A 72,089-nucleotide genomic window follows, 5' to 3' on the forward strand; every position below is an offset into this window, starting at 1 on the left:
GAATTCTTTTATGGTGTCCATACATTTAACGCGTGCTTCTGTAAAGACTTTTTTTCTAGTCCTTTGTCATTTGAAAACACAGGAGCTCGTGATAAAATACTGGGTGTTCGTTAAGCAAAAAGTTCTCTATTATATAATGTGAAATGTTTCAGATGAAAGAATATGCATTTCCTGTCAATATAAGACGTCATCGTGATGTTTGGCATATAATAATATTAAAGTTTAAATACGTAGTTATGTTTTTCAATTATTTTTGTATTTGTCTAGTTTTCTTTCCGTTGTATTTTCCTCATTTGCTTTTGACGGTATGCACCATATCCTACCCAGAACATAGAAGATTGCCCCAAATTGGCTTTGGTAAACGTTTGTTCGCATTCAGATAGACTAGTATATCTCTTCTCCCCTTTACATGAGGGCATTCAGGAATTCCAAGGCAGAATAAACCTCTAAGCATAAGTGATTAGCTGTTAGACATTAAAAGTCTTGCCATCAATGTTTCTGAGATTTTTTAGTCTGAGAGCAGCTTTTGTGCTAACGGCCAATAAAGCTGGAAACACCCATCCCTGAAGACAAAGGTATTCTGTCTTTATTACTGTTATAAAATGTTAAAATCTTCAATATTTCTCTTGAAAAATATTACAGTAATGTAATCAGAATCAGTGTAAATTTTCTTGAACACTTCAAAGCATTGATCACCATCTGAGGCTATTTCAGAAATACAATTTTTTTCTGTATCTTAAAAGTCTAGTTTTTTTTGGCAGCTGAAATAGTACTGGTTGACCCTTGTGCTCTGACACATCTTTTAAAGATAACTGTTTCCTGGTTGCTATGGTAAACATCCACCGACAGCATCTTCTGTTGGCTGTGATGAGCATATTTCTCCATTTCTTTCTTCTGTCTTCTACAACCACATGGGATGGCATAGAACATGCGTACTCTCATGGTCTGCTGTATCTGCAAACCTGGAAATGTGAGGCAGTTAACCTCCCATGGGGTAAACCTTCTAAAATGACAGTTGGGAGCTAGTGTACATATACTGTATTTTTTGTTCCATACGATACACTTTTTTTCCCCCAAAAAAGTGGGAGGGGAAATGTCTGTGCATCTTATGGAGCAAATATTGTGTCACAGACCGTGATGTGTATGACCTGACCTGTTAGTGGTGGCAACAGCTATTAAAAGAGGAAGCAGTGGCCCACACGAAACCCCTGGGGATGCTTAAATGTTCCACTTCACTGCTGAATCTCAGGGCGATGGGTCAGTATGAAGACAGCGAAGAAAGTGATATCAGTGATTGTGAGCAACAGAGCTTCATAAATTCTGACACTAGCGATGATGAGTTCTTGGGGTTCCCAGAAAACTAGAAGAGTACTTGAATCTTAAAGTTTCTCCTCATTTGTGAATGACAGTGATGATGGTTCTTAATACCGCTGTTGACTGCTGTTCACTTTACATGGTTGAAATATTATTCTATTATATTTTATTAAATATTTTAGTGCACCATTTGGTTCAGAATATATTTTTTCTTGTTTTCCTCCTCTAAACCTAGATGCGTCTTATGGTCAGGTGCGTCTTATGGAGGGAAAAATATGGTATTTTCTGTTTCTCAAGCAGAAAAGTTGACACGTACTCAACACGGCTCCTCTGGGAGTCCCATGCTGGAGACCTACTCGCTCCTAGTGATGAGCAGCTTCACACCCCTTCCTTTCTTCTGTTTTGTAACCTTTCACTTGTCCACTCTGGTTCCCAGGGGTCGCCTGCCAAGATCACCTGCACGACTCACTTCTGACGCTAAGGTTTTCAGAGGCAACTCGCTACAACATTTAGCAGCCTCAAAAAAAAGATCATTTTCGTTTTCGTGTTTGGTGGGTCAGAAATCCATGAACAAGTTAGCAGACTGGCTCTGGCTCGGGGTATCTCGGGAGGCTGCAGATAAGTTTTCAGGCAGGGCTGGCTTTTTTCTGCACCTTCTTTGTGACCAAAGAATCCACTTCCAAACTCCTGTATGTGGCGTCAGCAGAACGCAGTTCCTCATAGGGGAGGTGCCCCCATAGGCCGGATAGCTAATCCTCCAATGGCTCGTTCCACGTCCTCCCGGGGCACCATTGCTTCATACTATTTTATGAATTCAGGTGGAAGTCTTAGAAATGTTGGGGCAGGAAAATATCAGGGTGACTCCTATAGCTTATCTTCATCATCGTGAAAGCTGGTTCACACATAACTTCATTGTACAGTTAACTCTTTCAGGAAAGGTCTTCTCTTACCATGACAGTTAAAAAACAAAGACAAAAACAAAAGCATTGCACAGATACTCAAGACCTATCGTGACATACTCAATAGACCTTGCTGAACAATTTCCTGCAGAATACTGATATTTAGTTCATCCTATTCAATTTTCCATTTCTAAAGTTCTAAAGAAATAGGATCCACATTTTTAAGGACTCACTAATGTTACAGAATGTTTTTTTCTTCCCCAATGTCCTCGGTACAGGTGAGCTGTACTGTTCTTGCTTGACCAACCAGACTCTCTCTCTCCCAGGACTTTACAGCCCGTACAAGTAGCCCAAGGACATCAGTGAGAAATGTAGGTCATTCATTGCTCTCCAAGTGATATGCCCACATTGTGTCATTACAAACTTACCTGTCCCCTGTTCCTCATATATCAGGAACTTCCTGTCTAATCCTAAAATTGAAACTCCAATCCCTCCTCTAGCTCTAGTTCCTTGATATAGTACTCCTGATAATATCTAGTTTTCAGAGACAATAACTATTGAACTTAACCAAGAAACATAATTGATCTACAATGTCATTATGATCCATACATTTTAATACAACAAATTTCCTGCTTTTCTGCACTATGAAGCAAATTTGAAAATTGTGTTTCATAGCTTGATAAGACAATAATATCTGCGAAAGGATACCTAAAGTTTTGTGAACCTTAGGGACACAATGTTCAAGTGTAAGATTAGAAGAAGATGTAATATGATTATTAATTCAGGGGAATGATTTTATACAATATGAATGGCTTAAATAATATAAAATGAAATAAAATTTTAAAACTGAACTAATTCAAATATATATTATATAGTTAGGTGTTATAACTGCAGATTAAAAAAATAAAGAGAAATGTGCTTGAAGAGAGTGTCATAAAAACAGGCAGATATGGGGTGCAAAATTCAAGCAAGTGCATTCATATTTAGGGGAAAAAAAGTCAGCTTAATGGACTCTATCACAGCTCTAATTTTTCTTTATAATTTTTGTCCCTGACATAAATATACATAATTAATATTTTCATATGAAATTAATTATTTAAAGTAAGGTTTAGATTCTATGAAAAACAAATAAGCTATTTATAATATATTTGCATTCACCCACATTCATGACAAATGCTTTTTAAAATCTTAACTTTGCAAAGTTCAGTTTTCTTTATATTTACTGTGCTTATTTATGACTTTTTTCTTATTTCGCTGTACAGAGAAAATATTTAAATATGCCCCATTAACAATTAAAATATATATTGTTAAACACATTATTAAGCAATTTTATTTGATATCAATATTTTTAATTTGCTTAAACCTCAAATGTTATTTTCTCACATGTTATTCTCATATGCTATATCTCTCTACATAATAAGGAAAATTAAAAGATTAATTACTTGGAAACATAATTATGTCAAGTCATTTACTGGGATTAACCATGAGAAATGCAAAGGATGTTAGGCTGACTTGTTTTGTATCAGCTTCTCTCATATCAGGGAGAAATTTATTAAAAAAACGAGCTTTTAGAGTGATTTGCAAACCATTTGTATCTCACATCGCCCCATATGATTCGTCATGGCTGCAGAAAATGTGGTTTTGCTTCAATTTATCAGTTAACGTACACAGTAATTACTTAGCTTGCCATCTAGAATATTTTAAATATCACAGCCACTCTTTGGCTTAAAAAGATAAATGTAAACCCTAGAATTTCCCAAGCAGTCAGAAATGTGTGTATTACAAATTAGATTGAGCTGCAGAACAGGGTTTAACCTGTATCGTTACATCCAAGTTAGCTTACTCAGCAGTGAACTTCTCCCACAAAAATCGATTGTGTGATAGAGGCTGGTTATGAATTAGAAAAAAATGGAAAGCAAGTGTTCCTTCATACCAATAACTAATGGTGCATTTAAAAAACATTTCTAGGCAGTTTGAAAAATCCTAGCGCTATAGCAAAACCATAGAATTTCTGTCTTTGAGATGCTACAGGGTCTGTAGCTCCCCACCAAAATGATGTTCTGTTCTTCATTTGAAAAATAAAGCAAATTTAAATAATGTATTTCCTATTGAAATAACTTCATATCAAATTAATTAAGTATACCAAGCACTATTTATATTAGTACTAAAAAAACACATTTTTTAGTCCTGAAGTGAAAGTTATCTACTTCATTAAGCTGTTTGCTTTTCCAAGGTTGTTGGGTCAGCGTCAACTTTCATATGGTATTTGCTTTGGAGGTTTTCTAATTAAGATACTTAATGGTTGTATCTTATTAATTCTTGTTGATTGAGGACGGCTGATGTCATTTCACTTGCTAAGTGTACATCCAGAGATAAATGTTGTTTAATTTAACCATTAATTAAGTGAGCCCCATGAGATATTTTACATTGAAGCTCAAGAACAATCAATCTCTGATCAAGGATACACCATAGCCATGTAGAGAATGGAGACTAAAGAGAGCCGCTAATGATTAATAGGAATGATTAGAATAATTACGCCTCTTGTGTTTTTCACAATATTTAGGAAGATCAGAATGTGAAACACTGAAATCAGTCATGAGTACCCATGGTTGCTGCATGAGCCGGTGACTGGTTCAGAGAGGTCACCATGGGCCTCATCGGAGGTAAGAACCCAGTAAGAAAAACAAACTTGAAAACATGAGATATCGAGGTTGTTTGGTCATTTAACTCATTTATATTTTGCTATTTCATTTGTTCCTTCCTCTTTACCATGTTATGGGGCAGAATCAGTCGTTTTCCTGAGTTAGGGGCAATGCCTTGTGGCACCTAACTTACCTAATAAAATGTATTTCTTCGTCACTGAATAAGTAAGTCAGAATGATTAGGGGTTCATATTTCACACACACACACACATATATCTGTTTATATATATATATATATCGTCATCGGCAGCCGTCCGTCTCGAGAGATGATGGTGTAGCTTCTTAAGAGTCTATCTGCACCGCCGAGAATGGCTGTGCAGTCCGACTCGGGAGTGACACGGTATCTGTCTCCTCCCGTGTTGAATCGACATCTTGCGATGACGCTGGAGTGTCCTCTCCAGTGAAGCTGAAGCTACAGAGCCTGGGCAGGGTGATATGGAGGGTCTGCTGTTGCCCATGCAGCAGACCCCCCCTCTCTTCGCAGCTGAAGGGTCCAAGGGAAAGACGGAGTCAATACAGCTTGGCTTCAGGTGCGCCGCAGGAGTTGCCGGTGTTGACTACAACGTCAAACCGCCTTAGGGACTCCGGCTCCGGATTTTCTGTCGGGGTTTACTCCCTTAGCCTTTCCCCTGAAGAGGTATGCCGCAAGGCAGCGGAGGTTTTTTGGAGTCAGAGTTTTCCTTCTCTGATGTGCCCTGACTGGAAGATCGAACCAGCGACACTTAGCTCGCAGGCCGATGACGCTCAGTCCACTGAGCCAAACCAGCCAGGGTGTATATATATATACACACTAAGTATATATATATATACACACTATATATATATATATATATATATATATATATATATATATATATATATATACACACACACAGAGATTTATATATGTGTATATATAAAAACAGTGTAAGTGCTATGATTTTTAAATAGGCAGTTGTTTCAACTTATACAGAAAATATATATTCACGCATGCATTTTCCTAGCCCATAGCAGGAGACAGAAATATGAAGTCCACTTAGGGATGGCCGAACCTCCCCTTAGGATGTAGTTTCCGTCCATGTGGCACTTTTGCAGTCTTTCCAGCACCTTATAGGTTACAGGTGGGTCAGGACTTGCTGTTTCAGAAATATGCAGAGTTCGCGCTGTCCACGGGGGGCTGTCTCGTCCCTAACTGTCACTGAGCCCTGCCAGATTATTTTCTCTGTGATCTGACAACCTGAATTTTTTTCCAAGTGTTTTTTTGTTGTTGTTTCCTTTTTTTTCAGACTTAGGAGCCAGAGCTGGTTCATCTACGGTGAAATCTGTGAAAGTCCCCATGGGTTTGTGTTCACAGTGGAGAAAGGATTTGAGGTGGGAAGTTATATTCTGAACCATAGGCCCCTGGGTGACCTTGGCTGCTCTTTGTTCCTGGATTATAAAATCAAAGACACCCGAGTCATCACACTTGTATGTCTCACTCCTGAGTCTATGTGTTTTTCTAATAGAGTAATTTTGTGCGTGTGTGCATAGGGGCAGGATTAATTACTCAGGCATGCACTTAAACTTAAGACTCAGTGTTCATGTTCTTGAAATTCTTTCTAACCATCTCAACGCAGAGTCCCCTGGGCTTCAGAGAAGCCTCCGATGTTCAGATTTATACCCTCTCTGGCTTTGCTCTTGTTTCCCTTTCTCTGCCACTCTAGATTTAACTCTGATTTCTTTTATCGGTTTGAATTCAAAGCGACAAAACCTGAAAACCTACTGATCCTCCCTATCTGCCTTGTATAGCAATTTAACCACTGTGCGTGTGTGTGTGTGTGTGTGTGTTGTGTGTGTGTACATTTTTTCACAATGGTATTCTCCTATGAAGAGGGCTTTTATGCTGGCCGCAAAAGACATGGTTCACCTCTTCTCACACATTTACCACAATATCTAATGATTAAGGGCTATATTTAGATGAAAATCTCTTCATTAATTCATTTCCTATCATTAGATAATTAACAAACTCTCTGATTTGGGACAACTTTCTCAACCTAGTTGAAATTTCAATACCCTAAATTTGACTCATAAAGAAGAATGCTCTAGAGTTAAGAAAACCTAAAGCCTGTAAGCTCTAAAATTCTGTGTAATGTAACAAAGCAATGAAGCATTCCTATATGTGGGGCAACATTAAAGTTTTCTAATTTTATGCTAGCCACAAGATAATCAACAAAATTATCTGATTCTTCCTTTTCTTTTCACCTACATGAAAATAGCTTTTGATTATAATGAATAAAGCCAAAAAATTATCAAAATCATCAACTCATAAAAACGTAAGTCATCTTGATCTACTTTGAAAAATAACTGTCTTGCTACAAGAATAATGCAACAAGGACCATGGCTTACTGTGTAATGTTTTTAAGAAAAATTGTTAAAGTTACTTGAAACCAGTATAACACCCAACTCTTTCTTTAGGTTCATATTCAAATGACCTTATTTAAAACGGGCTGTATGTTTTAGCAGCTTCATATGCAAAGGAACGCATGCTATCTCACGGATAATTGTTTTTATATGTTACCTTGGTGTAATGCTTAAAAAAACAGCAAACTCTTTAACCATCCTTCTATCCCCACCCTATGGTAGGAAGTTTATACTATCTATAACATTAAATCCTGAATTTAAAAGTACTAGTTTTGACAAGACTTACTCTTCAGGCTAGTTAAAAATACTAAGACACATTGAAATAAGGTTTTAAATTAAAAAGTCAAAGGCATGCTCAATATGGCTATGTGTGTATCAGTGTGTAAAAGAAAAGGTATTGTAACAGCTTCAGTGCATGTGTTAGAAAAACTAAAAAGAAGATGCTCTCACTCACACACATTTTTTTTTCTTGACTTTAAGCACAGAAACACTAAATATAAATGAGATAAGCTTGTTTCTCTGGCATTAATGTCAATTTCACCTGGCTTAATATTTAAGAAAATTTGAGGCTGGACCTTCCGGGGCGGATGAAGTAGAATTGAGGTGTTCAAAAGAATAAGAAAGGAAGATCAAAGAGCATTTTACTACAGGCTCATATTTAATAAAATGAGAAAGAAAAAATGCATTAGAAAGGACCTGCAATAAAAGAGAAGATACTCTTGCAAGATTATCCTCAATGATACCTACTTTTAAAATTCAAGTTAATGTAATTCATTCTTTAAAAAAATACTTTTGCTATATCCCAGGTGCCATTTTAGAGTATTATGGAGAGGAAAGCTTAATACTTGTTTTCAGAAGGATTTTTAAAAGCATCTGCCCAACACTATCTCTTGGAGCTTCCCTATTCTCAGTGCTAACAGTTGGGGGTTTTATTAGGCACTGTAAGGTCCACCCAACCCCCAGGCTCTCAAAGACTGTCTTGGCTCCAGACCAGCTAAGTCAGAAGGAACTAAGAAGCCCTAGGTTAGCACTCAGCTCAAATACAGACGTCCTTGCAGAGGTTCCAACATTGTTTGGCACCCTGATTGTAGTAACTGGTCTTAGCCTTTTGCTTTGGTTTTAGTTCTTTATACAAGAGAAGCCTTCAGCTTTGTTCTTCTTTCTCAAGATTGCTCTGGCTTTCCAAATTGTTGCTTATTCATGTGTTTTCCCATCTATTTCTAGTGGCCCAGACCCACCCATGAGGGTGCTTTGACCTAGAGACATCCCTTACTGGCTACGCCCAGACCTCCAGGGACTTGTCTACCAGCGCTCCCAACCCTCCCAAATGGACAGCTCTTAGTATCGCTAACCTAAATGATTATAATCATCTCCTTATCATTCTATTTTTACTTTTGTCCTTGCCTACCCCTTTCCCACACGAGCCAATGTTGCAATGTCTGGAATTTACATTAAAATACCCCATATTTAGGTCAGCAAGGTTATCATGAGTATTGAGAATCAATGAGCATATCCTTCCTATTGACAACAACTCGACCTGGAAACTGTCATAGAATTCCCCAGATCCGCCACTTTTCCTAATCACATACGAATAAAAATGTTAATTTTCTATTCTAATAAAATGGACATAAGGCCACAAAAATGAGATGACATAAATATCAGCTAGATTTTAATATATATGCATGAAGCCAAGTTATGAAGACTGCCTACTAAACTCCAGACTACCCTGAAACACCAGTCTCTAAAATATTCTTTTGCTGACAGATGCATTTACTTTTCTTTTAGTTGAATGTCATGTGGGGAGGTTTGAAAATAGTGAATATAGTCAAGGGAAAGTAAACTTTTAAGAAGTGGAATTTGAAGTTTGCTATTTTCTTTGAAAATTTTGGTTTATTAAATCTGATGCACGAGGGCAAAAGAACAGAAGGAGAGACCACGGGGTAGAATTTATCTGCAGTGTGAATATTTTCTTTTGGAGATTCAAGCTTTTTCATAGTTAGACTGGAAAATCGCTTCTGAGGATATAAAAAAGCACAATACCAACTCCTTTAAAACGGACTTAGAAGACTGTCAGTGGTCATTTGCCTGTTCGGGATTATATGCTTTGTAAAATCTAGAGCCACACAGAAGCAGCACATTGCAAAAATAAGGTTTTAATGACATTATTGAGGTTTAAATTACATCACTTAAAGTTCACTCATTGTGAGTGATGTATAATTCATCACAATCTACTTTTAGAGTCTTTTCATCTCTCCTAAAATGCTACTTGAATCCCACTGCACTGGAACCAAGACCTGTGCCCCCCAACCCTCCCTCCGCCCCATCTCAGTGAGACAAACTCCCTGGCTCTCTGTCCAGGGCCCAGTCAGAGGACCGTATCCTGGGAGGCGCAGGGCATCTGCCATTTGTGGTTTGCACCCAGCTACGTGTTGTTGAGGTTCAGTTCTGGGTAACTTCAGCCAAGAGGTGGGGGTTTCCTTCCTTCGCCCAGTCTCCATTTATGGAAGAGGCTCAACTTGAGGATGGTCCCGCTGAGAGCACTGGCCCCGATCGCCACGGAATCAAATCAGGTTAAGAACAGACATTGCTTTCTTTCCACAGACCGACTGCATTTGCTCCCCGCCTTTCGGTGCGCAGTGCGGCTTTTGTTGAAAGCTGGACATGTTCCGTAGGGTAACGGGATCTTGGGTGCAAAGGCCCCTAATTGGAGGATTTATGTTAATCTGGCGGGGAAGTTGCGCTTTCTGCAGAGATTGCTGTGTAGGTGACAACGGCTTCCAATTCTGCCTGTGTCTTTTCTGTCAGTCCTTAAAAATCCTCAGACAAAAATCCCTGTCTCATAACACGTCCACGTTTCCACTATTGTAATAATGAAGTCCCTGTATTGTGTGATTAGGTATATGGGAGGTGAAGGTTTTTATAATCTTATGATCATGATTGCTGGCCCCCCTAAAATATGAATGTGTCACTGCTGTTTCTTGAAATACGTAAGCTTGCTACACACTGATTTTGGAGTCCTGAGATAGGAAGGAAAAAAAAACATTTTGTCCTTTTTTCTTGGACATAAGACTTCCACCAGAAGGCACAAATTCCTAAGATTTCCGGTGACTTCTGCAAAGCTTATTGTAACTCTGTGACGTAATCGTCTCGATGAAGGTCAGCCACGTGTACGGCTCCTGTGCAGCATGTACCGTGTCTATTTCACGTGATTTAGACATGCATCATCAAATCTACAATTGCGTGTACTTTAAAAGGTATCTCCCTGGCTCTTTAGAAAGACGGCTCTACCATTGAGACAGAAGGAAATTCCCCTCAGTCCTACGGATTTGCAGGACAGTTAACCAGTGTGAAAATTGGTCAATTTTTATAACTGATCCAATTCTGCATTTTGAAAAGCTTCCATCTCCTGCTCTTCTCCCGTTAGTTCTCAAAATCCAGATATGTATTTTTTTAAAAAACATTTCTTGCCAATAAGCTGCTACTGCTTCTGAATTCTGTGCCTTCAGTTCCCCACTGCAAAGAGATGCACCCCTGTTTAGCATTCTTATATCAGTGTTTTTTATCTTCAGCCTTTTAATTACCTTGGACACATTACCCCCTTATTATACCAAAGGCGGCACATGGTTCCCTCATAAACAAGGTGTGTTTTTTTCGGGGGGGGGGGCATTTCCTACAGCAGAACTGACTTCCTCAGGGTGAAATGGCACGCCGTCAGCCCTAGGTACCTGTGGGGAATGGGAACCGTTGACAGCCCCCCTGCCATGCGCAATGTATAGATACACACACACTCAGGCTCTACCCACTGAAAAATAAGAAATGGGAAACCTGTGGTTAAATGTTCGCACAGATTCTATTTCACAATAGAAAATAAAACACACAGTGTTTACACCTAGTAATCCACGCCCTCTCCTTGCTCAGGTGTACTGAAGTGGCCAACAGAGAGAGAGATACAGAGAGAGAGAGAGAGAGAGAGAGAGAGAGAGAGAGAGAGAGAGAGAGAGAAAGGGAGAGAGAGAGACAGGGAGAGAGAGAGACAGAGAGAGAGAGAGAGAGAGAGAGAGAGAGGGAGAGAGAGAGAGACAGAGAGAGAGAGAGACAGAGAGAGAGAGAGAGACAGAGAGAGAGACAGACAGAGAGAGAGAGAGAGAGAGTGTGTGTGTGTGTGTGTTTATGTTTTAGTTTATATCATCAGTCTGAAAGAGAGACGACCCCCTTTATCAGCCTGGAGTGATGTTGCCACAAGCCAGGGACAAGCCAGGTTGAATACCTTCCTATAAAAAGGAAACAAAGCTGGGTCCCGGCCCATGTGGCTTAATTGGTTGGGCATCCTCCTCAAAGGGAAAGGTCACTGGTTCAATTCCAGGGCAGGACACATACCTGGATTGCAGGTATGTTTCTCTCCCTCCGTTTCTCCCTCCCTTCTCCTCTCTTTAAAAAAATTAGTAAAATTTATAAAAATGACAATAACAGAAAAAGCTGATGTACACACTATATTTAAATATATATGTTTTTTTTTTTATTTCTATCCTTTGAAAATGATTTTAAGTGATGTCCCATTTTAGGACTCTCACAAATATCTTATAAAAAATATTGTCTATAATTTATAGAGCAGGAAATGGCCTTGAAAGAGATTCAAGTGTTTTCCAAGGTTACTCTACACCATATACAGGTATCATTTAAAACCATTTATGATGTCTTACATGGCCTTACCTTGTGCCATATTATACTTAATTGTAAAAAATTGAGCCAGCTTTACTTGTCACTGACATCGAGGCATGTGACTAGAATACCTGCCTCTAATGACGGTTTGTTACAGAAACTCTCACTCCGTCATCCACATAAATCTTTCTTTCAAGGTGGGAAAGAAGAAAAAACAAACCCTACACTTCCAATCCCAGCAACGTGTTCTGTTACCTAATACCACGGGCTGTTCCTCCCACATTTCCATTTGGAAAATTACCGTATTTCTAAGACTCTTTGTCTTTGGTCTCTTCCTTCAGATGTGGGGAGAAACTAACTGTTTATTTACACCTATTTATAGTAGACGATTTATTTTCAGGACCATGTCTGGGAAGATGACTGTGATTCTAATTAAAGAGCTTGTCAGGAAAGCGTTTGCCTTCACAGATCTGCTGTCACCATCACGGCGGCCAGATGGGAAGCAGACAGGCTGGCATGTTTGTCCTCTGTCTCTCCCATGGCCACGGGCCTTCCCTTGCTTACTCTCCATCAAGTCTGCAGTTTCAGGAGAGCACAGCACTGTCACAGAACACTTTACCTGGGAAAATAATTACAACATATCTGAAATCTCAAAAACCTGGAAAAACAATTAATGGTTTTTAAAGATGATTAGAAATGAAACCAAGATCTGATGAAAAGGCCAGACATCTCATAGATGGTAAGTAATGGTCTTGGTGTTAATATATATATATTAGTTAAAGAAATTGAATGTATTCTGTTAACCTCATCATTATTTTAAGGTAGCTCTCAGAACTCTTGATTCTTACTTTCTAAAGAGGTTGATTTATTCTCTCAATATCTTCTCCTTTTATCGTAACATTTGAAGAAACCAATGAATATGGCAAAGGTCCAATATAAAATTCTTGTTTTCAACCTCAATCCTGGACCACATGTCGGTAATACAAAACAAACAAACAGACAAACTCATACATGCAACAGAAATATGTGTTAATGTTGATAAACCTGCACTGCCAAACAAAGCTAGTAGTTGTCCTTCAGCGAAACCCTCAGGACGCCACGGTCAAAGTCCCGCCTCCTATATTACCAGGGTCCCTCTAAATGGAACCTGCCCTCAATGAAGGAGCCAAGTAGACTGTGGATTCACTGCCAGCAGTGAGTGCCAACAAATGCAGGTCCCCAAAAGTACCTCACAGAGTATTTACTCCTTTATCGCAAAACTTCCCCTAAGCCAAAGGGCACATCAGCAATGGGTTGTAGCACTTCCACCGACAGGTACCCACGGGCATTTTTTGTGCTGCCAGATGCTGCATGGGACTGCCTTTCCCTTATGAGTTCTGTCAACCTCAAGCGACAACTGCTAACAGGTGTTGTGTCTGAGCCGTACAGATACCTCCTGTTCCCCTCAGCAAGTCCACAAGCACATAGCCAGACGCATCTGTGGGAGTGTGACCTACTCATACAAGGTCAGTGTGGTCTAGGCGGTAGACCCACCACTGTCTTGGGAAGTCCGCTCATGTCCATCCCTTCGAGAGCGCCTGTCTGACGCATCACCTCCAGAGGCTAACTAGCCAGACAACACAATGTTGCTTTTCCAAGTTTGCACTGTTGTCTTAGGACTGGGTCACATAAAATTGGGTCTTACTTTTTGTTTGCCGACAGATTTGCCTTGATTTATCTCTCCTTAGCTATTATTAGATTTCCCCAACCACAAGAATTTTAAATGGCTCCTCAAGATAGCATTAAAATCCAAGAGTGCTTATTACTTCCTGTTTGATGTGCCAGGGTATTTATTTGGAACTTTTGTATGGGCTTGATCAATAATATAAAAATATATAAAATTCATATTACACTGTTTGGGGCGAAGGTCTTTAGGACAAGTTATTGGCATTTGGCCAATGATAAACTTTACTAAATTAAACTTTAACTCTGTAGTATAGCAGGGTATGCAGTGGTCCTCTCTCTTTGCTCTTGGCCTCACAGAGACAGATGCACAGGTATAATGCTCATAGTTCACAGGGTGACAGAGTGGTAACATACAAGTATAACAGGGCAACAGAGCACCCCTGACTTTGACTGTCTTGTACAATTGTTAAGAAGTTAATTCTGGCATAGGCTATGCCAGATGACAGATAAGAAAATACTATTGAAGTTTTAAAATACTAAGTTAATAGATTTGTTGTTGCTAATGTTGTCAACTTAACATCTTTAATCACTTAAAACATTGCCATGAACACTTTGTAAGACATTTTTGCATCCTGAGATATCGGTTAATATATTGAATATGTTTTCATTTGTTTCACTATTATCTTTGAGGGAAACTGTTCCTTTTCTTAATTGAAATTTAAATTGATTTCAAGAGAGTGGTTATATTGACTATAGAAATGATATATGCTCAGTAATTGCATGTTCTTTGCCTTGGACTGTATATCATAATATTATCACATTCTTCTATTTTAAAATAGTCAATCACCAAAAAAAATATATATGTAATGTAAATCTAAAGTTGTATTTCCATTAATTGACATCCTTTGACTCACATTATATACATTTTGAATATGAAAAAATAAATAGAAATTCTCAGAATAATTTTTGATATGATAAATAATTTTTCCAATATCCATGAAGCCACTGAAAATAATTTTAAAAAAACATTGCTTCAAGGAACTATATGATCAATGAGTGAGGCATGTGAGTCTGGGGAACCGGTATGGAAGTGATTGCTTTTGTCTGGCTGGATAAGAAAATATAGTGTGAAGAAGCAAGACTGAAGGGTGACAGTAAAACTTTCAGGAAACAGGAGTGTCACGCTTTATTGTGTCTGTGTGGGGGTGGGGGGATAGAGAAGGACTGGCTCAAAATCTGAGGGAAGTTTATCACAAGCAAATGTTACTTAGAAGTTCAGCCACAGAATATTAAGCAAAAAGTATGAATACCAATAATGGGAAGTTAACTTACTGGCATATGGTTTCCAGGATTATAAGAAAAGATTCATAATATTTCTAATGACTTTGTTACAATATAGACAGGAAACATTTCTGAAAGAGAAGATACCAGACAATAAAAAAGCCAATTGTCTGCAAGGGTTATATGAGAATATTTACAGGCGGGCTTGGCGGAGCCTTCCCATCTGCAGTAGAGCGTGCTAGCTGGGAAATACAGTGTGTTCACTGGTATTTTCAATATTCGTAGGTTGTTGAAATGACAAAGATAAATCTATTTTGTACAAAGAGAATTAATAATAGGAAAACTACCTTGTGCACTGACATGAGGTCTTAAACACTTATATTTTTATTTAATCTTAGCTTATGGGACTATGACAACCACGCAGTGAAAATAAAATGATACCGCATACGCTATGTTTAACTTGCTAGACTATATTTACCTAACTTGTATTTAAGGATGAAATAGACCTGGAAACAGAGTTTAAATTATGGATTCTTAAGGTCGTGGGAAGCATTGCGATGCGGAGTAACCTTTTACGCAGACAGAACCAAGTCTCGGTCTGCTGTTCCCGCGCCTGCCCTGCAGGGTGTGCACAGCTGGTGTTTGCGGCAGACATGAAGTGCAGAAAGGAAGTTTTGTACAAAAACAACAACAACAAAAACAAATATGTGTGAAAATTCAGCTCCATAACTAAAGTCCCATTGCATATCTAGTTAGTCTTATTTGAAAGGAAATGCTACTTTTTTTCTTTCTGCAGTAATAAAATGCTACATTTAAAATCACTCTGTGCGTAACTCACTGACATGGACTAAAATTCTAGCTTGTGTGGCATTATTCGCAGACGGAACAAAATGGAAATGTCACCCTTTCTTTTGGTTGAAAATCTTTTGGCTTTCCGTAGAATAAAACATACAGTTTAACATTAACTTTAGACACAAAATTTCTCTGTTAACCTGAAAGTTCACCCAAATGTTAACTTGCAGAATTATTACGGAATGACTAAGCAGCAAAGGTATTACACCATATCTAAGGGCATATTCTTAGCCAAAGACAATCATCCTCTTTCTTTTTATTCTTTTGAGGAGTATTAGGTAAAAAATAAAAAATAAATAAGCAATTACACAATAGATGCCATCTGCCTTCTACCACGGGACAGATAGAAGGATATTTTAAGCAAAGATTAGACCATTATTACGGGTCTATCTCTTTTTTTAACAGAGACTACGTATATCAAGCACCGTTGTTAAGAGAAACGGTTTTGTAGTTTTTCAAATAAGCGTCAAAGCAACTATAATTTTGAGGTTATTAAATAATATCATTTTTGGACGAGGGCAAACACAACCCAAGCTAGAGGACTTACACCAGGTTACCTGATGTGAAAAACCACGAAAAGGGAGTAGGGGCTAGTTCTGAATGGAGGAATTATGGATTCCCTTCTTATATGCGTGTTTTCTCCTCTGTCATACCCATGATGAGAAGAAACAGGATAATATTAATCTAATATATTAAAAACTACCATTGTAGGATAATTCGAAGTTTCCATATATTATTAAAACATAACACTAGAGATTTCTAATTAATTATTTAAATTTCCAAATACATGTTCCCACAACAATGTAAAGTAAATGAAATAGGAGAGCTTCCATGATTTTAATTTGATTAATTCAGATAAGCTGGATATTTAATTTAAGAAAAATCATTTTCCGCCTGGGGGATATAAACTTTTTTTTTTTCTTAATGGAGCACAGAAAGAGTTTTGATTCCCTGGGAAAGTCTATGAATACAAACAAGTATTAAAACGAAGGCCGAGACAAGTGATTGGCAGTAGTTCACCAAGTTCAGCACCATTCTTTGGCTTTATATTCGAGACGAACTGCTGGTAGAATAAATTAGTTTCAAACCTTTGAGTTTTTGCCCTTGTCCTTTAAGTAAGGAGCAATTGTAATATTTATGTTTTGTCTTGTCTGTGCAGGTGTGAGCTATGATAATTCAGGCACATTCTTTGAATACCTGCCTCGGTTCAGGTTTCTTTTTATTAATTTGGGGATCTTGAATGAAGAGGAAAGGGAATAGAAAAACAATTAGTGTTCAAAATAAGGTAATTTTATAAATTAAATGAAAAATTAGTCATTGCGTGTCCATTAAATATTCTAGTTGCTTAAGTTTGAGAATACAATAACACAAAACTAAAAAATATGATTTCATCTCACTCATCCGGTAAGAGCCATAAAAACATCTAATATTGCACTCATGCCACTGAAATGAAAATTTTCTATTTATCTTGATTATTTCTCTGTATATAATATGAGCCCAGTGCACCCAGATATTAGGCCACATTTATGTTTTTATTGGCAGTATAATTACAAATACACATAATATTTGTAATTAGTGTATGTTGCCCAAGTAAGTAAGAAATTAAAGAAGGTTAGACGATTATAAAGATGATAAAGAACCAGGAAAAGAAAAAAATACTTTTTTATAAAGTACAGTAAATGTTATTTGCTTATATGCTCATTTGCTTATATGCTTTAGTCTAGCTTGATCAATCATTTCAGACATGAGTATCAGAAGTTAATTTTAATTCTCTCTCATTAGTGTTTCTATCTACCTAAAGTAAAAGATAACGATATTTTCAGAAGGAAAAAGAGAAAATGTACTAAATCCAAAGGGTACATCACTGATAATTCATTTGGACAATTTCAGGGGAAGAAACCAGCTCACGCTGCTCATGTTCACATACTGTCCTTTCAACCCACCTTACATGGGGAAGGCTAAGCCAAAGCCCCGAAAACCTGTTGTAATTGGCTTTGTGGGCTTGCTCTTTCTGGCTTAGCGTCAAAGTGGTTTCCCAAAGTGCAACTTGCTTCTGTTGTGTGATAGCTATTTAATGCGGAGAATAAATCATTGTGCACCTCAGACAGAATGATCGCAGTCGGAGGGGATGCCCGGGCGAAGGCAGGTGCTGGGAGGCTTCCTTGGCGGTGCAGAAAGCTTCACAATTGACAGGCTCACAGCATTGACGCTAATTGAGGTGCTCACTTCATTTATCCACATTTGCCTGGTGTATAATTTCATGTGTTGATGAATGAACGGACAATGGCAACAGTGAAGAAAAAGTATTAGCATATATAGAAAGTGAGCCAAAGCTGATTACGTTGAAGTGCATAATTCTGATATTTCAATATTAATGTTTTTAGAGTATAGTAGAAAATGAAGAAAAAGCTCCAGATAAATGCAAATTATTAAAATAATATATACTTCTGATCTTTTTCCCAGAGTCCCTTTAAAAAAAAAACTACATAAAATATAAAAGGGAAATCAGAGAATACTTAGTCCTTAGGGAAAGGAAAGGACAGTTACAACCATAAAAATTATGAAAAAAACCCTCTCATATCCAGTGAAATTTGGACGCAGTTTTGTGGACAGCTAGAGAAAATACACATGTCTACAGATAGTGATGTCAAGTACGTGTGTGACACAGCCCTGGGGCCCGACTCTCAAAGTCTCACATGATCCAACCCACCCCAACCGCAGGGCAACGCGGGAGTGTCTCCTCCATCCTCCCCACCCCACGAGGGCAGAAGAGGGCGAGGGCGGCGGGCCATGCTGGCTGCCTCCTCAGCAAGCATTTCCAACTTCTCTCTGTTTTGGGATAACTTCTATGGCTTCTGATATACAGGGAACCAAACGTACCTGAGTCCTACGGGGCAATTGTGAAATCCAGTCAGCCAAGAATCAGTAAGTCCTAAATCCCACTACCACTGTTTAATGTTTGGGAATTCATTTTGCTCTAACATACCTGAGTTAAGAGTCCAGGGTCACATGGTAGGGTATGTAAGTGTCAAATCACCATTCTGGATAGCTGAAACTAATATAATATATACATCCACTATACTTAAATTTAAAATAGAGGCCACACGAACATGATAAGATGTTCTCAGATGATAGGCTTAACTCAGGTTTAAGTAGAAAAAAAAATATCAACAGAAGGTGAACACAAATCATTGAGGGACTAAAAGAAACAAATGATTGCCCCGGCTGCTGTGGCTCAGTGGATTGAGTGTCGGCCTGCGAGCCAAGTGTTGCTGGTTCGATCCCCAGTCAGGGCACATGACTGGGTTGCACGTCAGGTCCCCAGGTGGGGGCATGAGTGAGAGGCAACCACACCATGATTTTTCTCTCTTTTTCTCCTTTCCCCTCTCTCTAAAAATAAATAAATAAAAACAACAAACAAATAAATAAATTTTTTTTAAAAAAGAAACAAATGATTAAAAGCAAAACAAAAGAGGCTGGAAACTAAGACTGACTTAAATTCCCAGCGAGATAACATTGTCCGTGTCAGAAACGACCGTGTGTTGCCAAATCAGCCTTTCAGCTGAGATCGAAGAGTTTCCTGCTATCGATCCCTTCTTCTTATGGACACGCTCATTTTCTAGGTTCAGTGATGCGCTCAGAGATGCGGTCTGGTGACCATCTGTTCTAATGCACATTGAGTTCTCACCTTGGGCTCTAACCTACTTCTGTTACTTCAGAGGCAAGCTCAACTCTTTCCTCTAATAATTCATGGCTCCCATTCCCGTTTCCTTCCTCACATTGCCAGAAAGCTCTACATCATTAAATGAATGACCATCACACTTTTCTTTTACCCTGTGTTGTATTTTCTTCATAGAGTATTACTGAGAATAATTCTACACATAAATGTTAGCTTCATGAGATCAGGATCCTTGTCTTATTCAGAGATATCACAGCACTGTTTACTTCTCTCTGGGAAAAAAAATACCTTAACCAGACAATAATACACATGATTCAGTTATAATAATAAAAATATATGTGACTGGTAAAGAATCTGAGGTAATAAAATGTTGATAAGAAAGAGGTTACATTAAATGACTTAAGGAAGAAACAAATCCTATTTTGCAGGGCAACAGTGAAGGGTGATTTTCTTTACTAATTTTGTTTATAAAAAAGAACAGAAAATGATAAAGTTACTGTGATAAAGACTTCAATTTTACAAAAAAGAATTAAACAGGTCTACTCTTGGAGAAAAAAGTGCTCAACAACACCCTCTCTGACATAATTTATCATGAAGACGTAGATAAATACTGGAAAGGGTGTGGGAGCATGTACTTCAAAAGAATGAGGTAAGAGTCTTCCTAATGGATCCAACGCATTTACTTATTGTGAATACATTGTCAAGTTCACCGTGTGCTGCCAGTCGGCTCTCGATTACGGATGTTCGTGCAAGCACACATCAGCACCTACGGGCCAAGGTTAATGTGTTGGGAGCTGTCATCATAGGGATGCACAGCGCATGGAGGAAAGTCTCCCCGTGATGAGTCATGGCCCAGAGGGAACTGACCACTCAAGTGGTGAAGAGCGTTTGTTTGGAGAATATCCTCCCTCCTCAGCCTTCATCCCTTAGCCGCAGGAATCAGAAGCTGATTCCTTTTAGATGTTCTAGTGCCTACATGTTAATTTACACACACACAATGTGAATACTAGTTTGCATTAGGCACAGCCATTGGTCACGAAAGGGTCTACGGCTTTCATTACTGTTACAGTCTAATGATGGGAAAAAAATTTAGGGAATTACTGAAGTAACGGTCGGGGTCCTTCTAAGATGCTAACCAACATATTTCTGACTGAGGTTGACTGGAATTTCGACAAGCATTTTTAAATCTGCTTCCTACACGCACCCAAACCAACTTCAAGAGGTCATCCTTGGTGAAATGATTATATTCCCAGGAGAATAAGATGAGAGGGACAAAAAAAATTAAAGTTATCTCAGGAAGTGTTGATGAATTAATTTTATAAAAAGAGAAAAAACTGCATTAAATTAAATGTGTTTTCCAGCTGATTTATGAACGTGGTGACAGACATGCTATTTTGATTCTCTTTCTGTTATATATTCATGTGGGTGCTTAGTGAAAGCTTTTTTTCAGATTGCTTTTCATTTTTACTTTTGAGCACAACGAACTCATTGATATTTTTAGAAATTATTTTAAGTTATTTAATACTTATTTATACAAATTTAATTCAAAACACACTTACTGTATAGAATGGAATTAGTATATTAAAAGAATTACTGACAATAATACCAGATAAAGCGGTATCGAGAGGGCTTACATTTCTCTTAATCATACTGTGAATCAGTTACATCTGTGTTACTTGATTGTCCCTATTAGCATAGAGGCAGATTCTGGGGTGTTTTATCTTAAAAGTGAATGATTATCATTGATCCTCAGGCTGCGCTAGCATCCACACCCATAGGCACAGCCATGTTCTAATATCTGAAGAGAAAAGCCTAGGAGCAGACTCAGGGAAGCCTTATTCTCTAATTAATTAATATTATTAGAAAATAAGATGAAAGAAATAAGTTAAAATAATAATAGTATAAAATACAGAATCAATATTATACATGTCTATTACATTAATAAATGGTGTGGGCATTGGTTAATCTCACATATTTAAAGAAAAACACCTATCCAATTTAAGAACAAAATAATATATGATTTTAAGATGTATAAAAGAGAGATAAAAATAGAAGTTGTTTAGTAAGATTAAGAAAAGGGATTTAGTAAAACTGAAGAAAAGAGGTTACCAAAGATAAGGTATCAGGGATCCCAATCTTTCTATCAGAAAAATTCAAATGCATCTGGAGATTATTAAATCATGTGCATTAATATAATTCTTTAAAATGCTAAGGGATCAAAGTTATAATGAAGTTATGTTGCAAATACCTTAGCACCAACATTTACCATGAAAATATACAAAGAACAGAAAGAAAAAAAGACATAAATAACCAAGCCATTTATTAAATGGACTTCTGGAAAAATAAGGATCTCAGAAACAAAACCCCATAATTCTTGGTGTCACAGCATGGAAGTGAAATAAGGTGTATGTTCTCTGGGCACACAGAGATGGGCAAGGGCAGGCTAACAGTTGTTCCTCTGGAAAGAGACATGCAGCTTATGATTATTGCCATAGCTGCAATAACTCTGTTACATGTACTTGCAACTGTAAACCCATTTTGCCCACCCTGTACGGTAATTGTCCTTTAATACACCAGGAGCAAGACCACTACATTAATAAACATTATTTAATGGGATTTATCAATCAGGTAGTCAACCCTGTCTCACCCCCTAGACCCACCACAAAATCCCTGCTCCCTGCCAATAAGGACTCCCTGAAGTCCTCTTGCTCAACCCTAAACAATAATTCCCAGAGTTATTTTGACCAAAATTTGCATTTAAGAAGATTACATTTTAAGTGGCAAAAAACAAGTCAACTACAAAGTAGGAAGTCTATGCAACATGAAATATATAACGTAAAATTAATAGTAAATCTTTTGTTTCCTGCTTTGGGGTCTTGGGAACAGATGAAAACAGTCATTTTTTAAATGAACGTTGGAAAAAATACACTTTAGAAAGGCTGCACATCTATCACAAAGTAATCATGGAAAATGAAATTTGTATCCGTAATGCAGAAAAAGTATATAGCTCATGCTGGATAGATGAATTCTGGGTAAACCATGGAATTAAAACATAATTATTCTTTGGTATGTGAGCAGTAATAAAATTTTTACCAAACTATATAATGTCAGTTTGAGGTTTTACTTCAGGCCATTAAGTTCCTTATCAAATACCTCTCAAAAGATAAATAGCCAAAGGAGTTTAACACTTACATAAACATTTGCAATTCAGGAAACAATGGGTAACTTAGTCCATTATTGTTTAGCTGTACCTCATTTATAACTGAAATTTTCGTAACTTTGAAACAACATAGATTTCTGGTTTTCACCTGGTACGCTTATTTGCATGACTCCTGTTAATGACAACCAATACATACTTTTGGAAGGAAGAAAGGGAGGAAAAAAGGAAGGGCTCAGTATTTAAATAGTTTTCACACCTTTTCTTGAAGTTTGTCTTGTTAAGTCTGGAGTTATTTTGAATGAAGTCTGCGTGAAATGGATTTCTCACTGCTTAGTATTTGCATTAATTTCCGAGTGATCTTTTAGACTGAATTTCACCAATCTGTGGAGTAGTCAGTGCGATCTCTGACCTACGTGGAGTTCAGCGTTTCAAAGCTTACTAGCATGTTTTCTATTAATGAGCAAATTTCTCCCGGGGTTGTGTTATGCAACATGAATTGCTGCTAAGTGATTATTGTCTGTGATGTTGTTTATTCTAAAGTAATGCAAAGAAGAGTAGGTCTGCTATTTTAGCACCTGCTTCATATGACTGACTCATTAAAATTTCCAGCCACTGATACCACCATTTTCCAATGTTTTGCTGTTAATCAAATCTCTCATCTATTACTCATGTAATCTTATTTTAAAACATATATTCAAGGCTTTTAATAGTTTTTAATAAATTTTAAACATAACTATTTTATCAAGTGCTATATTTTTGAAATTTTAAGTCAATTATATAAATATAACAATGATATTATTTATCATTTTTAGTTTTTTGTTACAAAAAGTTAAGTATGCAAAGCATCATTACAATTTTTTTAAATTGGTAAAAATATATTCTTCTGATATTTCATTAAATATTCACATCTATTTTCAGACATGTGCCAACATACCTAAAGGGTAATATTAATGATTGAATAATTTATAGTTGTTGTAACAATAATTCATATGCATAAATTTTACTATATTTATAAAATTAGATGTGTTAACTTATTCTAAAAACATACATTAAGGCTTTGCCTAATTAATGAAACTTATGCTCTTTAAAAGATGTTAAATTTTAAAGTTTTCTCTTTAATTACAGATTTTTTTAAATGTCCAAAGGTAATTTTTCTTCTTCGTTAACATGTTTTTAATAACTGTCCCTAAATTTCACTAGTTATTGATAACTTCTCTGATGATTTTTGAAAAATAGCATTCCTTTCATAACTAGCTTTTTAGAGCTACTTCCCTTTCCTAAATTTTTTCTAGGGATTCAGAAATGACATCATCACCATGTTCTTCATTCCCACAATGACTTTTGATCCGCTTTTCCTCCATGTGGAAATCTTCACAGATTAAAATACTCAGGTGCTAAACTGTATCTGATATATTAGGTTTAAGGCTTTCAGAGTGGGAGAAAATGTTAATAATAATAAGAAAGAGAAGGAGAAGAAGAAGAAGAAGAAGAAGAAGAAGAAGAAGAAGAAGAAGAAGAAGAAGAACAAGAACAAGAAGAAGAACAAGAAGAAGAACAAGAAGAAGAACAAGAAAAAGAACAAGAAGAAGAAGACGCACAACTGTGGCAGTTTGCCTTTGAGACCAGCTAAGGGTGTCAAGCCAAGGCTGAGCCGCTCACAGCGTTTTCTGGAAGCCGGGTAACCGGGCCGGGGACGCTGCTGGCCAGCTGCCACACTGTGGTGTTCGTCACCGCCTTTCTTCCAGCCACTCCGCCTTGTTCGGGTCAGTTCTGCACCAATACCCTCCTCAGAATTCATCGTCAGCCAGTCGGGTTTCCCATGTGTAATGTGCTGCTTCAAGTCTTTTATGCATTTTAATGTTGGCTTGTCTGTCTTTTCGGTGATTTGAGGAGTCGTGTACATGGTCCATGTACAGGGGTTTGTTAAGTGTGCATTTGCTGAGGTTGCATCTCTCAGATTTCCTCTGATTTAAAATGGCTTCATTTCTCCTTTACGTGAAGGGTATTTCAGTGCATATAATGCTGCCAGCAATTTTATTTCGGAGGTGATCATTGAAACCATAATTCTAAAACTTCAAGCATATATATGTTTTAATGATAGCAATCTCAAGTCTATAGGACGAGCAGCATAAGAATTTTATACGGACATTTTGCACGTGAACTGCCTCAGCCAGGAAGATGGAATGCTGGTTATCATTGCAGATTGATATGCTACCATCAGGGGGTATCACTGAATCTGAAGGAGAAGAATTTCTAATATATGTTGGCCACCCCCTAGTCCTTAGACACTGGTCCAAATGCTTTACCTCTTTCGTCTCCACGGTTATTGCCCTCCTTTTACGTATGAGGAAACCGAGGGAGTTCATAAACTTGTTGAAGGTCATAAAGATAGTGAGATAAAGGAGTGATAAAGTTGGGATTTAATTGTATGGATTCGAGCCAAGTTTAAAGAGCCCACGCTTCTAACCACTGCTCTGTAACCTCACATAGGTAGGTTATATGTGGTATACACCCTTACACAGGAAGGTTCTATGTGAGCAGAGAAAGAGCAATAAGGCCAAGGAAGTGACTTAGGTTCAGAGAAACAAGGCAACAAAGCAAGAGAACTGCAGCATTTCTGAGAACTCAGCGCTGCATCCAGTTAATGAGAACAAGCAAATCTGAAAATAGTAGGTGTTAAAATTACCGGTCCATGTACTAAACGGATACATCTTGGCATGTTAATAAACCCATGGAGAAAGAACTGTGTTATGTTTATAGGATTAACTGGGATTAGTGTAGCAGTTAAGAAAAATGAGATAGCATACCCAAATGTTTGCATAATTAGATGAAATTAAATGTGAAAATAATTGGTAAAAATAGCACTTGTACAAGGAAAAGACATTCAAGGACATGTGTTATTCTACCCCAAACAAAAACACAGCATTTCCACAGTGTCAGCATCACAGAAGCATTGATTTAATCTATTAGTAAATACTAATTAGAGACATCACTCCTTATAGAACTTTATTTTAATGTCCTATACTTAAATTAATTGTCTTGTACGTGAGAAGTAATAAAACACAACATTTAAATTTTTTGTGCAGTACATTTAGATTGTAAAATTTTAGGGATGAAATATCCCAGAAATCTTACCAATTTAACTTTTTTGGTAGTTTTATAACAAAGAAAAAGGTAATATATAATATTCAGTGTTTGAGGCAGATAAGAATTCCAATATTGTTTAGTTTTTAAGTGATTAAATTAAGTAACTGTATGTAAGAAACCTGAGATTTTTAATTGATATTTTATATAGTTGATCAGTTTTTTTTAGAGTGTATTATGAAACTCAGACATTGCTTTGAAAGTCCTTGTCAAAAAATGGCAACATCCAATTCATCATGATGTTGGTGTCAGCTGCCCTTTTCTCTTATTCAAATTGTGATTTTTCTTATTCCTTTTTATGGCAGGTTAAAAGTTTTTCCTTTTTCTTTTTAATGGTACCTTACACATCTGGCCTATTATGTTTGAAAATCCCGAGTTCTATTGAAACATCTTATGGTAATAGATACTCACCCTGTTTATGTTTGGCATGCTCATCTTTGCCTAATTTTGCAGCTGTGGTTAAAAAATCAGTTTAATTAATAAGCTAAATTTGTTTTGATAATTGCGAGGTACCCTTAGCATAGATGACTAACAAACATTGTTACAAGTTCAAAGTAATGGAAAAAACGGGCTCGAACTTCTTATCAGGTAGGATTACCAACAATGTTTTTAAAAGTATTTATCTTCCAAAATGTTATTTGACATATGTGTGTTATAATTCTTTAAATTCCACTTGTTCATAGGTAATTTTTTCTGAGCTTGTAACTCAGGACATCCCAGTAACTTGAATTTATTTCACTCAATAAATACTATTGAGTGCCCAAGTGTTGTTTACTGCAGGACACTTGTTACCCTTTGAGTTTTATCCTTTGCTGCTCTTGCCTTTCCATCGCCAGGAAATATTCTCCAGACTCTCCTGCCCATGAATACATGCAACACTTTATGGTAATTAATTATTTTTTCACTGACAGGCGAGCTCAATGATGCATTACCAATATATTAATTACTGTCATGATGAGGTTTGCCATGAAGATTTAATACAGTTATTCTTCAATGGACAACTGAAATCAACTCAGAAATAATTGATTAATCTAGTCGATTACTCTTTAAATGAAAATATATATATGCAAGTTAGTAAATCTAAAAATTTTGACACTATCTAAGCATATTCTAGATACAAGAACTTTGTTATAAATGTCTAAGTATATATCTTTCTATATTTATGTTGTAAGAAGCTACATGTTTATATAAGCACATTATTTTTCTTTGGTTTTGGCTTTTTCCTTGCATTAAAATGAATTTCCTTTACACATTTATAAAAACATCCATTTTTGTTATAATTTTGTAACTTAATGAAATTTAAATATTTGATGTAGATGGAGTGCATTTTCATGTAAGAGATGAGGTTGACTGTAGCTTTTCTCTTCATTGCAGTGAAGGTTTGGGTAATCTATACCTCTGCTGGTTGTAATGACACCTTATTATATATTATCACATAGTCCTGAGTCTGGCTTGAAGTTCTTTTTACTTTGATCCATCATTCTATTTCTGCAAACGTACAGCAAGCTCCACATTCATGCAAATATCTGGTTGGAAAATGTCACCGTCACATCGAAGCATTTCTCCAATCTCCTCTTCCCTTTTTTCAATGCTTAGGTGAGTTGTGCACATATTTTCCTCAACTTTCAAAGAGTCTATAGTCATTTTAATTAAAGTCTTTTTGAATGTATAGGTTAATTGAGAGAGAGAAATCTGTATAACATTGAGTTTTCCAATCCTAAACAACAGTGCTTTCCTTTTATTTAATTATTTCAAAATCTTGAAATAGGATGTCATAATTATTCAAATACATGTCCAGAACATTTAGTTATTTTATATTTATTTCTAAGTTTTTCTCTTTCATGACTTTAGAAACTTATGTTCTGACATGTTAGACTTTTCTATTAAGGCCAGTATAATTAGGAAGCTTTGGGAACAGTCAAATTTGGTATAGGTTTATGAGTAAAAACATTGAATCTTAAAAACTGATTGTAACTTTCTTTCCTTATATTTCTCTTTCCAGGTCCCCCACACGCTTTCCAAATAGAATGATGACGTCAATGCGTAAGTTAAATAATGGGTTTACGGATGCTTCCTTCTGGAATCACTCTCTTAATGAGATGAAATAACCCAATTTCATGACTCATCATGGTCAGATCCTTCATTCTCTTTGCCATCATCTTTTATTTTTTTTTTTGTTGTTAATGTTTTCTGTTTTATTACTTCTGAGCTATTTCGGGACAGTTAGAGAAGGAATCAGATAATCTATGAACTGGAAGCACTTAAGGGAAATTGCATAAAAAATATTATTAGTTCTTAATGTCCTGACTGGTGTGGCTCAGTTGGCTGGAGCATTGTCCTGAAAACTGGAACGTTGTGGGTTCAATTCCCAGTCTGAACACATGCCTGGGTTTCAGGTTCCAACCCCAGCTGGGGCTCATATGAGGGAACCAATCAATGCTTCTCTCTTGAATTGATGTTTCTCTCCCTCTTTCTCCCTCTCCCTTCCTTTCCCTCTCAAAAATTAATAAGCGTGTTGTTGGGTGAGGATGAAAAAATATGTATTATTTGTTGTTGTAGAATTATTCCTGTATTCATATACCAAAGTAGTTACTTCACAAGCTTTAAAGTCACTTACAGATATTCCATTAAACTTTTTAGTGTGCTGAATTCAGGATGTTGAAATTCACTGATATTGACAAAGGGTAGTGCTGGAGCAAAAACCAACCTAGTCTCCCAAATAGTCCCTAGCTTCTCATTTACAACATGCAGACTGATGGCTGGTGGGTAGGCTGGCTATGCTCCCAGTGCCACGAATTTGTCCTTGCCCGAATCCCTGGTCTGTGGATGGAAACTTCTATGGCATAAGGGACAGTTTATGTGTGATTGTAGTTCTTCAGATGTTATCTAGGATTATCCTGGAGTTCAGGGCAGGCTGATGTCATCACCACAATCTTCATAAGACAGTCTGGAGAGACATAAGAGCCAGAGACAGGCTGATGGAGGATGGGAGCAGAACTTAGAGGCGCCTTGAACATGGAGGAAGGAGCCACAACCAAGGGACATGTGTGGCCTCTAGAAGGTGGGAAATGTGTGGAAACACACCTTCCAGCTAGAACAGCAGAAGGAACTAACCTGCCGCCACCTTGACGTGGGACAGAGGTGCTGATGTCTGGTCTAGGAAACCATCAGAGAATGTTTGTGTTATTTTAAGTCACCAGTTTGGTGGCATTTGTCAGCGGCAATGAGAAATGAACTCAGTTTAATAAAATAAATGTAGTCTCTGATCAGGTGAGGATGACATACACATTGTTAAAGTCATCAGGGGTTTTGGTTCCAGAAATGACAAAGCCACAGTGGGAATCACCAAGTATTGAGGTGTGGCCAACGGATCTTTTTTTTTTTTCAGCTTTACCACTGCACTCTCTTATTTTACAGGCTCATAACACTACTATTACTTAATACACTGCATTTTCCCATAGAATTCATTCTTAGGATTGTTGAACGTCCCTTGCCAATCCCTGTTCTGTCCGCTCATTCCAGCCTAACCTGCTACACTGCCTTTCGGAACTCCGCAAAATGCCTAAGTGTTACAACAGTATGATCCTACCAGGAAACCCATCACATACTTAAAAAAAAAATAAAACAAACTGTATTTATAAAAATTATTTAAACACTAAAACTTGCTGAAGGCAAATAGATCATTAGGGTTTATTTTAATGAATCAATAAAATATTATTTTACTTTTGTTTCAGCAACACTACTACTTTTCTTTGAACAATCCTAGTGAAATTGTTTTTTTGTGTGCGGTTTACGTGAGAAGACAAGAATATAACTTTTAATAAGACTGCCTATTTGATTTAGCAACATGTATTGAGAACAAAGTCACTTTCCTACTTTTGTACAATACCTCAGTGTTAGAGTTCATCATAAATTACACGATGGGCTTTCAGGTGCCCGATTCCCAGTTTAAGAGAAGGAATATTAACACGAACTTGGAATCTCTTTGGATTTATCCCCAATTACAACATTTTCTTCTTTGGCCCTTTTATAACTGACTCCTATGCTGAATTTTGCGTTTATTATTTCCCTTATTTTCATTAGATTTTATTATATATTTATTTATTTAAACATTATTATGTTTTTGCGTATCTCTAAGCTAACAAATGCTGAGAACAGGATCTTATGAATATTTAAAAATCAAATATTTTTTCAATTAAAAGTTTTGTAAAATACATACATATTTAAACATTTCTTTAATTAAATATTTGGTAAAATGAAAAATGTTGTTCACCTATCCTTGTAGAGCTTCAACTAACTTTAGAATAATATATTACTTTTTCAAGGTTACTAAGGGACTAATAATGATTATTCAAGTAATTAAAAAGGATGACATAAATGTCACCTAAAAGGAAAACTACACGTAAGTCAATAATAAGGAACCTCTCTCTCTTTGTGGTATGTAGCAACTATAGCTGTGAATTGACCACCTCTTTGCTTGCTGGTACTTTCTCAATGACACTGAAGGTCCTCATAAAAAGGTGGAGTCTTTTAAACTAACTTGACCACGTGACTTGCTTTGGCTAATGGGATAATAGTTAATATAATAGGAGAAATGCCTTGAAAATTCTTATTCCTTTAGGTCCACTCTCTCTTGCTGCTCTTGGGATGAATTGACACATCTTAAGAACCACTTAGAGTGGCCCAGATAAACCCAACTCAAACTAGGGACTCATAGAACCTGCTGCACAAAACTGACCACTTTTCAAGTCACTAAATCATTCATGGCGTTTTACTCTCTGTACTACAGCTGACAAAATTTCCTCCAAACTTACAGCCTATGCATTCTGTAAATCTACCTCCTAAAAATACTTAAATCCTTGGTAAAACATAGCAATGCATATACTTGAAAATATGTGCATGAGCTCGCAAGTACAGCAGGGAAATCAGGAGGCCAAAAGGTAGGATGAAGACAAATACGGGACACAAGGGAGCCATCCAGCCGTTACCACAGGGGATTTGAGGAGCTCACCGAACTCAAAGGTTCCCTCTTTCAGTTTGTTTTCCTGCTCCACAGAGGACAATATATAAGGACTTGAGCTTGTGATATGGGGCATATCTGCAGTGTGGGGTGACTCCGGCATAAAAATGAATCCCCACAGATCGGGACAAAGGAAAAAGTAGATTACAGTCCTCCCTTGGGAGACGCGGCATCTCTGACAAGTCCCAATTCCCAATGGCTTTCACATACGATTGGACTCATATTCCTGCTCGTGGTCCAAGTAATTATAAGCTTAGATATGAATTTAAAGCAGGGCCAAGTAGCGTAGGGCGCTCATGTGTCGCACATAAACAAACAGAGCTCGCACTCAATAAATGCATACTAAAGCCAAATCTTAACAGCATTCAACATGCAAAACAGCCATGAAGATGAATTCTCCAACAGAGGCCATGTAAAGGAAGGAAGTATGACGGAGTCTAAAGAATAACCAAGCAGAAAGAATTCTTCTATTGGACCTATCAGTTATGGGATATATTATATTCACCATCATTAAAAGATAAAGGAAGGAATCAAAAACAGAAGCAAGACATTAAAACACTACCAAATCTAGGAATGGACACTTAAAAAATGGAAATTTTAGAAACAAAATATTGAAGTTAAAATTATTAAAAATAAAAGTAACAAAAACTAAAATCTCTGTGTGATTAACATACTAGACACAGATGAAGAGAGATTTAATGACTAAAGACAAGCTCAACACATTTTCTGAAACTCAGTTCAGAGACACATGCACACAGAAGTTATTTAGTCCACTCCTCCTTTATTTCAGCCCCTACTTATGCCCATTTATGTTAGGGTCCCAGGAGGACACCTCAGAGGGAAACACCCAAAACTATACTTGGTGATTCTAATCACCTTCTGAACACGGAAGGTGATTCTAATCACCTTCTGAACATGGAAGGTGATTCTGCGGGTGGGCAATACAGGTCCCACTTTCCTGTGTCCCTTATGGTCCCCTAGTGATTTCCTCACAGCCATGCTCCAAATGGGCATCCCTTTAATAGGCTACATTTCTAATGCTCTCCTGACTGCATGCAGGGCCAGGCAACTAGCCATCACCCATGAGTTGCTAAAGCTGAAAACATAGACGCTTTTATCATTGTCCAGTTCATCATTGCAAGGGAACAGCATGCAATTCAGCCTCCTGGGATTTTGTCTTCACATTCTGTGGTTGGACTGGCAGCCTTCCACACAAAATATTGCCCATTCACTTTGGAACGGCCACAGTCAACTCTCTGCTGGCCAGTCAGGAGCTGTCAACAGGGCACAGTCCAAGGGCAGATGGGACCTGGCAGCCTCTGACACAGGTCCAGTGCCATTCCCAATGGCAGAGGTTTCTCAATTGTGTCTGCCCCCTCCCATTTCCTGGTTAGTAGGAATAGATAAGTGTTTTACTAAAGATGCAATATTGAAAAATTGCCTTATTTCATAGACACAGTGATTAATAAATTGATTTTGGCTGTCTGAAGTTCACTTTGAAAATATTTGTGTGAGTAACAAGTTCAACTATCCAAGGAATCACACATAGAAATAAATAGAAAAATGTTAATAATATCAGGGATATTGATCTGGGGATCAATTTCCCAAATATCCTGTCTAAATGCCTGAAATTTGTAACTCCTTGGAATCAAGGAAATGAGAACGTGACTAAAACTAAGGTCACTTTCCAGAAAAGAAAATCACTTTTCAAAATGTCACTAGTCACAAATAAAAAATAGAATTAACTTGATGATTAAATAGGATTAGTAAAATATAGGTGAAATTTGCTGGCAAACAAGAGACACATGCATATACACACATGCATCCTGTGTGCACAGACACAGAGGATGACATGAAGAAAGTTAGCAAATGTGGAAGACATGTACACACACATAATTCTATACCTGATATCTGATTATTGTGGAAATAAAAAAATAATTTTTAAATTTTAATTTAATAATTTTAATAAATATTTGAAATGTGTAAAACATTGTAATGAGTAGTTGAAAAATAGGATCAGTTTGGATTTCTACCTCCCAATGCATCTAAAGAGTCAACTCTTTCCTATTCAATGTGTGATTTTCGTTTGTATACCTCCTAAAAATTAAGCAAAGTCTTATAGCTTTGGGTTGAAACCCAAGCACCTTTGTCATTATTTTTCTTAACCAATTATTTAGAAGTGTAGCAGTCTGTACTTACAGCTATGGGTTCAAGTTGCCTGAGTCCCACTTACTGTATGTGCACACAGGACTCACACACACAGCACATGGGTCGCTCTGGACCACTCACACCAGAAGGGCCCGACCATTCATTTGCTACTTACTCCCGATCTGTGATTTTTTTCCCCTGTTACCAGGCTCCTCAGAGATCATGTCCACGATAGTCTGGCTGTGTCAAAGCTCACACCAATTCGCTCTGTAAGAAGCCTAGAGTTTGGCTTCACTTAAATGCAAATTCAGAAGGGTGGTTTTGTGTGTGAGTTTAAAACTTGTACTTCTTGAAAAGGAAGAAAATGGTTCATTTTCTTTTCACTCTTCAGAGTAAAAGATTTGATAAATTCTGTTACCCAAATCTCCAGAGAACAAACTTTGCAAAGTGTAAAAAATTTCATGCAAATCTCTTTTACTGTCTTCTGAGTTATACATACTAAACACAGGAGCCGATTTCTCACTGCCCAAGGGTTATTTCTGAATTGAATAACAACAAACCCCTGGGGAACTAAAGAAATAATTATATATATGCAGTTCTATGAGTCTATCCTTTTAGTCTTTATAGACTATCTATCTTCTTTTTTAAGGAACAGAAATGCTAATAGATTTTCCCTGGATTTACTTTAGTTTGAGAATTATGGGTTAGAGAGCCTACAACAACTAAAAGAGACATATAATTTCTTGGAAAATTTAGCATTTCTCTAGTTTCTGAAATGATAGAGCATTTGTAACAGTTCTTTTAGAATGCCAAATATGATTTAATCTCAAAATCTTTACTAATACCAGTCCATGTGTTCAATCCTGTCCTAGTAATGCAGTTTCTAGTATCACAAAATTATATGCTATTTTATACCATATTGTAAAATTTTATTAAGTGTAACTTAATGATGTATAACTTCACTGTTTATAACTATTTAATTTATTATTTATAAATATATTTTAGTATTTACTTTATCATTTATAAAACATATTTTTAGTTTGAACAGCAGTTACTATTTGGTGCCGATATGATCCATTCCCCAAATAAAAACCTATGATAGTCACAGCATAACCCTGTAAAGTATTTCTTTTTAATACGGCATCATGAGATCCTTAAACATTTTCCCCAGTGTTATCAGACACATTAAGCCATAAACAAATCTACCAGGGTAAAAGTCATCCTGTATTCCAGATTCTGCTAATCTTCCACTAGGGTCAGGAGAGTAGGAAAGCATGTGAGTTGCGGTTAGCTACGTTTGCAATGATTTGCTTCTTTTCAGAAGCGATGCCAGGATATTGCAAGTGTCTACAGAGGCTGGTTTATACCAAGCAAGTCTTGCATTTACGTCTCACACTTGAACATCAGACTTATAGTCTCTTAGACTTAACGTCAGAGAAACAGGACGGCTTGTCAGACAGTGTCTGTGCTGCTGAGGAGCCATGGATAAAAGCCTCTGGGGTCTCTTTTATTTGTCAGTTATTTTCCAGTTTTCCTCAGCTGCATCTGACAGTGTTGTACATCCATTCATCCTGTTAAAGCTTCTGTGGAAACTAACTCGTTAAAACGACCACTGAGCTTTGATAAGTAAAAGAGTAGTTTTATTAATAATGCTCTCTAATAGCCTTTCATTTCAAAACATGATGCACTTTGTCAATGTTTAAATAGTAATGGCTTTGTGGTCTTAGATTCATGACTAATTTATCATATCCATTGACGGCTTATTGTATTTTGCAGGTCACAGATGCCCATGCAATTCCGAGCTACTGTAATCGATCAAAACTTGCTAAAGGGAAAGAAAACCATTTTTTAAATAAATACAGCATTATAAAGTAGAGTCGCCCTGTGGTGAGGGGCCCTGTTCACGACCCCCGTTCCTGATCTCCCCCTCACCACTTCATCTCCGGATCACACCGGAAAACCAGACAACAGCATCTCAGAAGCGCTCCCTCTGGCCAGGCCCCCGCGCGGAGGATGCGAAGGATGCCCAGCCAGTAGCTGCTCTCCAGCCGCAGGAGGTGAAGAGCAACAATGTTCTCATGTATTCCATGAGATGAATGTGTGATGAACACGCAACGGAAAAGTAAATATGTAAGGGGGAAAGGAGGAAAGAAAGAAAATAATATTTTAAAAATGGCATGGAATGATACAATTTGTGTGTGTGTGTGTGTGTGTGCGTGTGCGCGCGCGCGCGCGCGTGTGTGTGTTTGTGTCTGAAAAGCTTGACCGGCAGTTCAGGACACTCATGAAATCTGCATCCCCTGAGTTTTTGGTATAGCTGGGAACATGAGCTTGGGATATTTGCTCCTATTCCACAGGGATATTAAATTATTACCAGTGTATTTTCCACATTCCAAAGTGAAAGCCTTTCTCTCAACGACGAGAGGTTTGGCCCATGTCCTATCAGCCCCCGAGCAGCTCTGAATCAGGTGACATCAAGGTGGACCCAGGGACCCGGCTCTCACTGTGTCACCGCACGGGGGCAGGGTTCAGGGAACCCACATGGAGATTCCCTGTGAGAAATAACATGCCTGTTCTCTAACCTAGAGATTGCATGTTCCCTGTCCACACCCACACCCACAATCACAAACACACACAAATAATTGCATATAACACTGATCAGCCACCTGCCCAGAGAAGTTCTGAACCTGCTTCTTCACCCCGCATTGCCTGGGTGTTAGTCCTCTGGGCTTCGTCCCCTGGACTTTACTTCCTGACCCAGCTCACTATGACCCCCACCTTTAGGTCCTCTGTTCTTTACCATGACCAGCCCAACCCTGCTTCTATCACCCAGAGGACCCTCATTTTAAGCCCCGACTCCAGCCAAGTGCCCATCATTTGCAAGGTCCCATTACCATCAGATGTATTATTATTACTGGCTCTGTGGCCAGGAACAATACTCAGGCTCTGGGGATCTGAACTGGATTAATTAAAAAATGGGGCTGTCGGTACCTACTGTTCTATCCAGCATATAATGTACTTGTGAAGATCAAATAAGATCTTCTATGTAAAAGTATTTTGTAAACTATGAAACAAGGAAGAAAATGGTTTTCTTCAAATGATTAATATAACCAAACCAAACCTTTAAATCATTGCCCCAAACTGACACTCCTATTCAGTAATTTTTCTCACGTTTCATCACAGACACAACGAGACGACTCCATTGATCAAAGCGAGAATCAATAGTTGAATCAAAAGAAAGGAAAAGATAGGGTCTAAGGTGATCCCAAGGGCGTATGAGAAAAATATTAGAAATTCTTATATTTTATGTTAATCTCTTTATATTTGTCTACATACTTTTGATATACATACTATAGTCATATAGTAATAAGTGAATATAATTTGTAAATGACTGTAGTGGGTCAAAACTTTTCTTCCTTAAAGGAGTGTATGATAACAGATGCATGTAGGCCACACTGACTTCACTGCAGAGATCTCGTGTGGGTGTCTTTCATGTACGCCTACTGCTGTTACAAATACGTGCTGGAGTCAACTTGTCACCCGCTACATTTAATTTAGTGTCACAACTAACCCTCCGGTCCAGTAACGACCATTTGTAAGAACTACTCAAAGTGCTGAAAATGTAATTCGCATGCACGTGCTTTCATGAGGCCTGTCAGACTCCACAAGGGTTGTACTTTACTTATCACAGGTACATAGGCGTGTTTATTATATACATGATTTTAAAAGAAATGTCATTGCAATTATTTTCATCTTATTTTATATCATTAAACAAAGAATGTCTAAAGTAGATATGTATTTATATAAAGGGTGGGGGGAAAGTAGGTTTATAGTTATTCATATGGAAAATAATAAATAAATAAATAATAATATAGATATTCATATAAACTGTTTTACGTACTATTATTCTCATTATTTTCATAATTTGAAAAATCTTCTCATAATCTTAATGCAAAAATATCAACTCAATGACAATCATAACAAAGTTACTTACTCTACACATTTTTGTCAATTAACTTTCAAGATAAATTCTTTATTTCTATTCAAAATTTTTGCATATAAAATGCACAAATTATATTTCAACATTTTAGTTAATTATACTTAAACCTTAAAAATAATGTATGTAGATGAAAAAGTTACATTAATGAGCATATTATACAAATTTATTGTCTTGATCAAATAAGAGCTAGATCAATTCAATATTGTTAGTTTTATATGCAGTTATTTACAGGGCATCAGAATAAAATGAACTCTTTTCTAAAAACACAGTGTGAAATAAAACAATTTTCCTAGATTCCAATTTTACCAGACTATTTTAAAAAGTGCTAATTGAAGGTATTGTGCCAGATTATTCAAGTATTCTTGAAAAAATGTATAATGTTGGTATTTCGGGTAGATTCTTATTTTTCTAGAGCCAAGAATGTTCATACTTGAGTTCTTACTTAGAAAGTAAAGCAAAAACTATAAAACAGAGCTATATGAGAAAATTTTCTAACTATACATAGTGTAAACAACCCTGAGGGATGGAAATGATGTTCACTATATTCTAGTTGAATTACAAATGAAATTGAGTATCATAATATTTACAGGCACATCAGCAGATTCATTACTTTTTTGTTTACACTCCATGAGCATTCTGTGTATGCTCTGTATATTTAAAGCTGCATATATTTGTGCATATGACAGAACCCAATTTATGTGTTTAGTTCCTCAGCTGTGTTTTTGCATAATTACAAATAAGGGTTAATATTGAGCAAACTTGCTTAATAAATTTTACAATTAAAAGATCTCTAAAATCACATTACAGTATAGCAATTAAACTTTTTAATCATAAGGTGAAGGGATTAGACAAAGAACATATATGCATGATACATGAACAATGATGTGGAGATTGACTGTGGGAATGGGCAGTGGGCTTGGGGGGGGGTAGGGGGTAAAGGGAGAAAAATTGAACTGTAATAGTAAAAACAATAAAAATAAATAAATACAATAAGTTCTTAAAATTTCAATGGTAATATATGTTTAAAATTTTTTAAGGTAGCATTAAAGAAACTTGTAATTTACTAAATTATGTGCTGCATAATGTCCTTATTTAGCAAAACCTTTATATTAGTAACAGAAACATGTAAGAATTATTCTATAGTCATATATGGTCACATCCATCTAGTCTGCTCATGGTTGTCCTACTGGTAATGTGTGAAGGTAAGAAAAAAAAAAAGAAATATATCCCTAATTATAAGTAATTAGGGTTATTAATAGTGTTTTCTTCTAAAACGATTAACATATATATGCATACTTATTTCAATGGGATGGAAAAGTTCATCATAATGATTTAATAGGAAATAAGATTTTTACCTTAAAGTAAAATAGATGCAAATACAAAACAAATAATTTAAGTGAAAAACAAATAAAAATCCAGAATTTTTATTTGAATTGCAAATATCACTTAAACTTGCGAGATAATATAGTCCTACACACAATTTCTGATTCTACCAATTGAAAATATCTAGAAAGGACAATTTATACAGCAAAATAGTAGAAGGAGCAGCTCATATTGTAGTTTCAAACATAATTTACCACTGAAAACATTTGTTGATGTAATATGACTAATTTCAGAACTCAGGCAGAAAATGGACAACATGAGACCAGGACACACTGTCACAGGAGAGTAAAAGACAGCCATCAAAGACTGGTATTACGGGGAAAATAAGTTCAGAGTTGGATATAGCATTTAAAGTTAAGTAGGGCTAATGGACGCCAATTTGGAGATGTTTCTGCAGGTCACAAGTGGGCCATTTGGAACACCAATATTAAAAAACATCAAATATGTTTTCAAAGACAACAAAAATAACATTTAAATATTAAAAATATAAATCCTTATGCTAGAGAATAGATCCATTAGTTTGAATACTTTTCAATACATTGAAAAACACGTTGGAAACATTTTTTTGGTGTGTAAACTGTACTGGAACATGTTAAATATTTGATGACATAGCATTTCTCATTCTGAAAGTATTTCAGCAACGAAAATGAGGATGGATTCAATGGAATAAGAAAAGCAGTGTTTTCAACACCAAAATGAAATAATGGAACCAGGCAATGGTCATCACTAACTGCTAACTTCACAAAAAATTTCTCTTACAAAAACAACAGAACAACCACAAAAAGTCATGCATGGTCACCCATGACGTGGTCTTGCTGGAAACTTCAACTAGATCTGGTCAAATCTCTAGATACAACAACCTGCTTATAGGAAAAAGCAGGGAGAAAAAGCACACTAAAATGCCTGGGATGCATTCAGCAAAATGAAGGATACGGGTGAATCCATTTGGTACTCATGACATGAATTCACATTCTTTGGAAAAAGCAAGTCAAATGGCCAAATAGAACGGCATTTCTCTGAGAAGCGCACGTGGCTCACAGGAGGAGCATGTGTGTCCTGAAAACAATAAATAACTGTTGGTGGGTCATATTTTCTACCACAGAGCCTTTCCATTTCTGGTCACCATCTCTGCTGGAATTGATGTAGATTTATTTTAATAAAGGCAGATCAAATTCAGATATGTATAAAATATCTAATATCATGGTAGCTACTGAACAGAGGAAATGATACCAATCAAAATACCCCAATCGTTCCCCAAATGGGTGACCATAAAAATCACCATGGAAACTCAGTGATAGATAATATTTTAAATATTAATGATGCTATACAGACAGCATTAAGAACCCTAACATTTTTTGAGAAGAGAAAAATAAAGATCTATAAATGCTCTAAATGAGTAAATTTCTTAGAGCTGAGGCAAGATTAAAACTATATACGTAAGAATACACAGAACTTAGCCAGCTTTTTTTAAATGGCAGACTTTTAGCCTAAGGTTTCATACATTTCCTAAGTCTAAGTATAAAAGTATCTTGTAAGTTTTAGACACATAAAACCGTTAAATGAAAGGAATGGAAAACGGGAGTATGGGTCTAACCACACATTGAGAGCTAGAAGGCAACACAATAATAGATACTAATAGTGGAGAGGAAAGAGTTATGATCCTATGAGCATATATCCAGGGACAAAGTGTTTAAATACCAGCACAATATGAATATATTTTAGAAATGCAATAACTCTGAAAAGATATCATCCTAAGCAAATGCATAGTAAATATCATACATAAATGAAAATGGAAAAAATGTTTCACAGAGATCTGGCTACAAGTTAGGAGATAGATCCAAGCAAAATTGGATTAATTTCTTGAGTTGCAAAGCTCCTTTTACCTCAGACCCAAATTTCTATACTTTCAGTAATGGAAGACAAAGTCACGTATAGATACAAGAGTAGATAGCAGTTTGTTTTCATGTGAAATGCTATAATATTGAAAACCTTACCCAAAGTACGGTGAAAGGCCAGCTAATATGAAATTTTTGTAGTATCTTAGTGATGTGCTCAGACTATCTCATCATTGACAAAAGGATCATTTTTCCTAATGGGTGGTTTTTTTCCGTGCAAGGGCTTTTATGCTTAAAGAGAATGCAATTGGAGGCAAGTCCGTCTTCTAATGTGTATCATCATAACTCAAGCGACTGCAGCTGGTTCGAAGATTAATATAATAAGCTATTACTTATGGAACAGATCCAAATGATGCGCCCAGCTGTTAGAAATCAGGTGAAGATGAAAGCACTGGGTTACAGCAAGATGGCTGCTCACAAACTAAAGTTCATCAATAGATCTGTTAAGGAATTTTTAGAGAAGGAAAATAATTGCCTAAATTTCTCTTGAAAAGGAAGGCATAATGAGGGAGTGTACTTCAACCGTGAACACTATATCCTTTGACATTGTGCTTTGAAAAGATAAAAACAAGTATAGAATTTTCTATAATTATGGTCCTTCTTAAAATACAAATGCTAATTTTCAGTGATGTTAAAAATATCAAGAATCTGTATAATATTAGGTAATATTCTATATGGTTGCTTTTTACTCAATTTTGTACACGACTATCTCAGTTTATTATGAAGGAAATACAAGAACTCTAGGGAAAATGATTATATCTAATCCAAAAGGTTTTCATCTTGCGTTAAATTATAAGTTAAGATAAACTATGATTAAACTAGATTGCCAGTGCTATATAATCCAGGAATCTATGATGAATACCTACCCATTCTTTATCTACCAGCAGATTCCTATGAGGAATTACTACCCCACAAAGAGGGTAGCTGTTTATGTAGAATTTCAGCTTTGTGTGCTGACTGCAATGTACCATGGATTCAAGGCCAGTATTTCTTTCAATTTTATAACTAAACCAACTTTCTCAATCAAACCCTTCATTCTGCCATCCTCATAAGCCCCATTCCTAAGATTTACTTCTCTTATATGCCTTAAAACAAAATAACAAAAGTATTCATTGAGTGATATTTCATAACGTTACCCATAGAAAAAGAGCACAATATACTGACCTCAAATGGGTGTACACTTTTATGGAGAGAGGTCAGAATCTTCAGAAATGCATGCCTGTTACTTTTATAACATGGAAGACATGATTTTTCTAAAATGCTGAGCTATGTTATAATATATCAAACCCTTAAATGACTTCTGTAACACCAGAGCAACAGTTCTAGGTAATTTTCATTTTCCATAAGCTTTTCTATAAATCCTACAAGTTATCATTAAACATATTACAGAATAAAAGCATTTCTGTTGAAGAGAAAAGGGGTGGAAATGACTATTGTTCATCCGTTTTTGAACACTTATTTTTACCTCATCTTCAATCGTTGATAATATATTTTTTACATTTCCTGGCCTAGCCATAATTATTAAATAGATAACTAGCTATAGACCCTAACTTGGATTCATTCAAGAAACTAAAATTAAGGATATGAGAAATATAACAACATAAGACTATATAAAATGGGTCAAATGTGTAATAGACATATGAGTATATTTGTCAAGAAGATCTTAAATAAATTCTAATATGGTAGTTTCTTCTTACTGTGGCAACTTATTTTTTAAGATTTTTTATGGACTTTATTTTTTTTCAGGTTCACAGCAAAACTGAGAAAAGGGCATAAAGATTTTATAGACCCCCTGCACTCAGACATGTGTAGCCTCCCTCATTAACAGCATTCACCCTCTACACTGATACATCACTGCAACCCAAAGTGCATAGTTTACTTTGGGACTCGTTCTGGTGTTGTACATTCTATGAATTTGGCCAAATGAATAATGACATGGATGCACCATTATAGTATCGTGCAGAGTAGTTTTCTTGTCTTCAGAATTCTCCGTGTTCTTCCTATTCTTCCTACCCTACTCCCCACTCTATTATTGGGTGAACAATGATATTTTCACTATTCCTAATTTCACAGTTTCCACAATATCATACACTTGGAATCATACAACATGTAGCCTTTTCAGATTGGCTTCTTTTACTTACTGTTATGCATTTAAGATTCTTCCATATCTTTTTGTGGTTTGATAATTTATTTCTTTTTAGTGCTAAATAATATTTCATTTTTTGGATGTACCACAGTTTATTTACCCATCCAGTCACTGATGGGCATTTTGGTTGCTTCCAAGTTTGGAAAACTTTGAAAAAAGCCTGCTATAAACTTCCACATGCAGGGTGTTTTTGTGGGGAAATAAAATTTTAACTCCTTTGGGTAAATACCAGGGAGTTTTATTGCAGAATCATATGGTAAGAGTATTTGTAGTTTTGTAAGGAACCATCAATAAATGTTTATTAATTTATTTTTCAACATTCTTACTAAAACGTTTAGACCATTGTGGTGAGTTGAATAAAATTAAGGGAACTTATAAATAACTAATACGCTGACAAACAAATGATGGCAATATCAGGGGGCTTTTGGATAATCCTCTTAAAGGTAGGCTGGGTAATATGTTGCATTTATCATGCGATGATGTTTTTTAATTTTGTGTGTAAACTGGTCACTACCTAATATTTCTTGAAAGAAAATAAAGTGACTTTGTAGAAAATCCCTTCTAATAGCTATCTGACTCTGGTGGTTTTGAATTTGTTTTTCTACTTATTTTAATTGATTAACTACTTAATTAATCTGATAATGGAAAAGAAAATGGGAATCTTCTTCATATATGCCCAATATCCTCTTAATGTAGAATTTGAATCCATAATAATTATCTCAATGGAGAATGTACTGCTTTCCTAAAATGGTCTTTTAAAGACAGATTGAACCTGCCAAAAACCATTTTAAAAGTGTGTATATTTAATTTACCTGAATATAATTTAATTCAATTTAATTTAATTAGAAGAGGAAGGTCTCATGAAACAAAAGGCAAACAGGACATTGTATCACTTGTATCATGAATATTAATACTTTATAGGAAATGGTATGATTCATCAATGACACATGCCACTTGTGTTTTATCTCTAAATTATATGCAAAAACTCATGAAATGTTCCTTACAATATTTTCATTAGTTTCATTCAGAAAAATATCAGACATTTCCAGAAGCAAATTCTTTACCATCCAGCATCTCAGAATACTAGAAAAGATTTTCCTATTTCTTATTTTTAAAAGACACATATGGCATCATAAGCTTGTCAGGAATAGCATGACTTTGTGATAACTATCACTGGAGTTTAATTAATAGCAGTATTTTGTAGCTGCAGAAATCCTGTGCAACATTAGTGATCATGTTCATTGTTTAAAGTCTTGTTTATTGTTATTAATCCATATTGTATCCCAAATCAGTTACACTGTTTTAATACAGAAATCATCTTTACTCTTTACTATTATTTTATATTTAATAAGACAACACATAGTTCAGATTTCTTTTCTCTATTTGTCTCTTTATCCTAGATCCTCAGTTCCTTAAAACAGAAGTTTTGCTTCTTCTCTATTGAAATTCCAATGAGTATTAATTTTACCTCTTAATAGAATTAATCAATTTATGCCATTTGTTGTATTTTTTAAGTTCTCATGAGAAGCACATGACCAAGTACCAATGAGTCACTGAAATCTGCTGTGGTTCAAATGGCTTGTGTATGACAGACTAAACATGGAACATATATTACCTTGAATTTTCTAAAGTTTTATTAAGACATTAAACTCTTAATGAAATGACATGGAAGGAAAATTATTCTTGGTTTATTATGTCCATTCCAGTTGCTATTTATGATATTCCCTGCAGGCTGAGGAGGGGGAAAGCCCTCAACAATTCTAATGAAAGGTAAAATTGAAAACAAAAACCGATCATGTGCTAAATGGCTGTTTTACTTGTTGACTTTCCAGATAAATCAGAGGTCCATGGCAGCAAACCCGAGTGCAGGAAGAGAGCGATGCGCTCCTATTTCTTCGGGGAAAGCTGTAGTCTTGGCTTGTTAATGACGGAGAGAATGGGTATCTCGCAAGCTGACCAGTCAAGCATTGAAGAAAAATGACTCCATACATTTAAAAAATCTGTGCCGTTTCTCTCCAATTATTTTGTAATGTGCCTTTTGACAAATGGTCAGGAGTGGAAGTTAGCAGACTTTACTTTTATGACCATTATATTTTGCATCCTGTCAAGTGATGAGCGGTATGGCTTTGAATAGGACGAGCGCAGTGAAGAGAAAGGTCTGCTGGCGAGAATTTACGGGGACAGGGCACGTATTTTTCTGACAGAAAGCAAACGTGAAAGGCGGTATGTATGACTCAGAAGTAAAATGTCTTCACAGTACACATAAGCAGCATGAACGACTGTTGGAAATAGCATTGGAATAAAAGGGAAACGCAATCATTATAATATTGAGAAACTTGAATCTCTAAGAACCTGTTGATTATCAGACCAATTTCAATTGTCTTGTGTGGCTAGATCTTTGTGCCTAATCTTAAAATCTATAGATTTATTTATCTATGTACTTACCTACCTCCTAATACAGTGACATCACTCTCTCCTAATTATAGCATTTATTTTTATTTTTATTTTTTTGCCTGACTGATATAGTCTCTTCTGTGTAAGGCAGGGGAGGCTTGAGGACAAAATTTGAATATGTGCTTCCAACAATTCAAGTAGAGTAGGGAGGGGAAGCAGCTCACACATGCATGCGATTACATTTTCCATAGGCTAGCGCAGACATATATTAATTTGGGAGAAAAGTATATTTTGCACAACATTTTCAGATTTCATAATATGAAAAATCTACAATTTTTATTTCTAAACAGGTTTGACTATTTTCAGATAAATTATGAGGATGTTTTCCCAGATGAAGAATAAGAATATTATGTTTACCCATTATTATTTATTTAATATAACATGTACATATACAAACAAGAATTTGCTGAGGACCTGTTAGAATAATAAATGTGTCTATGTAAATTACAGGCCTGTAATTCTTTAAAATGTAAATATTAATATTTACTTCTAACTGCTCATTGTAATACCAGGTTATGTAGTTTTTAAAACAGGGAAATAGGAACCATTGCTGGGGCTCATATATTTCCCTGATAATGTTACCATTCCTCTAAACCCATTGGAAATTCACATTTATTTATATGGTTGATATTGGGTAATAAATCTAAAGCCATGTATTTTTCCTTTCTAACCGGGATATAAACTATCGTTTACCTGTATGAGGGCCACGAGCAGACCCTGTATTGTCACACTTGATTATGTCCTTGTAGATTTAGGGGACATGAGGCTTGAGGGCCCCTGGGGCCAGCAGGTGAGGGCAGAGTGGAGGTGTGCTGTCGGCAATGTAAACGAAACTCTGTCCTTCCCTTTCCGTGTGATCTGAGGAAAAGCTGGTACCCAAACCACTAAATGCGTCTATGACAAATGTGGGCACATGCCCCACAGAGGAACTCAATGTCCTTTCTGAGCACTCAGACATACTACATACTACATACTACATACACACCAAGTACACCTGGGTATAGCTTTGTGACAGGCAACAGCTTCATCATGAGCCAATTAGGAGACACAGGCCACTATTGGGAGTTAATGGATCCAGGTTTATTGTAATCAATATGAATTTTGCAAGTGATGCGTCAAATCTTTAAAGGCACGCTATGCGCTCTATGTAGATATGATCTTTTTAAAGAAAAGCTGTCTTGCACCTTTCAGTTCGGTATGTCCATATTTTACTAGAAATGGAACGTGGACAGATTTCCGTGGACTTTATTTTCCCTAGCAGCCCAGAAACAAGAAACAAGGAAACGTGAGTCTCCTTCATACACGCGGCAATGAACTGAAAAATGGAGTCAGGGACTCCTACATCACCACATGGTAACAGAGGCAGGTGAGTTGTTCCCCGGGCCCCTCGCTGGCTCAGTTCCACGTGGCCAAGCATTCACCCCCTCAACACAGGAGAGAATGGAAGACTGCTGAACTCCCTGAGAGCTTAAGAGGTCCGAGGGGCAGGCAGAGTTCCATCACCCAAAGGAGAACATCACCCGCCACCAACCCCAGCGAGGCCCTGCAGGTTACGGGAAGTGCTGCGGAGGGGCTGAGCTCCTGTGGTGTCACCAAGAAGCCCTTCGACCCCCCGCTCATTTCAGCGTGGGGAAGCCTGAAACCCACCGACGGAGCGCAGACGGTACTCCAGCCTCCTAACCATCGTTTTCGTTAACGTAGCCCTTGAATGCTAAGTACCTTTTTTTCATGAAGGAACGCTTTTTCAACCTTCAAAGGATGCAGAAACCAGAAACGTATGGTGCTTGTGAACACGGAGATGTTTTCATGGCGTTTTTGTATCCGTGGTTTAGTTGGCTCTTAAATAATCTGCAAATTATTTTTATTCTTTCGTGCACCAGGAAAGAAGGAACCGTGATGCCCTCCTTACCGTGCAGTCTCTGCGGCCGTAACCCTCTACTATCATGCCAGGTTAGAGTTGGGGAGGAGGCAGAAGTGCACGTGTACTTTTTGTCCCCTGAGGGAATATAAAATTATGTCATTTTAAATAGGAACTGCATTGACTGCAAACCAGCGTTGCTGCTAAGAAAACATAAAGAGAATTGTCATGTGTGGCTGGATCATAGAAACTAAGAGCTGAATCTCGGTCAAGTTAGAGCTGAAGGTCAACTGAGTCTATTGAAGAAAAAGGCATTGAAGTGGGAGCACACTTTTCACCTTCCCAATAATCTAAGAACTGCCTGAAGTTTGTCAGGGTAAACTTGACCGAAAATGCCCTTATGTGGATTTGCCTTCACACATTCTACACATGAACACATGAATGACAAGACCATATACCCACAAGCACATACAGGTTCACACATACATCATAAGCTATGTGCTGAAGTTCACCGAATTGTAAATGACTGCATGGTTTATAACTTTCAAGAAGAAAAGGTAATTAAGTGACCACCTCTACCTAGATATATTATTGAGGTCTGTATTCTTAAGGTATTGATTATGACCCATTTAGGTGTTACATCAGTTCCAACCATTGTCACCTATATTTTCAGCACACATACACACACACACACACACATATCAAACATATGTCAATGTGCAAGCACTGGACAAAAATAAATCCCTTTATAATAGGGACATAGTTGAACTTGTGACTTAATATCACCACAACTAACTTAATGTCTCATCACTCTGAAGTTTAAAAGACAAAGTATAGTTTTTAAAAATAACCACTACTATACACTTAAACAATTTAAGACAAGTGAACTTAAAAACAATCAAATTGTAGTCACATGGTCAACTCAACAGGCTATGCAATGAAAATGAGAGGTTATTCTTGAAAATTTTAGACATTTCAGGTACATGCATGTGGAAAGGTCCAGCACGTTAAGTTAAGCAATGCATGACAACATAGTCTCTTCGTAGTGTCTAAAAACTCTAGTAGATTCTAGCAACATGTAAATTACATAATGTTAAAAGGCTCTCATCTCTAAGAAGACTCCATCCTTAGTATGCACGCACCTAACAATAGAGTCAAAATGCACCTGGCAAAAAATGGTCAAACTGCCAAGAGAGATAGACAAATCCACGATTATAATTAGGGATTTCAACATTCCTCTTCCTCTTTCAGTAACTGATAGGTTAAAGGACAATCAACCTCAGAAGATGACAGACAAGAAAACCTAATGACCTTGGGTATACTGATATTTTTAGATACAACACCAAAGACACACATCTTAATAGAAATAATTGATATGCTGAACTTCATTAAACTTAAAACTGCTGCCCTGTGAAAGACAATGTCTAAAGAATGAAAAAAACAGTCACACACCTGGGGGGCGGGGGGATAGTTTCCAGAGACAAAGGACTGTTACCCAAAATATACAAAGAATACTTAAAACTCAAGGATAAGAAGACAAACAACCTGATTAAAATATGGGCCAAGGACCTTAAAAGACATTTCACCACCTGAGAAAAAAATTATATATAATAATAAACCTAGTCAGCTTAAGTGGTCAGGATTTTTTGTACAGATTGAAGAAGTTCATTGTCTTCCTTCTTTGAGAATTTTTATTATAAAAATATGTTAAATATTGCTAATTCCTTTTTTTGCATCGATAGAAATGATCTTTTTTTTTTCAGTTTGTTGCTTTAGTAAATTAACTTAATTGACTGATGCTTGAATATTTAAGTGGACATATATTCCAGAGATTAACACCATTTGGGTATAATATATTTTGGTGGATTTAATTTGCTAATATTTGCATCTTTCATGATAAAAATATTGTCTTGCCATAAGCATTGCATTTGATACTTCTTAAAAAATTGCTAAAACATAAGGAAATAACATAGGTTTTCTCTATAAAAAAATGTTTGGTGCAAAAAAGAAGTTTGGCAAAATTCTGCACAACTACCCAAGCATCAAGCAGCACATTTACTTTCTTATTTTTTTTGAATTTGACTTTTATAGCTTATTTGTTTTCTTTTAAATATCAATATTATTATCTCTATTCTGGTAGAAAAGGCCAAGAATGTAGAGCTGTCAATTTCTGAAGAATAGCATAAGGTATAACAAAAAAAAAAAATATGCTGCTAATTACATTATTTTTTCACTTGATATGATTTTAGTAGAAATGTCTGTAAAGTTTCCAATAAAAGTCTTAAAAGTGATATCCTTAATTATTTCTGATTAATATTTTATTACTTTTTAAAAATAAATCTTTAAACAATAGTACAGTAGTATGCCTATAACTTTTTTAGGGGGGGTGCGATTTGTGCTAATAAGGGCAAGATAAGAATACTGTATCATTAAAACTAACTGTCAAACTTTGAAATTCATAATTAAAGTCTTTCTAAAGATACAGTTTCTACATACTTTTTCCTGGCTAGTACACATGGCATATATTCAAAAATATTCATTGAATTATTAAAATACAGGATATAGGAAGAAGAATTCCTGGCTAATTCAAATAGATTGGCACTTACACACTCCTCTGCTAATTTTATGATATTTAAGATTTCTTAATAAAAGCGCCATTCCATTTGGCTTGGAAAAAGGCCTCTAAATAAGAAATGTTTCTTCTCTTCCTTCCTCAGCTCTGCATCTCGTCCTGCTGTCTACCCTCACTTCCTACTGTGCCCAAGGGTGTAGTCAGACTTACTTTTATTTTCCGGAATTGATTGTATCCACCTCTGATAGAGATAAAATGGGAGAAGAACATCTAAACTTCAGGCAGGAAGAGTGAGTCTCATGGGAGAGAAGGTCATAAAAACCAAGGCCAAACATGTTGAAACAAAACTTAGATTGCTGTACAATTTTACGTGGTGCTGACACTATATATGAACGATCTACTTTAAAATGTTTGCCACATCACTTCATTCTGGGTTTTAGAGAAAGGGTGTCACTGTAAGATAATATGGTGGTACAATGAAATACAATGTTTATATTAACAATCTAACTCAGTAACTTTACCAACCATTTCATATGCTTGGCCATGGAGATGCAGAACTGCTAATAAAAGATTCCCGTAAACCTAATTGGAAACATCGCAAGTCAAATTAACAATAATTTTTAGAGTTCATTAGTTTTCTATTAAATCCTACAATATTTTGAGCCTGTTAAAATGGAAAGTACAGCAAATGGTGTTTAAATGATTATGCAGATTATAGAGAAAGAAGAATCCCCATTATTTTTATAATTCTACTAGGAGGAATAGAAACATATTAGCTATTAAAAAGCAGTTACATACATTTCAAGTGTTAAAATGTGGCATTCCAAACTTTTTTTCACCAAGAGACATAAATGTTAATAATGCATCACACTAATTCTAAAAATAACCATTACTGATATTTCTATGCAATTATTTCAATCAAGATATTGGCTCCTGTAGATGTACACATATTCTTGCTTAGAGGATGCAATGGCCATTTGCACTTTTACATATCTTTCTGGAAGAGTACAGTAAGTAATAGAATAACCCTATACCTAACAGTGTTCAAAATATTGAAAGTATTTGTTTTCTTATGTCAGATTTCACTTGAATATTATTGAACTTTCAGAATGGGGTGGAATGAAATATGTATGAACCAGAGCTGATAGACTGAGAGGTGGTCTGTGCAATGAACGGCGACCGGACTCTTCTGTAAAAGAACAGATGCAGGGTCTTCACGCTTTTTCCTTCGGGCTCTCAAGAGCAGAAGGTCGGAGTCGGAATTAAGTGTCCTGAGGTCTGTCTGTCGTGCAGAGAAAAGGAATAGGTCTGTCCATGGTGTTATCATTGTATTGTAGCTCCCCAGAGGCTTGGACACTTTATTGCAAGGTATAAACTGAGAACACACACAAGAACATCCCCTCCAGTGTGGTGTTAGCATTTGCAGAGCTTGTCTCCTGGTCTAAGGCTGTGCTACTGTCTGTAGAGATGAACGCACTCTCAAGATTCGACCAAAGGGTAAAGCCAGGCTGGAAGGAAAAAAGGAACACTTCACTGGTCTTTGCCCGTTATTCTAGTGCGGCTTGAGGGCCAACTTTTAAGAAAGAAAACGCACACCCAGAGAGAGCTGAGAGCTGACTGAACAGTTTCCATTCACTTTCGTTTAAAAACCGCAAGAAGTAACACATACTCCCGAAGGGGGAAAGGTTATCTGCGCCAACTTTCCTTTTTCCAAAATGTATCTTCTTATTTTAAAACAACTTCGAAATTTTCCTCATCAGTACACACGAAATCTTTCAAATTGTATTGAAAACAGAGGATGTTTTTACAACTCAAAAGGATATTGAAATACATAAAAGATTAAACAGAATAACTACTGTATCATTTTTTAAAAAAAAAAAAACATGTTCCTCACCCAAAACAGGCATAATTAAAAAAAAAAAAAAAAAAAAAAAAACGTTTTAAGAATGAATCGGGGACCTGTCTAAGCCAAGAAGAAATAGCACGGGCTGGATTTACTGCCAACCCCCGACCCCACCCCTTGAAGCAACTAAAAATGAAAAAAACGAAACAGAAACAAAAACCGTGCAAATGTAAGAAAGAGCAGTTAGTTTTCAGACGTTGGACAGCAGGCAACACTGGGCGGTGACCTTCAGAGAGAGGCTGCAGGCGACGTGAGTCCCACACGGCCCCCGCTGTCTACCTTGAGATTCCAGGCTGCGTAGCCGGGAAGGGAAGTCAGCTGGAGCCGGAGCAGTCCCTGCGCTGGGAAGGTGGGGATGGGGGTGCTGAGGCCAGCGAGGCTGGAGTTTGCAGGACGCTGGGGAGGACAGAAGTGCACGGGGGGGGGGTGGGGGTGGCGGGGTGCTGCCTGGTGGATGCGCACAAGTGGCCCTTCCATTTTTTAATTTTTAATTTTTATTTTTTTATATTTTTTATTTTTATTTTATTTTTATTTTTATTTACTTTCATTTATTTTTAATTTTTTTTATATTTTCAAGAGGATAATCTACTTATCTTTAAGAGGATGATCTCATTTAAAAATATAAAAGGTAATAAATGAAAGTAAATAAAAACTAAAAAATAAATAAAAGTAAATAAAATAAAAAACTATGTGCTGTAAGATATTACATAATAATTTAAAATAATTGCTCATGCACCATAAGGGGCTTTTATTATGAATACCGCACTAGATTGAATTTTAAAATTCAAAAGCATGAAAAGTAGATGGTATTTTGAGTATAAGTTATGAGCAACGAAGAAAAGTCCAACAGTGTTTTTGGTAAATTCAGAAATCTGTAATTTAATGGGTGAGTTAAAATTTGGGGATCAGGTACTTGAACTAAAGTCCTGGTGTACTCTGAGAGATCTCGAGTTACTCATGGAAATATCTCTCTTTCAGCCCAGAATCTTGTTTCTTTGGTAATCACATGTAACAATTCGTATCAGAATAATCATCTAGTGCTGGATATTTCCATGTGAGTATTTATAAAGAACTCACATACTTATATCTCCAAGTCATATTCTCTTCCTAGCCTTGACAATTTTAAAGTTACATACTGAAACTGACAAACATCTAGCATGATTCTTTTCTTTTTTTGTTAGCTTCATATGTTCTATTTTCCAGACTGTATCTTTAAATTATTCATAGAATGTGGAATCTCAGTACTTCTACCCTCTTCATTGTTTTTTCACTTCTAAGTTCTGTCTCCTCTGTATTGAGTTTTAGCACATTTTCTGCATAAGAAGCAACACCTCTTCTTAGGCTTCAGAGTATAAAAAGTAAATCCACTGATGACAGTAATGGCAAATGTTAAAATAACACATCTGTCATCAACGATGTTCAATCGTGGCTGGTGTAGGTCAGTGGATTGAGTGCTGGCCTGCTAACGGAAAGATTGCGGGTTCGATTCCCAGTCAGGGCACCTGCCTGAGTTGTGGGCCAGGTGCCCAGCCTGGGAGTGAGAGAGGCAACCAATGGATGTACCGCTCAAAAATCAATGTTTCTCTCCTTCTTTCTCCCTCCCTCCCCCTCTGTAAAAATAAATAAATAAAATCTTTAAAATAAAACGAAAAATAAAAAGCGATGTTCAGAGACGTTCTGATGCACGTAAATGCAGCGAGGTTTAAAGAAATTCTGAGAAACAAGGCGGCGGCACCTCTTTACCAGTTGAGTGTCCAAGACCACGTTGATGTGAACGTGCTCCCCGTTCCAATGGGCCTCCCATCTCTGAAAATGTGCAATATTTTATCATTCCTAAGGCCACCGCTTTGTTTCTAAATTGCCGATACCATGCGCCATAGTGCGTGTGTTTGCATGACTTAAATTCTGCAGAATCCCGAATGGCATGAGACGCAGCGGGTTTTACGCAGACTGCGCACCGCTGGGGCGGGGGCCTTGGGAAGGCATCGTGCGAGCGCACAGGAGGTAAGAAATTAAACACCCAGCCTCGCTGTAAAATATTTTATTTAACTCGCGAGTGTAAACAGAAATAAAAGGAGCTCCAAACTGTGAGCCGTATTTTTCCGTACATGCATAAAACTCTTCCTCCCTTACCTAACCTAATCCTTAGTACAAGTGTACCCTATAAATCAGAACTAAGAAAAAGACAAGGAATAGAAAAAGAAACACACAGGGGAAAGCAGCAAAGGTTACCGTCGTTTGTAAAGTTCTCACGGCTTTGCCTCAGACTATAATTTCTCGTCCTCTTGGAGGTCTGTGCGGGGAACTCCCGTGATCCTTTTACCCTTTGTATTTATTGCTCACGGTGGGGCTTGCCAACGTGGGTCCCTCTAATGCCTTCTACTTAGGAGAAAAAATCATGCTCTTCAGTGGCATCTCGTGGGAGAAGAGAGAGGTAATGGATTCGATAAATATTAAGAATGTAAAATTGAAAGAAGTTTGTTTCTGATTGGAAATGTTTAGTGTTAAAACATGAACTAAGGATAAGCAGTAGATACTTGGCTTGAGGGACAAGATGGAGGTATGTTCAGTGTGGAAGAAACAGAACTGGGTTACCAGTGATAAATCCAATTAATGCCACTTCAGTTATGAGCACTAGGATACCTCCATGGGTGGGTAACCATTTTCTGATGTTTGATTCACGGGTAAGGCCTTAGAAATGAAGTCTGAGTTGAGATTTAAATGGTGAGGTGTTGCATTGGCTTAGCCATGACCAGTAGAATGGTCATGGTAAAGAGATTAAAGAGCTTAGCAGAATTGAATGGATGAATAGAGATACATACTAAGCTAAAATGTTAAAAAAAAAAAAAGGGTCTGGAGACTCTTTCTCTTATTATGTAAGAAATTTGGTAGTCTGAAGCACCTTGAATTAACCCAGTGTGGGTCTTCACTAGTATGCCAACTATTAAATAGTTTTATACCATGTGAAGATGAAATATATTATGACCAAAACTCCTTCTCTCTGATACTTGTGAATGTCACACATTTCTGACATGATCCCTTTACTTGGGGACAGCAGAGACAAATGTCCTAGGGCTCCGATTACCAATATGCAATTTACTAACTCTCAGGAAAAAATCTCTTCATCTCTTTAAGCCTCTGTTAATTGTCTATAAACTAGGGATATCAATGCTATGCTAAAGGATTATTTCACAGTTTAAACATAATGCATGTAAAGAGCACGCTGCCTGACCCATAGGAGGCAGGCAGTGATTAAATGCTGTTTTATTGGTGCCCTTATTAATATTCGCCTCTCCCAGGGGCATGTTGGTGTGGGTCGCCATTGTTTCAGCCATGAGTGGCATAGGAACAGGCAGATGAAATGTGCAATCCCTATTTTTTTCTTTAGGAACAGGCAGATGAAATGTGCAATCCCTATTTTTTTCTTTTTCTAGAGAGCAACATATCTCTAGTATCTGTCCTGAGTACAAGCCAGTAATTTCAGAAACATATAATGACCCACCCTGACTGACATGAGTGCCATGAATATGGCTTTCCATAATCAGAAACTATCAGGAGTCTTAACCATGGCCACCACGTCCACACCCAATCATGGGCACCTCTGAAATTACGGGGTTGAGATCCAAGAGGGTTCTTCAAGGTGAACAGCTTTCTCTCCGCCGATGAGTCCTTCCATAAAGTGTCAGTTTTGATGCTTGCCTGATGATGGGTTGATATTCCAGTAATCTCATATATGTATTCGATTTCTCACTGCTCGGTGAAATGGAAGTGTAACATCGCCGGCACCAGCTCACCTAAGAGACCGGCACTGGCCGTGAAGACAGACTCCAAAGCGATGAATGCTGTCCGGCACACAAGTCCAGGAACATGATTCCTAAGGTCAAACATTTAGCTTACTTCAAGGTCGTGGCTGCTTTGGAATAGCCGGTTTAGTGACGTGATTAAGGACGGTCTATGAAATCATTCAAAGCTGATTCTGAATGCCAACGCCGTTGCTTGTGAGGCATGTTAACTAAAAACCTGCAACTCCCCACGTCCGTATCTGTGAAATAGCAGCCGCGGCACTTAGCTTAAGAGGGTAGCGGGAAAACCTGAGACTTGCCCGGCCCCGACATGTGGAAGTTACTCCATGAAGAGTTTCTGTTAAAAGCTTTGGAAGGTATTTCTTTGCTGCGGAAAACTGACATCTCTCTGTGGATTGCTTACAAGGGATTCTGCCTGGAAATACCAAAGGAGGTGGCGGGGTGCAGGACTTAGTGGGGAAAAACCAAAAGGCAAAAGGAAAGGAGACATTTCTGAGACCAGTGTCTTAAGAAAAAGTTATTGTGCTAACAATAGCTATCCTTTTCTCCAGTTTAAGAGAGAAGAATGCTTGGTCTACTCTTAGCTGTAATTTATTTTTCCTTTAAAATATTGCACATGGTCTTTATAGACATCACTGAAAACATCTTATAGCTCACAACTGGCAAGTTGTTTAGGATTAGTTGTGTGGGAAAAATGTTTATATAACATCAACATTCCAAAATATCTGAAATGGAAACTTCCAGTTATAGTATTTAGGAAAAATGAAAAACATGCGATAGCATTTGTCACTTTAATAAGAGAAAGCATGTTGATTTTATAATTTTAATATTGAGCAGTTTTTCACGTGATCGAAGGAGTGTGTTAAAATTGTATTTGTTTTCAAATGAAAATAAGCGGTACTGTTCAGTTGAACATTGATTTGTAAAAGAAGAAAGAAAACATTTTAAACTACTTTAATTATACTTTTAAGCAGATAATTACATGGCTTAGTTACTTTATACTCATTACAAGGTTTAGCCCTGATACTGTGGTGAGATACATAATTATTTTTATGCTGGCATTTATAGGAATAATGAGAAGGACCCGGGGGAGAGAAAGCATAAGAGTTAAAATTTTATTTTTGCACCAGCCTGTGGATATTTTTCACAGCTTGTATTCAGATGGTACTTTTCAAGGCAGGTTATGTCCTTTTCAGATGTCCACGTTAATGTTCATGCAGTTAAAGGGACCGCTATGCCCTGAGCATGGCTACCCCTCCTCTGCAGCCCAGGTCTGATCTGCCCAATAGGAAAGTAAAGTCTCAGAGAAGGGACTCAAGGATGAACAGGGAGATTTTGCATCTAATAGAAAACGTACTTTAAAATCATTTTTTCCCTAGCATGTATTTAGTCATATGAGTTTGCATATGTAAAATATTCCTAGACAATATAATAAATATTTACTATTCATTGGCACCATTATTGTATTTCTGCCCCCACTGGTTTACAGGAAATCTTGTGCACTAACAAATGATGGTTTTCCATTATTTAACAACGCAACAAGAAGTTCCTAGCTCTAATTAGCTAATTAAGTTATATTTTAATAGGTGGTTCATTAAAATTTATAATATACAGTCGTTTAAAATATAACACATTTAGAATAATGGTCTGTAACTACATAGAGAGCATATTCAAAACTTCACTTAAGAAGAAACTCTTGTGAAGAAAATAAGTCCCAAAGGGCAAACCATGCTCAGTAGGACACTACAGTATAACGAGGGATGCATATCATGCATTATACCTTTGTCCAAATGCACAGAGTGCATAACACCAAGAGAGAGCCCCAATATAAACCATGAACTCTGGGTGATGATGGTGGGTCAGTGTAGGTTCAACTGAGTGTTACAAATGCCCCACACTGAGCAGGGCGGGGTGCTGATAATGCCGGGGTGGGGGTGCATGTCTGGGGCAGGGGATGTACGGAAACCTCTGCACCCTCCTCTCAATTTTATCAAACCTCAAACTGCTCTAACAAGAAAGATAAAAAGACAGAGATGCCTGGTGGGTGGAGGAGAAGCATTTGAAATGTCTGTAACCTTCAAAATTTGTGCAAAAAAATGTTAACTTCAAAAATATGAATGTTGGTTTATATCCTGTTTTTCAAAGTATTAGCTGACTTGTCTTGAAGTTGCTTCGTTTCTCACAAAATCACACAGAATGACAGCAGAAACCACAACAGCATTGGTCTCATAAAACAAATAGTAGTAATTAGTGAACCCCTTTTTGTGTACCAGGCCATTTCTTAAGCACCATGGACAAATTTTTTAAAACATTATAACCCCCCAGGAATTTCTGTGACCTTAATTATGATCACCAACAACAGATGAGAGGACAGAAAGTTACAGATTTTCCCTTTGTCACCTTGTGACCGCTAATACATGATGGGGGTTGACTTTGAAGCTGGTAATCAGCTCCAATGTTGGGGGGATGGGGGTGAGAGAGAGAGAGACAGAGAAAGAGAGAGAATTTGTTGTTCCACTTCTTCATGCACTCATTGGTTGATTCTTGCATGTGCCCTGACCAGAGATGGAACCTTAACTTTGGCCCTAACCTAACCGACGGAGCTACCCAGCTAGGGCCAACATTCACCTTTTCAATTCCACCACTGTGAAGTCTCCATTTTCTCTTTGCTAAAATGGAGGCATTATTGTATGTACAGAGTGGGATGGCGGTGAGTACTGCCTGAGATCTCTATAAAAAAACATTCATCACAAACACTGTGTTTTAAAGTCCGTGCCACATTTTCAGGGATAGCATTAGCAACTCAGAATACTCAACTTGGTGGTAGGATAATTTTATCATCAGACACACCTGAGCCGTATGTGTCCAGTGGCCTGAAGTTTTAGACATTTTCCAGTGCCTGCTTTGTTTCTTTGTTTATTAAAAATTCTCTGAAAGCCCGTGGTATGTAAATTTTATGTATTATCTGATAAAATGCGTACAAAAAGTATTTCACCTCTGCATTAGGCTTCTGAATTGAGACTTCTGTGTATAGTTAATGTTTCTATTAACAAAACCCCAACCAGCTATTAGATTATAAATTAAGTGTGACTCTTGCTAGAAAAGCTCTAAGCTAAGAGAATATGTCCTATAAGTCAACCAGATGAATTTTTTGAGTGAAAATTTTGATAGAGCTACTTTGGCTACAAAGTTGCTGTTTTTTTTTTTTTTTCCCAGTACTCCTGCATCTTGAAATATTGTATTTATAAATATTCTTATTTCAGTGAATTTAGAAAAGAATAAAATCATGTTAAATATGCTGTAGGACAATGATGAATGAAAATTAAAACAGCTCTTAAATATGAATTTCCTCTCTTTACTCAGTTGGATTGATCCCAAGTTCTTATCATGTAGAGACGCTTTGCATATACAAAAAAGAAAACAGGAAATTATAATAGCATCTGAGAAATCTGAAATTCTAATCCCAGACATTTCAATTTAATTACACAGAGTTTTAATTTGGGGTTTTGATATGATAGTTGCTGCTGCATTTTGTCAGAATATTTTTAGTTGTCATAATTGAATACTTCCTATAAATTAGACTTTACATTTACAAAGAAAAATATCTTAGATAAAAATTTTGAACTTAGTTTTATTACTGTTAACATTTCTGTCCCGCAAATGTGGCTTTCCTAATCAAATCCTATGAGACTGTTCATGAAGGCAATGAAGATATCCTCCTGTTGAGCCGAGATTTGGGTGCAATCCAAATTTTTATGTTTATGAGTTTAAAGATGGACTAAGTTAGAGCTGCACATCAAACTCTTTAAAACAAGGCAAGAAAAAGGTTATAAAGCAGAATCAACTTTAAGTCATAACATCAAGATGATTGATTTTAATTACTTTGGAAGAACATTATCAGTTATGCAAATATACTGCTTCCAATGTATTAAGCTAAGGAGAAATACATTTTTCTGAAGATGGAAAGGAGTTATAAGGCTCAGTGAAATCACTTATAAATCAATGATAAATCTGACATCAGTTTTTCGATTTACCAAATATTGGTTATATGCAACTGTTCTTTGCTATGATGTCTTTGTATTTACAAAGGAAAAACAGAAAATGCCTACACGTGGAATATCATTTAATTTTATTAACTGAATTGAAACATTTAATCATTTGCTTAAGTTTTCATTATATTGTACAATGTTCCTTATCACATAATACTATCAAAGGCCAAGTTCAGGAAAATTCTTTCTCTTAATGAACAGCTGGACTTCCTTCATTAGATATAGAGAAAACTAGGTAAGGTTCTGACTTATAAATATGTGGAGTTAAGAGGAAAGTTCTATACTCCTTTACGTTGACTTTATTAGGGGAAATTCTCCGTGGGGTCACTATGTATTTTATGACAGCTTTTTTTCCCAAACTATCTTTTAAAAAATGTCTGTAGAGCCTTGAAAAAAAAAGACACTCTCTTCCTCTTGGGCAAAGGACATATATATTTTTTTCCTCAGCAGGATAATAAATGCTTTATCCAGAGCAAAGATTGTGAAGGGTTACCAGAGGCATCTGTATAAAACCAGTGTGGGGGTGGGGGCCCGAAGCTCAACGTTCTGCCCCCAAATCACAACCCACGGCAGGAACAGCGAGCATTCTCCTGGGCCACTACTCACCTTTGCAATGGGACTCGGGGGACAAGGGAATTGATGTGACATGAAGTTCTTATTGTTTGCAGTATTACTTTCTCACTCACTCAAGGATCTTATTTATTCTACCGGCATTTATGAAACCTGGCAAGCAAAGATATCTCACATTTTTTGGACAAAATTTGCTCTTCAAGACCTCTTTTTGGTCTTGCAAACTCTTTCTTTTTTCTAGTTTTAGATTTTCTAAATCTTTTTAAGAATTAGGTCACTTATAAATCAATGCAACCTCAATGCCAACTGTAGTATCATATCCAAAAATTCTTCTCAAAGTTTATTCGAATCCCCTGACATAGTATCTCATCAACTGCAAGGAAAGAAAAAACTGCAAGGTCTGTTTTCCCTACTCCCTGCAAATATATTTTGTTATATCAAGCTAAAGAAGGAGTATAACAACCATCAAATTAAATTAAAAGACCCAGAAGACAGAAATTCTGGGTTCAAGTTCCAGGTTTGCAACTTGAAATTAATTTACTTTCACTATACATCAATTCTCTCATCAATAATTAAGTGACAATAAATTTCCTTATTTTTTGTGTCTCGATAGCCACTTCACTGTTATTAGGATTTATAAACTGACACAAAACGCTCTCATGTAAAATAGCGTCAGTCCCTTGGTTAGTAATCAAAATATTCATCATTAATATTTTGACAAATTTATTATTACTAAAGTATTTGGATAGAATAAGTTAATAATCTAAAATTAAAACTGTAATGCTTTTTGACTAGTGTTTTCCAGTAGATATTTTTATGATGAATATCATGGTCATATTCTAGGTTCTCCTATGTAGTAGCCAATAGCTCGTAGCTACTTACTACCAGGAACTGACTTTTTAGTTATATATACTATCCGTTAATTCACATTTCAATTGCAACATTTGTTTAGTGACTACTGAATGGAAGAGCAGAGCTTTTGACTCTGCACTACATTAAGCACATTCTTCTGTATTGTGATTCATTTTTAATACAGGTTTTAAAATATGCGTAATAACAAAGCAATGTTTGAAAAGGGTTAAAATACCACCAGGAAGAATTTGCATTTTTATTATGGAGAAAACAATACTAAGTTTTTAATGTGTAAAGAGAGACAGTAAACAATGTTTTTCCCCAGAGCTTTCTGCTACAGGGCAAGGATCAGTATTGACGATGATGTAGTTTTCATCACTGTTTTTGAGGATTGTTGGTGGAAGCAGAACAACAGATGGAGGGGGGCAAAATAAATCAGGAGGCATGAGAAACAGGCAGGAAAAGGTTTGGGGTCGGTTTTTAGGAAGACAGGTGTTTCCTATCAGCTTTGAGTGAAAGGCTTCGCTGAATACTACAGTGTATACCGTGTCCCATCGCTGTTCCTCTGGAACCTGTAGAGGAAACCTGCTCTGCCTACACTTCGGAACTGTTATGGGAGAAGCTTGGATGTGCTGAGCTCAGTAAAATAGTCACAAAAACAAAATAAAAATGGGTTAACTAAAATGGAATGATTTAAAGAAATTAATTGGGCACATTAGTTATTTGGTCACATGTTTCAATAGCAGTGATATTGCAAATTGATCTTCAGCAAATTCAGCCATTGTTAGTTGAAAATGGAAAAGAACAGAATTCCAGAGACTGACTCTCTAGAAACATAAAGCACCTAGAACACACGATTTTACCTGACAGATATATTATTTCTAATATAACTATCTATTCTATTCAATATAATTATACTGCCATGTATTCAAGGATTCGATTAGAATAGTAATTTATATAGTAGTGTATGATCAATGGTGAGTTAACTAAAAAAGTTAATTGTGGTATAATCCGAAAGAGACCAGGAAGGGGTACTTACACTACAGAAAATAATTTACTATAAAATAGAAGAATACTTAACAAGAGTGGTATGCATGTGGGTCAAAATTTCTTTTTTTTTCTTTCTATTCCTGTTTATAAAATGTGCTACAATGTGGTATCCTTCTGTCTGTGCTCCTAAAATACAAATTAAGTGACGGATGCCGTAAAAGAAACACAAATAGTGTGCTATGCATATTCGAGAGGGAAAAAGATGACTTTCAGCTGAGCTATTCGGAAAAGACTAGGTGCACGCGGGAGTGCTGGGGCTGGGAAGGAAAGCCAAAGTAGTGTTTTGGCACAAATAATTCGCATGTAGAAAAATAAGGCGATGGTGACAAAACCCAAGTCGCAGATCCTTGCATGGCTACTGTCTCTATCCCAGTAGAATTAGTCCTTGCCTCCTTTTACTTCAATAATCTGGTGCCATAGTCAGGGCACAATAAAATATGTACGCACAAAATACAGACCAAATTAAGCACCCTTTTAATCAGGGGTGACGTGTTATATCTGAGAGCGCATTTGTTTTCGTCTGAATAAAACACCTCGTATGGGAAGAGCTTCCATACGACTGCACAAAGGACTTCAGCGTCGCAATTTCCTTGTAAATGGATGAACATGAAAAGAAGCCATATCCACGAATCTCGCTAAATTATGTTAAAAAAGCTTTAATTAGTAATACTTTGGTACAATTACACATGTGGCTGTGCGATTGTTTAGGAAATAAATGATACAGTAACTGAATAATTTTCATATTTAATGCTTCTCAAATGCTCAAGCTGTTCAAAACACTCACATATATTTTCCCTTAAGAATATAATAAAAATTAGCAGAAATATGGAAAACTCTAAGTTATGATATATTGTGATTTTGCTTAAAATACTAAGAGTTCATACATGTGATTTATGAGCAGTATTCAAAACAATTATTTCAAGCAAGGAAAAAGAATTAGTAAAACTTTGAAATATATATGAGAATCCATGTAGACTATAGAAATATGCATACTTTTCAATGCAAAAATCGATCGATCAATCAATCAACAAGGAATGAGAGGTAAATATGAAAAATGCTCCAATAAACAAACAATAAATGTCAGTTTGGAAAGTTTTCCCATTATGTTAATCAACACATATTTTTAACAAATAACTTAGAATTTCTGAGTAGCATTGCAGACTGAGCAGGGAAATTAAATGTAGAGTCTCTCATTACAAAAGAGAGTCATAACTCAGAGAACATTACAATCTCTTCCCCTATCTCTAAAAACAAATCAAACCCACTATGGAATCTGGACTTTGCTACCTGTCAGAAGTTCATGCCATTAAATTTGGAATCCTATATCTATCCAAAATTGATCCAAAATAAAGAGAAAAGGAAATAAATCCATGAAAAGTGATTTTTAAGTATCAGAAAATGAGATATACCTCAAGAAATGAAACATTCTCCTTGAATAAATCAAAAGACAACAGTAAAGTAGCCTTCAAACAATAATATTCAGTACAAGTGCCTATAAAAATATGGAAATATATATTTAGGGATAGGAAAAATCACCTTGAGATAGAAAAAAAGAGAACAAAATTTGAAAGAAATGAAAACAAAAGGAGCGTTGGAAGAAAGAAATGGAAGGAGAATGTGATCTTTCTTTTCAGACTTTTTATTTTTTTTACCTCTCAAGGCACTTGGGAAAGAAAATATAAAATTCTCAGTAATAAAGTCTAAATTGCAAGAGAGAATAGATTAATTAAAATTTAATAAAGGGCACTGAAGAAAAGTAAGACATCTAAGAGAATAAGAAAGGATAAGAACTTAAGTAAAAATATCTATGCTGAATTCTGCTCCTGCACATGGAACATGCAATTTTTTTTTTTTCAGAAAGACAGTCAATGGATGACCTGTTTAGTTCAAGAATTGCACCTTCAATAATACTGATATTTGGACCAGATCCTTCTTGGCGGGAGAGGGGTGTTATCCCTTAGGAGGATCAGCTGTGCCTGTGACCTGTCATCCTGACCTGTCAGTAGCAGCCCCTCCTCAGGCGTGACAACCAAAAATACCATCAGAAGTTTCCAAACATCCTGAGGGTTAGGCGAGAGGCACCCATTCCTAGCAGGTAGCCCTGAGTTCAGTGCGCACACGATTAAATAACTTGCCTTATTAGATGGATGCCAAAGATTAGAAGTTACGTGATGCTGTAGAGTCAATAGAGCAATAAATGATGTAAAAGAGATAGAAACAGAACTAAACACATATGGAAAACTTGTTCTATGATGAATCGGCATCACAAATTTGGAAAAAAATGTTCCTTCACGAACGATTTCATGTCCATAGCTCTTACCTATTTGAAAAAAAGTACACGACTGGACAGCTTCTTTTTCCTATTTATAAAACTTTAATCCAAAGTAATTGAATCATAAATGTGGAAGAATAAAATTACAGTAAAATTATAAAAGGGAATATAGAATATACCACTATTAATCAAGACAGAAGAATATTTCTTATATATGGAAGATTTAAGATATAAGCGAGCCACACATTTTTGCTTGGATTTTTTCCTTCAGTATTTATGATCCAGAAATACTACTTATTCTCATGGAGCTCCCTCAAAACCCTCGAATGTGTTTTAAAAAATCATTGTAAAATAATATATATCATGGTCCTATTTTTGCAGCCCCGACTGGAAAAAATACAGGTGTTACTCAGCAGCACAATGGAAAAATAATTTGTGCTCGCTCATAAAATGGAATATAACCCAGAAATAAAAAACAAAACGAAACAAAAGAAGAACCAAAAGTAAGGAGTCCTATCCAGCTATGCTAAATTGGGACAAAACATGGTGTAAAAAAATAAATCACAAAAAAAGGCTTATACTATATATAGTTCAAAAAAATGCAAAACTAGACCCTCTGTGACTATGGAGACCAATATGATTGAGGATAAAACAAAGAATATCAGTGTGATTATGAAAAACAGTCTTAATATTGTCGAAAGCTGGGCTGGGCTGGGAAGGGCTGGCATCAGGAAGGGAGACGTGTGAGTTTTCAAAGACAGTAATTACATTCTATTTCTTAAAATGGCGCCTTTTGTATTTTCGTTCTCAGCACCTCATTATTTATAAATATATTTGCATTTACTCTATGTTTCAGAAATGTTTGCAACTCCACTAACAAATGAACAAGAAAAACGTGATGTAGGGAGGTTTAAAAAAGCAGGAAGATGAGAAGACATTAATTCACGTACTTTTAAGTGGATTAAAGGTGACAAATGCTGGGAACCCTTTGAAAGCACAGCCATAACTTTATGTCCTTTCCAACTCCAGCATTTGCTTCCTAAGCTTTATCTTGTTCTTCAAAGGACAATTCATAGTCAAGACCCATTTTAATCCAAAGGACTCTATGCCCCAGGACATCCTTATTGGGGGAAAAAAAAAATCTTCCAAAGCTGTCTTTTTGCTGCCTTGTTAATGTTTTCTATTACATGATGGACTTTTCTCCACGTTTAATTTCCACACTGAATATTGTTTAGAGATTTCATTGCATGGAGACTACTATTTATATGCAGTATGGCTTTTCTTAGGGACAATTCAACTGATAGAGATCTACTTATGACAATTTAAAATGAGAAAATAATTCTGTTTTTAGACATTAAGGGCTCTCAACTTTTCACATGACACAATAATCCATTGGCTAGGTGCTTGCCAGGAAGGGAGTGAAATCTCCTGAGTAAACGGACTGTCCGAAGGCCTTACCCTACTGTTAGATGCTGCATTTTCCCATTACCATGCTGGATGAGAAGCATGAAATCTTTTTTATTAGAAGCAATAAAAGCCATTTGCCCAAACTTATTACAATATGTCTAAGTTATTAGACATACCTGGAAGTACAATATGCTTAATAATTTATACTTTTGAACTGTTCCTCCATGTCTTTTATTGTTCAAAAGAGAAATATGACTGTATGCATACAGAAAAATTATTCTAATTAGAAAAATACTGAGGGCTCAGAGTTCATTGAAGAAATCAATATTTAATTAGCAATGTGTCAAACTATGATACTTATTTCTATATTATCTGTTATTAAAATAAGATGTTCATTTATCACTGGTGTCGCTGTGAAGAATAGGTCACAGAGATCCAGACAGGAATGGAACTGAGTGCCCACATGGCACTGCGGCTGGCCGGAACTCCTCCTCTACCGTGACCTTGACAGTGGAGCATGTATCAGGTTTCTAAACAAAGCACTTCAGCTGTTGCCACCTTCATGGTTGGCTTGTGTTTGTGACCAGAAGGGGCTGAACTGCGGTAAAACCACAGATTAGAGTCGCTGACTTCTCTTGATTCAGATAGTTATTTTCCAATATGCTCAGCGCTCACTAAGACAAGACGAGAAGTTTTAGTCCTTCTCATTCTTTATGTGTTTTAATGCTTTCATATGATAGCTGCAGATAATGAAAGCTATTTTTTCTCCTGCCCTCAAAAAATGAATCAACATTCATGTCAGGGAAGTTCTCAGCATGAAGGAATTCAGATATGAAAAGTAAAGAATAAGAAGAAAAGAAAAAAAAAGAAATGTCCTAATTTGTGAACTAAATGGAAAGATGACTGATTATGTAAATATTTTAATTGCCTCATTTTACATAAAATGTATCTCTTTAGAACTACAATACACTAATATGTGCATCCAAAAATATATATGGAATCTTAAATATATCAATGAGCAATGAATGAATGAAGTGATTGAACACTGATTTATAGGAGTTAGTACATTTGCATATAAATATCCTCTAACCTGTGGTAAAACCATATAATAGAACACTGTACAGAAAGTTCTTTTAAGTAAAAATAAATATACTCAAATAAAAATAAAATGTTATGATACGTTACTGTGATGTGAGAATCTGAATCTGAGCTAAGTATTTTTTTGAAATATGGGTAATCAAAGTAACTGTGGATAGGAATATTAATATGAACAAGGTTAACTTAAAGTACCTCAATGTTTGAGAGACAAGATACAAATGAGATGAAGAGATGTACATAATTCCATGAAGGGGGTCATATTCAATACAGTAGTAACAGAGGTGGGCTGAGATATGCAAAGGACATGTTTGTGACATTTTTGTGATGAGGGAGAATGCAAATTCAGATACTTTGTATGAAAAGTGGTTATTAGCTTGAGGAATGTTAATTGTATTATGCGCCAAAATGTAAATAACAGAAAGGAATAAAACAATACAATAATGCAATAGAAACCCTGGTGTTCATTCCTCAATAAATACTCTAATTGGGAAAGGTCTAACCTGTAAAAACCTTAAGGTATCTTTAAAAATTATGCATGTGCCTTATATTAGCTATAGCCCCCCATTTAATAAGCTTATGCCAATTTATTTTCTTTTTAATTAACACAGCCCCCTATTCCAGAATATACTTAAAATTAACCTAAATGCCTATTTTTATAAGTAGTGCTTATTTTAGGAGAGGCGCTTCAAAGCCCACAAAGTCAAAGAGCAAAGACAGGAAACCTAAAAATGAGAAACCCCTTTTTCTATAGTATGGTCTCTGGGCCAGATCTGAACCTCGGTCACTCCTTCCTGGGTGTGTGCGTGACCTTGGTCAACTTAACCATTCTTTGTCTGTGTCTCCAACTGTATCAAACACATGTAATAATGGCATTTATTTCAAAATGCTTCTGTGTGTCTTAAATTTATCCACATGTTTATAATAGCTACAAAAAAATGCCTGTTAAATGACAAGTTCTCAATAAATATTGATATGTTGGTTCATCATGGTCTTCATTTTTACAAAGTTTGACTAAATAGAGCAAGGAAGGTTAACATATTCCCCAGTACAATTATATAAAGTTAATTAACAAAAGATTGCCATCAAATAGGTATCATTACTTTTTGTAATCACTAAAGAGATTTAGCAATAGGATTTTATGATTTTTAAATGGATAAGATGCCCATCAACATATATGAATATCTCATCCTCTTTCATCCACCCACATTTACGTATATTTATTAATGTACCTGGTTGAGAACAATAGCTATTCGGTATATATAACGCAAACTTACTTCCCTGATGTTGTTCTTGTTACCAAAGGACACAGGAAATGGCACAACCAGAAAAAGAAAAATAATTCGCTAGACTAATAAATGACAGAGAGAAAAAAATAAGTAGCCAAATTAATCAACATCACTGGGAGTCTGGATTTAGCTAATAGTTCTGGGTATTTTTAGTAAAGTTAGTTTCGGTGACAGATGGGAGCAAAAGTGGGAATTGAAGAGGAGAGAGTTTATGTGAAAATGTTTTCGATATTTCTTTTCTTAATGTAAGAAGAGTGTTGCTCTAATAAACAAAAGTGAGTGTTAACGGGAATTGGTTTTTTGTTATAATTTGTGCTTTGTTCACTTACACTAAAGAAATGGAAGAATGCTAATGTGAAAGTAGGGAAAGATTAATGAAGAAGAGAGGAAATTATTTAGTATCAATCAAATGAGGTCTTTCAAAAAGGAGGAGACAGAATCAAGACTATAATTTTACAGACAAGACACGCCCTTTTCACTGAGCCTGGAGACAGGAAGAAAGAACAAAGAGTCAGTGTCTTTTAAAAAAACACTTAGAAGCGACTTTGAGATGGATCTATATAATGAGATTTATATTTTAAGTCAATGCCAACTCTGAGGCCGAGAGAGTAGGGGAGCAGATTGGAAATTGGAGGAGACTTAGGAAATTTGAAATGGCTACTGTGGAGAAAATAGAAAAGAGCTATTTGGGAACAACAGGGGTGTCAGAGCATGAAGAACCCAGTTCACACTGTATTATGAATGTACAATGCGTGTAGTCTGTGCAGGGGTGTGTGGGTGTGTTTTAAAGGCAGAGAGCTGCCTTGACTAAGGTCCAGGGGATTATCAGGTGTTGAACTAGAAGACAGTGTGAACGTGAATATTGAAAGCGAATCTAGTCAGGGGAGCATTTATAAAAGGAATCAGTAGAGAGCCACAAAATATACCTTATAGGTAAAATAACCAGACAATTGTTCGTTATCACTGTGTAACATATGCTAGACATAAACATCCCTTGTGTTAATATACTGAGATTTCTGGGTTAATCTATAGGAACGCACCTTACAAAAATAATTTGTAATGTTCTTCATTTGAATATGTCTATGAAACATAGTTGTTAACCTAGGAACTTCATCAGGACCTAGAGCCAAAAATTCAATACATGGTATTATTAATTTGAGTGAAATTCTTTTTTATCTGTAAATATAATTTTATTGCAGGCCACAAAATGAGAAAGGTGAAAGCGCAGGTATACTGAAGATATCTATTTCTGATAGCCAGTTGGCAGATTTTTTGACTGGCATGTCTAAATGTCCCCTGTTTGACTGCAAATCCTGAGCGAGAGCTGTAACTATTTCATCTTTAGATATCACATTATAGGTTTATATATCAATAGAGTTGATCTACGCAATTATTAATCCAAAGTAGAAATAATTACTTTATATAGACTAATGCTGCAATTTCACCAGTGGCTTTAGAGGTTTTCCATTTCTTTATTCTACAAGGTAGAGGATTAAATTGCACACAGAAGCAGCAAAGTCTCAAGTACAAAGGAAAGGAAATGGAAAATCTAGGGGATACATGAGAATAAAACTACAGAAACTTCTGTGATTGATAACTGATATAGGGTGAAGTCACACATTAGACACTTTTACCAGCATTTCATGTACTTTTACACTATTTCTATAAATGTTTAAATCCCTTCATGCTAGAGAGTTCAACAGCCAAAGTTTCTTGAGAACTAACTTCATGGAATGCAGCCTGGCATTTGGTCTGTGATCCTGGCGCGCCATTCGGGAGTTATCTGACTGCAAGTTACCACATCCAAAAAATCCCAGGGCTCCCAACCTCCTTCTTTGCAGGATGTTTGAGAAGAAAGTATGAGATAATTTATTAAGAGTTCCTCCTGCAGTTTCTGGCACATACAGCCTGATACGAATTTGAGAGCTATTATTACTTTCTGCCCCATGCTAATTTTATATACCGCTCCCAGCTTTTAATTTATAACTGGCGGTAGATTATCAACATATATTCTAAGTACCAAAAAATGTAGAAAGCCAGTTCTGCTCTAGGAAGTGCTCAAGTGAGAAACAGAATGAGTTATTTTTTTTAAATCAGAGTAGTTGTATTCTTGAGTTTCTCACTGCTGCTACTTCTGGATATTTTGCACATCAGGGAAAGACTGATGCCATTTTTATGAATAAAAGGCCTTATTCTTCATAAACTACATTTAGTTGGGAATAAAAGAGCTATGTTCTTTTCCTCTTCAAAACAGTGCATTGCTTACTGCCAGTTTGATTTTGAAAGGCCGATTTGCACAACACGACTGGCAATTTCCAAACTATATTCTGCAGGACAATAAAATACATGATTTCTGTTTAGTGATGATTTCCTTCAACACAGATCTAAGGGGAGAGATTTGCAGTGTGAAACTGAGCCATTCACGTTGATAAAAAATGTTTGTAACCTGCACATTTTGTACAGATAATGTAAAACATTCTGTTTAAAATATCATATTTTAATAATGTAAAGAGGATCTATAGAATGTATGCATGGCCACTTATTTTTTAAGAGATGCTCTTAAAAACTTGCTTTTTTAACTAAGAAATTCTCTCAGATGGCTCTTTTTAGAAGAATCCTTGAAATTAACACATGATCCCTGACTTAGTGAAGAGGAACTTTGACATATCAGATTCATTTGAAAATGAATCTCTGCCTCACTGAATAACTTCAACACTATCTATACCAGTATTTACTATCAGCTACAGTAAAAGACACTACTTTTGAAATTTTATGATCAGAGATTTCTGGTTCAAAATGACAGCTGGCTTGCAGGCCCCAGGGCAGCCTCCCACAACTCTTCATTAAATGCTGCTGGAGACGCGGGGAAATAGTGTTAAAACCCTTAGCAACCTTCTGTAGGAACTATGACAGATAACCCAATATTGGTGCCCTGCAGGAATTGACACTGATACTGGCTAGTTGGAGTCAGATGGAGGAAAAGTGGGCAGATATCGACCAGGCTTCAACTCATGGACTGCATTCCTAACTTTTCTAAAGCCCATCTGAGAAATGATAAGATTGCTTTGTAATTTTACCACCAGTCGAGAAACTAACTTCAAGACACAGGACTGGTGACGAGCAGAGTCTGTCCGTTTTGGAGGTGTTCTGTGCGCTTGAGATTTCAAATCACTGCCAACGACAGGAGGAGCATAAGAGCCCACGGGCGATGGCAAGGAGCAGTGGGAGGAGCGTGGGCCTCCCGCAGGTAAAGTGCTGTACGTGAGGGCAGAGAAAACATGGCCTGGAAGTGGTGCTGGCTGACAAGTGTAATCCTCGGAGTACGCAACCCTGGCTCGGTTTCCTGGCTCAAGACCAGACAACCTGGAAACAATGTTCAGGAAAAAAAAACCCCACTTCATCAAAACAGAGCAGGGCCAGGAGATGAAGAACGGCCAGAAGAGAGAAATTGGACTGGGAGCTGTGCACATCAACCTTCCCTTCTGTTACAGACTTGAAAATAGAATCTGGAATCAGCGCCAGGCAACAGGAAGGGGAATTCAAGGTCAAGTTCCTCACCCTACCTATTAAGAGTTAGATAGATCTTCCCATGTTGGATGTAAATGTAAAGAAAAGAAAAGAAAAGAAAAGAAATAAACTAACGCGGAACTTTAAAAACAAACAATGAAGCAAGGAAAAGTAAGGAATGGCATAGTAACAAATAAATTCAACATGTTGAAAAGTGTATATAGATGTGAATACAATCAAGAAGGTACATGCATGTCAGCTAATTTTTTAATTGCTGTGTGTGAAAATATATTCAATAGAATATATGAATAAAGCAGAGAGATAAGTGAAGCTATTTAAAGAATCAGAAATGTAAATTTTAACAAACGTGAGTTGATGAACTCACTAATATCAAATGAATAAAAACTGTAGTAATAAAAAATCGTTTACTATTTTGAGAACAAACGTGTTTTTTCCTTTTTTAAATATTGGGTTGGCCCAAAAGTTCTTTTTTTTTTTTTTTTTTTCTTTTGGTAAGATGGCTCTAATAGCACTTAGTTGTCTTTAACTTCATTTGAAATGATTTTGTTAAGATTGTATTGTGACAGCTGTCATATCAGCGTGCGTTTAAATAACTTATCAAAACCGGTGAATTCTTGTGTAGCCATTTTAATATTGAGGCTGGAAGATTCAATGATTGCTTTTATAATATTTTCAGCTAGATCAATCTTATTTGACTTAAGTTTTGACTTCTTATTTGTGTAAGCCAATTAATTATCATCATATTTAAGATGGCTGAGTATTTGAAAACTTATTTACAAGTTGTTAGTAAGGTGCAAACAACATAATTCTGAATGGCATCCACGTTCAGTTTCTTTGATCTATAAATATACATCTTCCTTTAAGTATCAGATGCAGGACTTGGATTGAGTTAGCAAGCAAAAGCAGTGATTTAAGAAAGACTGGAACAAATATAAATCCCATTAAAATGATGTTCATTTACTGAATATAAATTAAAGGCTTTTGTGATGTTCACTTTTCTGACTTTTGTCACTTTAACTTATTTTTCATGACCTGGGTTAACAGTGGCTGTTGCTGTACAG

Source organism: Furipterus horrens, unplaced genomic scaffold (genome assembly GCF_987537825.1).
Source record: "Furipterus horrens unplaced genomic scaffold, mFurHor1.1.pri manual_scaffold_15, whole genome shotgun sequence".
Classification (NCBI taxonomy): Eukaryota; Metazoa; Chordata; class Mammalia; order Chiroptera; family Furipteridae; genus Furipterus; species Furipterus horrens.